The sequence below is a fragment of the Spinacia oleracea genome, chromosome 6 (assembly GCF_020520425.1).
Source record: "Spinacia oleracea cultivar Varoflay chromosome 6, BTI_SOV_V1, whole genome shotgun sequence".
Classification (NCBI taxonomy): Eukaryota; Viridiplantae; Streptophyta; class Magnoliopsida; order Caryophyllales; family Amaranthaceae; genus Spinacia; species Spinacia oleracea.
The window spans coordinates 70,420,988-70,493,076 of record NC_079492.1 but is presented as its reverse complement, the minus strand read 5'-3'; the positions used below and the strand labels follow the sequence as shown (position 1 = coordinate 70,493,076).

General features: G+C 38.1%; 2 long non-coding RNA genes across 4 annotated transcripts; one reads left to right on the top strand and one right to left on the bottom strand.

The window, feature by feature from the left end:
* Positions 1-29,073: 29,073 nt before the first annotated feature.
* LOC130464354 (uncharacterized) lies at positions 29,074-33,332 on the bottom strand. Of its 3 annotated transcripts, XR_008924738.1 has the most exons (7): positions 33,043-33,332; positions 32,227-32,326; positions 32,074-32,133; positions 31,924-31,989; positions 31,663-31,803; positions 29,625-29,728; positions 29,074-29,521 (listed from the first exon to the last, which is right to left on the bottom strand). It is a non-coding gene; the product is annotated as an uncharacterized lncRNA (long non-coding RNA). The 3 variants fall into 3 exon arrangements; XR_008924736.1 differs by having other exon boundaries at positions 32,074-32,326; XR_008924737.1 differs by having other exon boundaries at positions 29,631-29,728; positions 32,074-32,326.
* Positions 33,333-45,005: 11,673 nt separating this feature from the next.
* LOC130459153 (uncharacterized) lies at positions 45,006-49,619 on the top strand. The gene is made up of 3 exons (XR_008924036.1): positions 45,006-45,055; positions 47,389-47,451; positions 49,404-49,619. It is a non-coding gene; the product is annotated as an uncharacterized lncRNA (long non-coding RNA).
* Positions 49,620-72,089: the final 22,470 nt, after the last annotated feature.

The window sequence follows — 72,089 nt, the reverse complement described above, 5'->3', positions numbered from 1 at the left end:
AGTCTGCCTTAAGCCGTATTGACGCATGACTCGGTAAGGAAAGATATAAATGGGCCGGGATAGCCCCAACAAAGAAACATAAACCGATACACAGAACCCCCGTCATAGTAGTCAAACCCCACCACGGTACCACCCACTTAATAGAACAGATACCATGAGTAAAAAAGGAGGCCCACTCGGCCTCGTCCTGGCCTCGGTGCAAATACTTCCGGTTACCCAAGGCTATAGCCCGATAATATTTAGGATCGGCAGGAGTTTCTAAGAGCCCAAGTCGTTCCATGAGCCAAGTCTGAAAAAAACGGGTACGATCAGATCAAAAAATAATAAATAAAGAAACGAAACCTGAGGCGTAGTTTCAACGCCTAGGACCAGGCGCCGAAAATTCTAACGCCCAGCCCTGGGCGCTGAAATTCAGCTCCAGGCAGGACGAGTTAAAAGTATGCAAAAACAAACATGCGCAAGGAAAAGATCGATTACCTGCAGCAATAGGGGGCTCCCCTTAAAATATTCAGATTTGGCATCCTTCTTCAGCTCATCCGCACTCAGCAAAGTCTCGGCAACAACCAACGGTATAATAGAATAGCAACTTTTCATCTGGCTAATCAAGGGGATCAACCTTATGTCACCGAACTCACCATTGTCATTCCACAGCAAATAATGATTCAACAAGCAAAATACAAGGGCTCGAATGTTCAATTTCTATTCGGTCATATTTTTACTAGGCCTAAAGTGATGTTTTACAAGCTTTGCCAAATTGACCTCATCACCTACAACAATCTCAGCAAGCATGTTAGCATCTAGTCCCAGGAAAGCCCCTATGGTTGTTTTACCCTCTTCAATGGTGCCATGGGTGGTAGGAGTAGCATTAGTAGGATAACCAAGGATCACAGCAAATTCATCTGGCAAAGGACATATTTCGTTGCCCCGAAAGACAAAAACATGATGATCGGAATCCCAAAAGCTTAGGGCTGCATGTAGAAAGTTATAATCAATATTAATTTGTTGTAAGCCTAAAAGTGCCTCTAAGTGGTATTCTTTCAACAAAGCCTTTTCTGTAGGAGTAAGGGCTCGTAGCCAACGCCTAACAGCTCATTGGAGTGAGAAGGGAGGAATCGACATGACAAAAGCAAGGAGGAATTAAGGCTAAGCAACTACAAGAGAAGAAAATTGAGAGTAATGGAAAATAGGGACGTATCTAGCCCCTATATATAGCTGAAGACATCAAGTGACATCCTGATCCCATTCGGAAACGCGTTAAGAAATCCGAAAACCAAAAATCGCCAGGAAAAGACCTTCAGCGCCCACGGCTGGGCGCCGAAATAATTAACGCCTAGCCTTGGGCGCTGAAAATGCAGCCCAAGGCCCAGATTTCACAAAACGCGGAACAGGAAAGGACTTAAAATCGTGTTGCTAGACACGAGGCCCTATTGCAATCAAGATCAAGCCCAAAAGCACCTTTAGCACCCAAATAGCAAGAATGAATGTTAAAACTTGGTCGAAACTTAGACTCGTCTCAAGGAATATATGTGTACACTTTTCAAAACAAATATGAGCAAAATAAATATCAAGGTCATTCTTCGAAACACCAAAAAAATATTGTTAAGTCGTTGGTTTCTCAAAATGAAAAATGTTTGTCTATCAAAAGATTAATCCGGGCCAAGCTAAACCGGATGTTATTTGAAAATACACTTTGTCGCCCGAAAACTGAAGTCGCACTCCACGACTTCGCCAAAATAGCACACCACTATAAAGGTCGCTCGCACATACGAGCACGACCCCAAACATGATTAAAAGACGTTATAAAATACGTACCTCTCTTGGCGAAAAATGACCGACAAGCCCAAGTGCTTGGGGGCTCGCGGGAAAAAATATATACTCCAACAAAGAGTGTGCGGAGTCAAAATCATATTCCTGTACTACGCTGTACGCAGTTCCATGTTTGGATAATCTCAAAAGAACGGGTTTCGACCTCAGAGAAAGGTCGCCGTTGACACTTGTACATGGTCCTTTGATCAAAGACCAAGTGGTGGCAAAAATCGAGTCGTAAAGACTAGCTCAAAACCACAAAAGAAGACGGTCACAATACAAAGGTCCGTCTAAACCCGTTGTCAACCCACTTTCAGGTTACAACTAAGTCCGAGCATCCCTCAAAAGAATTCGCCCTTGCAAGAATGAATAAAAGAAATTCTCAAAAGAAACCACGATGAAAAAAATAGGAACTTTCCCATCCCAGTTGGCAAGATCGCGTCACGAACCACGCGAGTTCCAAATCGAAGAAAACGAATTCAGGGACGTCCACCCTTAGCGGACAGGGCTCGCCCACCCTCAGCGGGCGGGGTCTGCGCCACTAGCCGCGCAGGTCCTTAGTTTTCGAAAAATAGAATCTTCAAAAATAAAATGAAACAGGCTCGCCATCTTCAGCTGGCGGGGTCTACGTCGCAAACCACGTAGGTCCTTATTTTCAAAAAGCGCAAACAAATTTCAAAATAGATTCGTCCACTTCTATTGGACGAGGTGTCCACCCTTAGCGGACAGGTTCGCCATCTTCAGACGGCGGGGTCTACGTCACAAACCGCGTAGGTCCTTATTTTCAAAAAACAGATTCGTCCACTTCTATCGGACGGGGGGTCCACCCTTAGCGGACAGGTTCGCCATCTTCAGACGGCGGGGTCTACGTCACAAACCGCGTAGGTCCTTATTTTCAAATTTCAAAAACAGATTCGTCCACTTCTATCGGACGGGGTGTCCACCCTTAGCGGACAGGCTCGCCATCTTTAGCCGGCGGGGTCTGCGTCACTAACCGCGCAGGTCCTTAGTCGCTGCAGCGATAACTTTTTCTGGTTTTCCGTTTTTTCCAAAAAAGAACGATGTGCTGGATTTTCCTTCGTTTTACGTCCCATAAAAACAAGGGGGTTTTCTCGTTTAGCTAACCCTGAAAATGAGAATCTTTAAAAATATTTTTACCTCGTGGTTGGGCTTGGCCAGGCCCAATTACACTTTATAGCTTTGATTTCGAAAACGTATGTACCTACTCCCAATGACAAAGTGAGGGAGTTTCTACGCCTCTTTAGATACTTCCAATGACAAAGTGAGGGAGTGTTCTATACTATCCGTTGACAAATCCCAATGACACGTGAGGGATATGTCGATACTTCAAGTGATGACCCTTAAGTCAAATGTTATCACTCGGGGGCTCGTGAGACCCTCGCAAAAACAGGTCACCATGACTTGTGTAACGCACTCCGTCTAATACTTTGACCATCGTCTTACTCCAAGACTCAGTCAAAGTGGGGGCTAACTGTAGACACCTACTTTTGTCCCCATTCCCGAAAGGGAAGGTTCGATGATGAGAACATAAATCTCCACTTGGCAACGTATCTCCTATAAAATAACGAATCTCAATCACCCTTTTCATTTCACCCGAAACCTGCTATTTATGGAAACCTGCTAAAAAAAGTAACTGCCGTAATGGGTAGTTGTTAAAAGTGGCAAGTCATAAAAGATAGAAACCTGTCAGAATTAGGTGTTGCACTCCAACATAAATCCTAAATGAGATAGAAATTGTGATAGGAATCCTATTCCTAATATGATTCGAAAATAAGAGTTACGTATTAATTAAAATCTTGACGAGCCTAGAGTTCGTAACGGGCCCAGACGCATCCCGTCATAAAGTTAATACGCACTAAAAGACTCGAACAAGTCTCGAACACTCCGGATTCTAAGAGTCCGAATCTGACAAAGAAAACGGCCCAGACCCTATTTTCAACGCCTGGCTCTGGGCGCCGAAATCTTCGGCGCCCAACCCTGGGCGATGAAATTACCTGGGACGTGTTCTTTCCTAATTCCTCGTGGATTAGAGCTCTAAAATTCTATCTTTCCACGAACTCTTTTCTATAAATATAGCCCCAAGTTCGACGTGAAAAGACACACAATTATTATTCTGAGTATTGACTCCAACCCCTAAGCCTAAGCCTCACGCTGCGAAATTGATCACGCGTTCTGTCGCAATCGATCCAAAAATCGAACAGAACGTATCCTGTCCCGTATCTTGAGATTCGTTAAATAAAAGGAGAAATAGCAAAGTCAAAGTGGTTAGTTTTCTGAGAACCGTGACGCAGCTCTCAAGGGTGCGTCGTAATGTGTCCCTTTTCCATGATTTAATTGTTTTCCTCGCCCTTTTATGAACTGTTAAACTAATTAAATCTGATTGTTCTATCACGCCTAATAAAGATAATATTTTGGGAAATTGGATTATCATGCTAGGTCCCTTTAAGCAATCTAAATCAGATTATCGCGCTCGATCTAGTATTATATGTTGCATATTGTTAAAATCAACTCAGATTAGTTTAATAGTTAACGCATGTCCCTTCAATTATTTATGCTGAGCTAGTAAGGATATCCTGCATCTAGAGTTATCGACGAGCGAGTACTCCTCTCGGTAGTTACAGTCCCCCGAACCCTCAATCTCTACCCTGCGGGTGTACGTTGAGAGATCCCCACACCAGGGATCACAAGGGAACCTATGGCCGTCGTGGTCAAACATAATGGCATTCCCTTTATGTCACGATAACCGGGTTTTGTCAGTTTTTCTCATTGTCGTTAAAAACTGAATGACGACTCCTATATTACTAGTCAATTGGGTGTAAACTCACAGGAAATCCAATTACACTTGATTTGACAAAAAGAAGCGTCACACCCACGAGGGACGAGGTCACGCATTAGCCTCGTGCTTTTTCGAACCCTTCACAAGGGCGTTTGAAATTGAGGGGAGGAGAGAGAAATTGACGTGTGTTAGAGGGAGTTAGTTGGTTGTAGAGAGAAAAAATGACGGTTCAATCAGGCACAAAGGAGTCGTCCGTTTTATTTCGCAAGATATGATCTCAGCCGTCCGTTTTGTTTTGATCCAACGGTTATTAGAGGTTCTCATTATAAGGAGGTTCTTATCTTAAGGGAGGTTCTCACCAGATATATATATATATATATTTACACTCAAATGAGAAGACACCTTATAATGAGAAGAATGAGAAGGATTTGAGAAAATTCACGTGTGCGGTCAGATTTGCTTATTTTAAAAAATTTGCTCATTCTTTTCTTTTTTGCTCATTTGAAAAAAAATTGCTCTTTAATTTTTTTTTCTCATTTGAAAAAAAATGCTCATTAATTTGTTTTTTTGCTCATTTCAAAAAAAAAATGCTCATTATTTTTTTCTTTGCTCATTTGATCCTTTTTTTTTTCATTTGCACGTTCCCCAACTTATCATCTTCTTCTTCTCAAAAAAAACTCTCTTCTTCCTCCCTCATCTTCATTATGTGTACTACTGTGTACCACAACACCAATTTTAATGATGAGGTAAAAGCAAATTATAATAGCAAACTCAAACAAAATCACGAGGATTACACATATCTACACGAAGTATTTTCGCATTGAGTTCCCTTTCTATACACTGGAAAAGCTTAGATCTATATATGTACGAATCAGAATGTTAGTCTTCCCTGATTGATTTTGGTTTAGTGGAAGACAACAATCTATATTATATATTTTGAATGAATGTATATTATGCATGAATGTTGTTTATATGTTTGATTAGATTTAGTTCACTAAATAATCAAACCAACATAGAAACAACTAGGTCCAAAGTAATATTGAGTTTATAATTGCCTTCCTAATCAAGCACTTACAAAAATCTAAGGACCTAAGATAGTAGGTTTCCGCCAAAGCGAGGTGCTATTTTAGTAGACTTAGATGGTAAGGTATCCCAAAGGAACACGTTGATTGTGGTTTTAACTCAAACAACAATAGCATATGTTGTGCCAAAGGGATAAATTATGACATTAATTTATTAACCAAGAGTAATTTGGAGATTACTAGCAATTGGTTTTTGCTTACCTAGAATCTTAAAAGACTTAAGACAAGCCAAAGCATGCTTAAGAATTTAGGACTTTTAGGGTCTTGAAATCGTTTCATTCATTATGGACCATGTTTTATTTTGCATGAATGAAATATTTAATAGCTTTAATGATTGTATGATTACTTTTATTTCAAAGTTATTAAAGGATTATGAATGGTTATTTATTGAAAATTCTTTTCACATGTACTAATCAAATGGCCGCAAACAATAACAATTTATTCAACTTACATTCATTTCTCGACAAAGAGAAGTTGAATGGCAATAACTTCCTCGACTGGAAAAGGAACTTGCAAATAGTTCTAATGCATGAGGAAAAGGAGTATGTCCTTGAGGTAGAGTTACCGGAGGCCGCTGCGCTGGAGGTAACTCAAGCTGCCCTTAGCCGTTGGATCCAGGCCAACAAGGATGTCAAATGTGTGATGCTTGCATCTATGAATCCGGAACTTCAGAAAACATTCATTAACTCGGATGCTTATCAAATCATCTCGGATTTGAAGAATATGTTTCAGGATCAGGCCCAAATCGAAAGATTAGAAACTCGGAGGTTGATCCTTGAGACTAAGCTCAAGAAAGGAGAACCAGTGAGCCCGCATATTCTTAAAATGATTGGATTGTTTGAGAACATGAGAGCTCTAGATTCTGATGTCTCAAATGAAATGGACATTGACATCATTCTCCATTCACTTCATAGTGGATATGATAAGTTCAAGTTGAATTACAACATTAATAGTATGGAGAAAACTCTTACTGAGCTTCACGGTATGTTGAAAACCGCTGAAGAGACGCTCAAGCAAGAGAATATGCAAGACATGTTTATGGTGCGTAAAGGCAAGGGTTTCAAGAAATCTGGCAAGGGAAAGGGCAAGAAGGGTAAGGAAAAGGCTTCACCCACACCTAAATCCAACGGCACCAGTTCTGGTAAACAGAAAAGGGTGACTCGTTCTCCTGCCAACTCTGAATGCTTCTACTGCAAAAAGAAGGGGCATTGGAAGAGGGATTGCTTGAAGAGAAATAAAGATGAGAAGAACGGGAACATTGGTTCTACTTCAGGTATGTATGTTATACATAATTGTAATCTTGCAAGTTCTACTTCTTGGGTGTTAGATACTGGTTGTGGCTCACACTTATGTTCCAATTCGCAGGGACTAAGGAGAAGTAGAAATATTGATAAAGGCGAGATGGATCTACGCGTGGGAAATGGAGCACGGATTGCTGCATTAGCCGTATGATATTATTTTTTATATCTTTGCCTAGTGGTTTTGTTTTAGAACTAGAAAACCGTTACTATGATCCTAGTATCAGCAGAAACAACATTTTCATTTCAAGTTTGGATTCTAAAGGGTTTATTTTTCAATTTAAAGACAATAGTTATTCTTTTCCTTTGAATGGAATGTTTTATGGTTCATCACAACAAGAAAATGGTCTATATATGCTAGATACAAGCAAACAAATCTATAACATAAATACCAAAAAGGCTAAAACTGGTGATTTCGATCTAACATATCTGTGGCATTGTCGATTAGGTCATATAAACACAAAACGCATGGAAAGACTTCAAAAGAAGGGCAATTTAGAATCATTCAACTTAGAGAAGATTGATCAATACGAATCTTGTTTACTTGGCAAAATGACAAAGAGACCTTTCTCAAAGGTGGGAGAAACAGCAAGCGAACTACTAAATCTAATACATACGGACGTATGTGGGCCTATGAGTACAAAAGCTAGAGGTGATTTCAGCTATTTCATAACGTTTACAGACGATTTCAGTAAATATGGCTATATTTACTTAATGAAACACAAGTCTGAATCGTTTGAGAAATTCCGATAATTTCAAAATGAAGTAGAGAATCAACATGGCAAGAAAATCAAAGCTCTAAGATTAGATCCGGGAGCTAAATATCTTAGCCACGAGTTTGATGACAATCTAAAAGAATGCTGTATTCTTTCTGAAATGACTGTTGCGGGGACACCTCAATGGAATGGAGTGTCGGAACGGAGGAACAGGACCTCACTCGATATGGTCAGGTCAATGATGGGTCAAGCCAAACTTCCTTTACAATTTTGGGGACACGCATTGCAAAAAACAGTACTCACACTGGATCGTGCTCTGTCAAAAGATGTTGAATAGACTCCATACGAATTATGGACTGGAAAACTTCCAAAGTTGTCTTTTCTAAAGTTTTGGGGTTGCGAAGCATATGTCAAGCAATTAATAAGCTTGAACTAAAATGTTTCTTCGTTGGGCATCCAAAAGAAACTAAAGGGTATTACTTCTACAACAAGTCAGAGAACAAGGTATCCGTAGCTCGTGACGGTGTCTTTTTGGAAAGAAATAACATTTCCAAATTCACAAGTGGGTGAGTAATAGACCTCGAAGAGATTCGAGACGAACAACGAACTAAAAACTCTTTAGAAGCAGTTCAAGGTGAAGAACCTCCAAGGCCTTCAGAAGAGCCAACGGGAGTAGTTCCTGAAGACGTTGTTGCCCCTCGTAGGTCACATTGAACTAAGGTTCAGCCGGATAGATGGACATGTGTCCTCTTGACTGAAAACTTAGAAGTTCTCATATTAGATAGTGATGAACCTATGACCTACAAGCAAGCTATGATGAGCCGAAGCTCCTTAAAATGGTCAGAGGCCATGAAATATGAAATAGACTCCATGTCTGAAAATCAAGTATGAGACTTGGTTGATTTGCCGGATGGGATTACACCTATCGGATGCAAATGGGTCTTAAAATTGAAGAAAGACAATGATGTAATTGTGTACACATACAAGGCTAGATTGGTAGCAAAAGGTAACAGGCAAGTTCGACTACGATGGAACCTTTTCTCCAGTCGCTATGCTTAAATCTATTCGGATAATCCTTGCGATTGTCGCATTTCATGACTATGAAATATGGCAAATAGATGTCAAAACTGCCTTCTTGAATGGTGATGAGCGACATTTATGTCGCTCTTAGCTTAGGATTTTAGCTCATTTTATTAGCATTTTATTATTATTTTCGCTTAGTTTTATCGTTTTTAGTTCGTTTGTTGCATTTTTGCATTTATCGTTACATTTTCTCGTCCTGCGTATATTTTTAGTCGTTTTTGCTCTAAATATGCCTTTTGTGTGCATTCTCGTTGCGTAAGAGTCATTTTGAGTATTAACGTATTAATAATATGTCATTATGCTTGTCGACGAGTTACATGTTTTACGATTTGTAAAAATGTTAAACGAATTGATATTTTGAATGTCCCCTATGTGCTAAGTCGTTGCATATTCATGAATGTTTTGACCTTGCGCTTCCTTTGATTCGATTTCCATTGCCGATTCCCGAAATCTCTAGAATTTCTTTATTTGTTTGACTTTCTAGCTTTTATTAGATTAATTCAAAAACTCATTTTTCATCCGAACTAGCTTGTGAGCGCATAGATTGAATAGTCAAACATATCCATTCCTATGGGACGATCCCTATGCTTGCCGCTATAGTCCATATAGCCGGTTAGTTAGGTGTTTTATAAATTTTGTTTGATTAGGTTGTTTTCTTATCAACGGTAGAAAATAGCCTTATCAAAATGGCGCCGTTGCCGGGGAATGGCATCATTGTTTGATTTTTCTTTCTAGTTCTCTAGACTAGTTCATTTTTCATTTTCTTTTCTTTGAAAACCAAAAAAATGGCAGGTTCCTTTATTTCTGAAAATGACGAATCGATTACACTTGATGATCTTCTCTTACTCCATGATAATTTCCTAAGCTCTTTGAATTTTGAATCTCCAAAATCATTAATGGAGAGGCTCCTTTTCATAAAATATCTTGAAATTCAAGAAGAGCAAAGAATAGATTCTTATTTGAATTCATTTGAAGTCATGTCCCAACAAGTTGTAAAAGGCTTTTTGGGAATTTCTAACCTAATGCAAGAGTCTATTAAGGATGTTTCATGGAGAAGAGATGAGTTTGAGGCTACATTGCCACCTATGATGCATGACATTGAGGGATTGAGTATCGGGAAGTTTGTTCCTACTCGTTCCTCTTTGAGTGAATGCCTCGATGATGGTGATAAAAATCTATTTGCTCCCTTTTGCCTTGACGTGCTTAAATCGATTCAAATTGAGGAAAAGAGTGAATGTGCCAACCAAAAACTTTTGGAATTGAATGAAGGATCTTATGTTGAGATTTCTTGTGCTCTTTGTGATGTGAGTGAAGTTGTTTGTGAATCTCTGGTTCCCAGTCCCTTCCCTCATTCCCCATTCCGAAAGAAGAAACTCAACATTTATCCTTCATTTCCCATTTCTTTTCCCTTTTTGTCCCAACTCCCGCCGCTTGAGGATTCTTTTTCCTCTATTGATCCTAATGATTCTCCTTACCCAAAGGAGCATAAAGAAGGGAGTATTTCTTTTGTTTTTCTTTTTGATTTTTCTTATTTTTGGTTCCCTACCCCTTGTAGGCATAGAGTTGCGCTTTACTTTGTGCTTGCATCTCATTTCACTCTTGCCTACTTGTTACTATTGGATATGTTTGCCATTGTATATGATAAACTATTGCGATCGTTGTCGGGGTATTTACTAGAGGTAAGAGGCGTCAAGCTAATGACGTAAAAAGAGCGCTTCTCGGGAGGCAACCCGTGGGTGTTCGCCACTTGGCCCATGTATACTAATTTTTCTTGATTTTTGAAGTTTTTTGTGGCTCAAGCTTTCTTGATGTGGAAATATTTGCATCCATCTTTGCCATGTCCGGCTATTCTTATTGGTGAGTTCGTTCGTTATTACGGTTCTTTGCGGAACTTGCTCCCACGACATTTCCGGTAATATCATTCTAACTCTCTTGCATTCTTTGGGGTCGGGCATATTTCATATGGGCATTGGTTGGATGGGTAGCTGTGCCCCTCCTAGTTTCGTTTTAGTCCTTGAGGACATGGCCTAATTCAAGCTTGGGGGGAGATTCTATTGTTTGCTACTTTGATCTCCGTGTGATGGATTGCTTGATTTTGTGAATATTTTGGATTTTGTGCATATTTCTTGATTAGTTTCATCGATTTTGTGAATATTTTCTTTATTTTTCTTTTTCTTTTTACTTTCTTTTCTTTTACTTGGTTTCCTTTTTCATTTCCTTTCTTTCTTTTTCCTTTTCGATCTTTGTCAAGGCAAGTTTTTCTAGGTATTCTTAGGCATTATTCTTTATTTGGGTAAATAAAATTGGAACTTGTAGGCTAGAATGCTTTTATTCCTAATTGGTAGGTGTTTGCACGGTCTTCAATGTCTCGGGTCGAATCTAGGATTTAGGTGTTAAGAAAGTTGGTTGAACTTTGGGTAGCATGCGTCTTGAACCCTTGGCTTGTGGTAAGATGGTGTCGATCTCTCTAGTAACTTGGAACCCGAGAGAGTAGTATTTTCTCCCATTGGTGAGGATCATGTTCACATTAGCCCAACCACATTGTTTTCATATATTGAGTGGCATGGATCCTTGACATTGACTTTCTTATCTCCCGAATTTGACTATTTCCTTCACGAGACCGCGACCGAACTACTTTAGGGGACGATAGAGGAATTTCTTTCAGTGACTATTTTTTTTTTCCTTTTTAGTTTAGGACTTTATTTTCTATTTTTCTCATATATTTTTGTTTGCATTTTCCCCCTTGCTAGCCATTTGAGTCTTGCCCCTTCATTACTTATTAGCACATTACAAGCCTATTAGCCTTTGTTTTATTTTCACCCTTAGAAGTGATAGTGAAGCTTTGTGTTATGATGCTTGTTGGTTTTGAAGGAATATGCAAAGTTGAGGAATGATTGTTATTGGTAGGAATGGCAAAGTTCGGGAAATATGTTGTATATAGTGAATAAATAAGCAAAAGAAAAAAAATGAGAAAGGAAAGTTTTGAAAAAGCCAAAAATAGAGAAAAACAAGGCATGAGAAAAGTTTCAATTGAAACACAAAAAAAAAAGAGAAAATCAAATCAAGAAAAGTGCAAAAAGAGTTGTAGTTTAGAATTGTTGTTGAATAAGCTTGGGGGTACCCCAAATAAGTGGTACGAGTTTGTTTTGGTTCGATTTGCTTGAGTTGAGTTCATTGATTGCGCTTCACATTAGGTATAAGCACCAATTACCAAATTTGTTCCACACCTTACCCCTAGCCTACGTTACACCCTAAAAAGTCCCCTTGACCCTTTTGAGCTGAGTCATTGTCGGTGGAGGGAGGATTTGGTCAAGTTTATGGAATGGGATTGTCATGCTAAGATATCGGGTAGCCTAATTTTGTTTTCTACGGCGCCTTCGCAGCGTCTCGAGACGCTATTCTCAAGGGTGGATAGGATCTAGAGATTTGACGTGGTATGCTCGGTTGAAGGGGAATTGATTAGTGCTTGCCCTTAGTTCTCTTTGCTTGATGCTCGAATCTTTCACTCGACTTAGGACATTTATTAGCGTGCATTCGTCTATTTAGTTAGTAATATTACATTCTTTTGTGCTCGTTCCATAATAAAGGCCCATTTCTTGAGTTTTGTAGTTTCATTTTTCGTTTTCTTTCTATTCTATTTTCTTTTCCTTTCTTTCTTTTTCTTTTCTTTCTTTTTCTTTTCTTTCTTTTTCTTGGTTTGTTTTTCATTTTAGGTCTTAATTTCCTTGATTCGAATTTTTGGAAGAGTTATGGGTGTTTCTCTTTGGAAACCCTTGCGAGATCCCACTCCCCCTCATGAGCGATTGTGGGTTTCAAAGAGCTTGTTGCATGCGTTTAAATGCAACCGCGATTCCTACAAAAGTGACTTAGTGTGCATTCTTGTAGTTCTTATTTTCGTAATTTTGATTTTTAATAAATAAGCTCTTTCTCCTCCCCGTTTCTCATTCTAGCTTTGCTTGAGGATAAGCAAAGGGTTAGCTTGGGGGAGTTTGATGAGCGACATTTATGTCGCTCTTAGCTTAGGATTTTAGCTCATTTTATTATCATTTTATTATTATTTTCTCTTAGTTTTATCGTTTTTAGTTCGTTTGTTGCATTTTTGCATTTATCGTTACATTTTCTCGTCTTGCATATATTTTAGTCGTTTTTGCTCTAAATATGCCTTTTGTGCGCATTCTCGTTGCGTAAGAGTCATTTTGAGTATTAACATGTTAATAATATGTCATTATGCTTGTCGACGAGTTATATGTTTTACAATTTGTAAAAATGTTAAACGAATTGATATTTTGATTTTTGATTTTAATAAAATGTGTTGCGATTTTCTAACATGCTTTACAATTTCTATGTGTGACTTAGTTGCTGCCCACACGACTAACTGAGCAAGAGCCAACACACAGCTAGCAGCACGGAAGAGACACTGTAGCAGCCTTGAGCCTCACGAGCATCACAAACAGCCACAACATGGCATAGCAATCAGAACAACAACAACTCGCACAGTAGCTGTGCATTCAGCCTCATTGCAGCCAGGTTCAATCCCCTTTCAGCATCTCTTAGTGCCCATTTGAGTTCCATGATTCAATCCTAGCAGCACATTACACAGCAGCAATACAAGCAGCAACAACATAGCAGAACAACAGCAAGAGCGCAGCAGAACAGAAGCAGCCACAGCAACACGCAGCTGCTATGCCTGTGTGATCGAAGCTGTCCATGCGCGATCGAAGCTATATCTGTGCGATCGAGTTGCCTTACCTGTGCGGGCAAGTTGCTGGACATAATGTCCTGAATTCCATGTGCGACCGAATGTGATTCCTTGTTCGACCGCATAGATTTTGTGCGACCAAACACACCTCTTGTGCGACCAAACAAGAGAGCGGGGCTGCTACTATAAAGACTGAAAATCGCAGCATTGTGAATTAGGCTTTCATTACGTAATTTTCATTTTTCTTAGGCTTAGCTTAGAATTCTCTCTCTAGAATTAGTTTAGGGATTAGATAAGAGATTAGGATTAAGGATTCTTAGCCTCGAATTCTTGATTCTAAATTAAATTCTATCATCAATTTTTGGTTTTATTTTCTCTTTGATTTGAGCTTTGTTCTTCATTTTGTTCTTCAAAGTTTGATGCAAATTCTTCAATTCAAGGTATAATTCTAGTTCTTTTCTTTTTGATTTGTTCTTTTAATTCTTTAATGCTTCACTAATTTCGTTTATGCTTTGATTTCATGCTTGAATTCTAGAATTAGTTTCAAATTTTGAATGTTCTTGATTTTCCCCCAATTTTTGGATGTTTGAATTTTCTTGTTTCAATTAGTTTCATTAATTCAATTAGTTTCATGATTAGGATCAATGTTAGTTTAATATTTATGTTAATCATGCTAATTGCGTAGTTTAGTCTAGAGGTCAGGGTTGAAGCCTTGGGATTGAATTTGGAGAATTTTAGGGAAATTCATGATTGATGTTGTGATTAAATGTGATTTAGTGATAGGACATCCAGGACTAATTGAGTAGTAGTCGGGAATGCTAGTTGATTAGAATTGATTGGAATGCATGGTTAGGTTTGGCAAGACATTGTGAGCCTAATTTGTGCAAGTGAATAGTAGTTCCTATTATATGCAAGTTGTTTAGTCTAGGATTAGGCGAAATCTCTTCCATAGATTATTTTCTATTCCCCTATGTGCTAAGTCGTTGCATATTCATGAATGTTTTGACCTTGCGCTTCCTTTGATTCGATTTCCATTGCCGATTCCCGAAATCTCTAGAATTTCTTTATTTGTTTGATTTTCTAGCTTTGATTAGATTAATTCAAAAACTCATTTTCCATCCGAACTAGCTTGTGAACGCATAGATTGAATAGTCAAACATATCCATTCCTATGCGACGATCCCCATGCTTGCCGCTATAGTCCATATAGCCGGTTAGTTAGGTGTTTTATAAATTTTGTTTGATTAGGTTGTTTTCTTATCAACAACAGAAAATAGCCTTATCAAATGGTATTCTTGAAGAGACTGTTTTATGAGACAGTCGGAGGGTTTTGTTGATCCAAAGAATCAAGGAAAGGTTTGCAAGCTTAAGAAATCCATCTATGGATTGAAGTAGACATCAAGGAGTTGGAATATACGATTTGATGAAGCAGTCAATGAATTTGGCTTCATGAAGAATCAGGTAGAATCTTGTGTATACAAGAAAGTCAGTGGGAGTAAAATTGCATTCCTAGTCTTGTATGTAGACGACATACTACTTATTGGAAACGACATTCCTATGTTGGAGTCTGTAAAGAATTGGCTTGGAAAGTGTTTCTCAATGAAATACTTAGGAGAGGCACAATACATATTGGGCATCAAGATTTATAGGGATAGATCTAAGAGGATGATTGGACTAAGCCAGAGCACTTACATTGACAAAGTGCTAGCTAGGTTCAGTATGATGGAAGCTAAGAGAGGCCATCTACCCATGTCACATGGAATATATCTAAGCAAGACTCAGTGTCCCAAGACATCTGATGAGCGTAGAAAGATGAGTGGAATTCCATACGCTTCGGCTATTGGATCCATCATGTATGCTATGATTTGTACAAGGGCGGATGTTTCTTTCGCGCTCAGTGCAACGAGCAGGTACAAGTCAGACCCAGGTGGGGCGCATTGGACTTCTGCCAAGAATATCCTAAACTACCTGAAAAGGACAAAAGGATCAGTTTCTGGTATATGGTAGTACAAATGATTTGATTATTAAAGGCTATACGGACACACGCTTTCAAACCGGCATAGATGATTTCAGATCACAGTCTGGTTTTGTGTTCTGCCTCAATGGCGGAGCAGTAAGCTGGAAAAGTGTTAATCAAAGCACTATTGCGGATTCTACAACTGAAGTTAAGTACATTGCTGCCTCAGTAGCAGCAAAGGAAGCTGTTTGGATTCGGAAGTTCATCGAAGAACTTGGGGTTGTCCCCTCCATTAAAGGACCAATGACTTTGTATTGCGACAATAGTGGAGCCATTTCCCAGAAAAAGGAGCCCAGGAGCCTAGAAGTAACCCTTGTAGTAATATTTGTAGTAGTTGTGCTTATTGTTTAAGAGTAACACCATTAACATACAAAATTTAACCTTAGCAAAACACTAAAGTAACTTTCCTAATTTATGTCAGTAAGTAAATGGATTAAAAGTAACACTGTCAAAACTATAAAAGTAACTGAAATTATAAATAGAAGTAACCAAATACAAATATAAGTATTCCTTGTAATATTAGTGGTAACTATGCTAACATTTAAAGTAACACCATTAACATTCCACATGTAAACTTGAAAAAAAAAAAGTAACTTCACAATTTTATTTGATAAAATAACACCTTAAAAAATAATACTCATTCCTTACCTTAACACTCGCCCCAATTTGACCGGCACATAATTTTAGGCTTTTTAATTGACTTATTCATTTGTTGTGTGATACTTGATAGTGTAGTATTTTTTTAAAAAGGTGTAAAATAAAGGGGTTGGGATGGGGTAGTTTGCGTGGGAATTGAACTTTTTAATGTTTTTTTAGGAAGTAAGGAATATATGTGGGTATACGGTTTAGTAAAGGTATGCCATTTATAGAAATGGGCAGAGTATTAAGTGACAACTTTATAAGGAAAATGGGGTGAGTATTAAGGGACGGAGGTAGTACTTCGTATCTATTTTTGATAATCCTAAATATCATGTTGACTATATCGTGTAAGTTGATAGATGATAAATCAAGGAGATATCGGCATATCATGATGTAACGGCTATAAGAATAAGAAGACCAACCGGTGGTCATAGCCAAGGTTTGCACTAGCTAGTGAGAGCTGAGGGGGCCGTGATCCGGTTCGTTCATCTCGATCACTAGTGCAAACATTGGCGTGGCCGCCGGAAAACGGTCTTCTAAGGAAAACTTGCAATACAAATGGCATGAAGAAAAACAATATGAGATTGGGGAAGTTGTAATTAATTCAACTCATCATAGTTTTCCTTTCTTGTGTCACCATGATTTCCATCCTTTATATATAATGTCTAAAACTCAGGATCAGTAAAAGATCGTGAAACCCCCAATTGGTTTGGCTTTGACTTGGTTTAATTACTCTATCTTTGTGAATGCATGAATGCTATACTATTAAATAACACTTATCCAATTAAGCTACAGCCATGACATCATTTTGAATCAACTGAACTTTTTAAATTGAATAAAAAAGAATTAAAATAAAGGAAATAAAATAAAATAATGAAGCTTCTAATTTTCGGCGGAACATCCAACCGATCTCCGGGTTAAAAAATTCACTGACTTGGAGGACAATCGCAAGTGTTCAAGACACAACAAAAGTCCAGATCGTTATTCCGTAATATCTAGATATGTTGTTCTAATTGTTTATTTGCTAAAAGAATGTTCTCGTGTTAAGTTCTGTTCTTCTATTCAATTTGGTCTGTTCTATGTCATTGAGGCCAATGTTTCCTGAATTAGATGCTTATGCCGATGTTTAATAACCCCTCCTCCCTAGAAAGAAGTATTGCTATTGTTTTCATCATAAATCATAATTTGAGTGTGAAATTTAATATTAGTTAGTTGTATTTTTATGAGTTAAAAAATTACTTAAATGTATTATAGTGTAGTACGTCTTATAAATAAAATATTATTAGCACATAACTAAGGCATAGAAAAAATGAAATTTGATGTCAATTTGCCCACCATGCCACAACCAAATTTCACGTCTATACATGTCGGAGATTAGTTGACTTTCAATGAGAGAATCAAACCAAGCAACCAAATTTGATGCTGCAACATTATTATTCTAATTTTAATATGATGTACAATATTTGAAAAAGTATGTCTTTCATCGAAGGTGCATTAGTCTAATATCAAAATTCATATTAATTACAAAATAATAAATTCGGTAGAATAAGTGATCGGAACAGCTTGATGGAGCAATGTATCCGATCAGTGAGTTCTAATCTTTATTATGCTCACAACTTCTGTTGACTAAACCTACAAGGTCACACCTATGACATATAACGGATCGCCGGATTTAATGAATTGAAAATTAATTTAATGGCTAATCGGGAATTTAGTTCGAAAAACATAAATATATGATAAGTCGTTGGATCGTAATAGGCGTATATTCGTAGGCCATGCCGTATGAATAATCATATTTCATGACATTGGATCGTCAAGTAATATACGTTAAATAATGGTCGTAAGGTCGTATACGCAAACACGAGAAGGAAAGCAATGCCGCGGCCCACGAGCCAAGCATGCAAGCGCAAAAGGCCTGTATGCGTAGCAGCGAGAGCACAAAGGTAGTAGGCCCAAGACCACGCTGAGCGCTGGCGCGGAGCAAGCACAAGGCAGCAACAACACGCTACGTACACTACTACATAGTTGACCTTATGTAATACCATATGGTAACACTTTACAAGTTACAAAATTATAAAATGATTAAGTAACACTTTTGTAACACTTTATAAATATGTAACGCTAATATGTAACATTTTCATCATATGTAACACCCTCTTATAACACTTTATGATAGGTAACATTTATACCTAACAGTTAAATCTTAAGGAACACTATTATGTAACACTTTGAGTTTCCTTTTAAAAAAATTAGAAAATAAAATTTGTTTCACGAGGATAAAGGAATAGAGGGAGAGTTAGTTTTGGAAACTTCTCATACTCTTCTTGTTCAGACCCGAAGGCCTAAACCAACCCTAGAATTCACCGACCTAGAGTTGGAAGTTGGACGATGTCGTCGCCACTTCAGAATGTTGCTCGATCGTTCAATACACCACCAAAGTGCAATACAAATTAGCTCCTCTCCTCTGCAACCGCTGCCATTCTAGCTTCCCACCATGGACTTCCCACCATGTCTCCCCTAAGGGATGATGATGATACTATTATCCTTGCTAGGTGGTTAGTACAGCTCCGTGCGTGAGTCCCAATTGCTAAAATATATTCCAAAATCCAAGATCCAAAGTCCAATTCCCGAGCCCATTCCTATTACAGAACTCGGTACAAAATTCAATTTCCCAAAAACCAATTTCAAAATCGAAACATAATCTCACCCAATGGACCTCTCCATTAGGTTTACAAGGCCTTTTCCAGTCAAAATGACACTAAGCAATCCAAATTCGGGCGCCGACCCACAAAACCGAGCAAGCCGAGCCCGACCCGTAAAACCGATCCCAATTACAAACACGAAATCGAAACGACTTGTTTTCAGACGCAAGTCGATCCTTAACCCTTAAGCAATCACTACGTGCCAACTTCGTACAATTCGTACAAGGGTACAACCATAAGGGACAAAAGCAAGGACAACGTCATTGTTCTTGCTTTGGCATTTCCTGAGCCACGTCACCTACGCCAAGCGAAGGCCCTTGCGCCAGGCGCAGCTGGCTTTTGGATTTTAGCCGGCTAATCTTCTATTTAAGCCCTCATTTCTAAGCATTTAGGGCAGCAAATCAAAAATACAACGTCGTAATTTTGAAATATGCTCTCAAAAGAAAAACAAAAAATCAAGTTCCAATCTACAAAGTCCTATACAATTTCAAAATTTTAAGCAATTGGGAGCACTAATCGGAAATCCAATCTAAGCCTAAGTAGGTAATTAATTCCGAATCCCTACTTAAATCTACAATGCATTCTACTCTTCTACCTTTCTAAATACAAAATCATATGATGTTATCATTAGGGTTCATACCCTTGAATAACTAGGAAAAGTCATGCAAAAGGTGTCATCTTTAGGAGGTTTCATTCTTGAAACCTTCTCCAAATAATTGTCCAAAACACCATATCAATTATGCCATACAAGAATCGATTTTTATTCCAAAAATGATTAGTAAAGTTGACACTTTTCCATATAATATTTGAAGGAAATATTTCTTTCATCCAAGGTGCATTAGTCTAATATCAAAATTCATATTAATTACAGAATAATGAATTCGGTAGAATAAGTGATCGAAACAGCTAGATGGATCAATGTATCCGATCAGTGAGTTCTAATCCTTATTAGGCTCACAACTTATTGTTGACTGAACCTACAAGGTCACACCAATGAAATATAACGGATCACCGGATTTAATGAATTAAAAATTCATTTAATGGCTAATCGGGAATTTAGTTCGAAAAACATATGATAATTCGTTGGATCGTAATCCTATATCGTGTTGCGCATATTCGTAGGCCATGCCGTACAAATAATCATATTTCATGACATTGGATCGTCAAGTAATATACATTAAATAATGGTCTTAAGGTCGTATACGCAAACACGAGAAGGGCAAGCAATGTCGCGGCCTACGAGCCAAGCGCGCAAGCACAAAAGGCCCGTATGCGTAGCAGCGAGCGCAAAAAGGTAGTAGGTTCAAGACCATGCTGAGCGCTGGCGCGGAGCAAGCACAAGGCTGCAACAACACGTTGCCACTACTACATAATTGACCTAATGTAACACCATATGGTAACACTTTACAAGTTACAAAATTATAAAATGATTAAGTAACACTTTTGTAACACTTTGTAAATATGTAACACTAATATGTAACATTTTCATCATATGTAACACTCTCTATTAACACTTTATGATAGGTAACATTTGTACGTAACACTTAAGTCTTAAGGAATACTATTATTTAACACTTTAAGTTTCCCTTTAAAAAAATTAGAAAATAAAATTTGTTTCACGAGGATAAAGGGAGGGTTAGTTTGGAAAAATTCTCATACTCTTCTTTTTCAGACCTGGAGGCCTAAACGAACCCTAGAGTTCACTGACCTAGAGTTAGAAGTTGGGCGATGTCGTCGTCTCTTCAGTATGCTGCTCGATCGTTCAATACACCACCAAAGTGCAATACGAATTAGCTCCTCTCCTCTGCTACCACTGCCATTGAAGCTTCGCACCATGGATTTTATTGTTGAAGAATCCGATCATCTTCTAATGATTTTACTGATCATAAATTACCCTTTAAATTACCGCTTAAATGGAAGGATCCCAAGTGGAAATGAAGCGATTTGGTTCCATTAAATCATGAATTTAAAATTTAATTAATTTTGATATTTCTGGATTAATTTGAAATTATGAACTAGTTACAGAATTTGTAGAGTTATTGGTGTGTTGAATTGTAATTGAGAAGTTGCTAGGGTTTAAAATTGTGTTTGATCATCTTTGTAATTAATGAAAAGGTAGTAAGTTGGTTTGGACATCGGATTTGTGGCATAGTTTATAAGATATTGACAAACTTGAAGAGAATATTTATGATTATTAACATCGACTTTGTTCGAAACAACACTGAGTAATGTTATTTTGTTTTTAGAAACACTGAATTGGAGCTATACATGAACAAATACATATGGAATTGAGACGAGGGATATAAATTTTACAAATTAGAGGAGTTTAGAGTTTGAATTTCTTTTTCTTAGGCCAAATGAACAGGGCAGTCAGTGTGAAATGAAGATACTCGAGGAAAATTGAATGGGGCAGACATAGTACAATTTGTATTGTTTATTGTATTTAGTGTTCTTGTATTGGTTCTTTACTTCTAAATTCTTTTGATTATTTATGTTGCATATTGTGTTTTTTGCTGTGATATTTCATAATTCCTCCATAGAACTGATAGCTCTTAGCTTCCTTCTAATTGTTTGTCTACTTGATAAAATGTAGAGTACTTTAGCTGTTATTTTGTTTTTAGTTTTACGGATAATCCTTCGTGTTTAATTTTCCAAACGTCCGTCATCATATGACTAGAATTCATCCAAATATCCAAATTAGATAATCTGCGCTTCAACATGCTTATTGTCGGTTAACTAGTAGGAATGGTTGCTCGCTTTGAAGTTTTAATTTGAAGATCATTGAGTAGAGTTTTAGGGCTTATAAACCAGTGTGATTGTTTTGTTTATTACAGAGTAGTATATTATCCCAAAATCAGGCTTCTGAACAGAGCAGAAGTCATTATGCTTGACTGAAATCTTATATTTCTATTATATCAGGTGTCTTCTTGATTTGTTTACTTAGTTATTATCCAACATACTCCGTATATTTGTTTCATCCATTTTAAGCTTTTATAAATGAAAAGAACTTAATATCTTTTGGTAATTTCTTTCGAGATTTTTCAGAAGTAAACTTCCTTCGAGGTGTTTAGAGTTTTAAACTTGAGTGAAGTTAATAAGAGGAAACTTCTGATATTTTCGGACAACTGGTTCTCAGACCATTAGTAACATCGTAGAATTTTTTTTGATTGACTCTGATCTTAAGTTGAAACTACTAATTTCCTTCAAATTTGATTGTTTTGCTCCTGGGTATAACTTAATATTCGTTTAAGTTTCCAGAATTATTGGTAAATTATAATGTTTTAAAATATTCTATTTTGTGCAATGGATTCTACTTTGTGGGTAGTAGACTTATATCACAAGTTTAACTATAGCCTTTCCTGTACAATACTCTTGTACGAGATTATTAGTTATAATATCTATTGGATTGAGAAGAAGACTATTTTCCTTTTTCCAATCAAAATCCGACTAGATGCTAGACTAAAGAGGAAATATAACGAAAAGAATAATGAGGGGACCAAATGATTATAGGGGGGTTATTTTCCTTCATGGTCTTCGACACACGACGAGGGATTTTACACATACTTGTTGTGTGTCGAAATTGAAATGAGTCTTAATTCTCCTCGTCAAATGCTTGGTCGGAATTTTTTCTTAGTATTACGCGTATAAGGAGTGGACAAACTGAAAAAAAGAGAGGTAAATTTATGGAACTTCTTGCATTTGATGCACCTCTTAGAAAGTATGGACTACAATGAGAAGCTGATACATTTCAAATCAAGTTGCATGGCTACAACAATTTGTTTAATTGAGTACTTGAGTGTAACAGAAAATGACAAGTTTTTAAATTTCATGAAAGTTGTTTCAAGATGTACAATTTATCGATGCCAGACAGATTTTCCTTTCTTAAGCGTCTAGACTCTAGAATAACTTTGGGTGTGAAATATGTGGATACATTTTACGGACTTTGGTGTGGTTTTAACAATGCTTTTACGAGTCGTGGAATGATTGTGATTAAATTATTTTCTGTTGGGAAAAAAGTTATCAAGTGTTTGGTTGTTGGTTATTATAATCTCATAGAACCTCCACCGTCTTTTTTTCAAGATTAAGACTAGTTAAAGAATTTAATTATAATGTTTTTCATATACAGCTTGTTTCCTGTTTAGTTTTGTTCTAACAAGAATTATTCTCCTTAAAGTTGGTTTACAAAAGATATTGGTGTTGCTTGAAGCACAAGATGCTGACATTAGAATTCATGTTGTGAAAGTTGTTGTGAAAGTTGTTGCAAATTTGGCTGCAGAAGATGCTGACAATAGAATTCATATTGTGAAAGTTGTTGCAAATTTGGCAGTAGAAGGTAAAGAGCTCCAGTTGTTAGTTGAATTGGCTACATAGTATATCAATTTTTCTACCTCTATTGTTAGAAAACTTCGTGATTTGGCTCTCCATAATCTTGCAGAAATAAGTGGCAGGTGAGCTTACTTCCTTGTTGAATCGCATTAGAAGCTCCAAGGTTGAGACCATACATCGAGTTACTGTTGGTGCTATTGGAAATTTATCAATGAATGGCGAGTTTATCTAACTCTCTTTTTGAAATTCTTCCACTATCTTTTCATTTTTATCATATTAAATTGTTATTTTCTTGTCACTTCAGAAACCAACAAAGAGCTGATTATGGCCCAAGGAGGTGTTAGTTTGCTATCAGTTATTGCTACTAATGTAGAGAATCCTCAAACCCTTCGCATAATTGTTGGAGCAGTCACTAATCTTTTTTGGCAATGGTAACCCACAAATTTCATAAACATTTGAGTTCTGAGGTGTCTTAAATGAGATCTTTTGTTTTTTCTTCTTGTACTAAAGGACATTGGGGTCTTAGATGTTGGATCTCAAGCAGATTCAACTGTAGTTTCATCTTGTCTGGGTCTGCTAGTTCCTATTTGAATGTTGGGTATTTGCGTGTGTTATGATTGTTGGTGTAAGTTATAGTTGTTGAGTTCAAAGGAGCTTCATGGGTGTTTCAGTCAGATGGAGGAAGTCTAAACACATACAATGTGAAGTTGGCTTGAGGATCGGAGCATGCAGTTTCTGTTTTATGTTTTTTAAGTTTGGAGGTTGGCAGTTTGGTGGTGTTTATTGTTGAACGATTTGTTTTACTCAGTTTCTATTTTGGTAGGATTAGTGTAGGTTGGGGTATTGTTGTTTGCGAGGTGTTGGTGTGGCTTGGAACTTGTGCTTGGAGCTAGCTACTGTTGCTTGGAGCTGCTATGTGGTTGGAGCTGTTGTCTGATGTTTCCGTTTGCTTTTGCTTGGAAGTACTACTGCAGACTGGTTATTTTAGAAGTGTTGTTTTTTTTATCTTTTTGGAATGTGGTGGTCTAGAGACCAAGTTGACCTCGGTTGACTTTCTTTTTGTTTTGATTATTAGATTGCTTAGCAAAACTAAAAATTGGTGTTTGTGGAGGTTTTTGTAAGAAACTATGAAATTATATCAATTTAAATAATTACCTATCGTATATGTTAATTTCACATTTGTGGCTGTACATGGTAATATTAACTTATATTTAAAATTTAAAATATGTTGCATATTTTAAATAATAATAATAATAATAATAATAATAATAATAATAATTTTTAAAAGAAAAATGTTACCTATTAATTAACAAGGTGTTACACTAGTTTGCAAAAAGGTGATACATAATTTCGTACAAAGTGTTACTATGTGTCAACAGATGATTGAAACATGTTACCTAATAATCAACAAGTTGTTACATTAGTTCACAAAAGTGATACATAATCTCGGATAAAGTGTTACTATATGATTGGAAAATGTTACTAAAGATACGTAAGTATTACCTAAGAAATAACAAGCCACACTCCAAAAATGATAGTAATGATATTAAAAAGTGTTACATAAGGGGGTTCATAGTAAAAAATTTTAAAAGTGTTACCATACTATACTCAAAGTGTTACATAAGACCTTAGCGAACATGAGAGGATGTTTCACCCACTAAAGTGTTACCTATTGTCTATGATTACACTTTTTCCACTTTATGTTACACTTTTCAGGTGTTACATAAACTAAGTTATGTACACAGTGATGCCTAAGGCCCAACTGCTGTTCACGCGACTGTTGTGCTGCAGTGTTGTGCTAGTGGCCGTCCAAGGATCTTAGCCTTCGGTCGGTTCTCTCTTCATTTCTTTTTAGGTGTTAATTAAAACAAAAACCTAGTGTTTTCATACTACAACACACACAAAAACCCTAGAGCACCAATAACCTTAATTCTATGTGTGCCTCCTAGAGTGAGAAATCCCGAAAAGCCAACTACCTTGAGAAAGTTCTAAGCTAACGAAATCAAGGCGGACCTGAAAGTGCTGGTGGACTATTGTAGAGGAACTACACATGGATTTCTTGTTTGTGTTCATGAGGCTAGTGGGAGTCCACGCATCGAATATATGTTTCATTTGATTCGTACTTTTATATGTGATTCTGGATTCGGGATTGTTCTTCCACTTTGTTAATATGATTAGCATAAATCCCAACAGTAGTATCACTAGCTTCATGTTTATAGTCTGTTTTAATGTTATTTCTTGAATTAATATGGCTGAGATTAATGGTACTAATTTTCGGAACTATTTCAGATTATTGGATGAATCGGTGAAAAGTTGTTAATCCGTAAAGTGTTAGATTTCGATGTTTCCTTAGTGTTTTCTGGGTGGAAACAACATTCTAAACACAATTCTACACACCTTACACCAGGATTCCAAAATTCTGCCTCTAAGTTGTACTTTTCAAGTGTTTTTCGTTTCGGAATAATTGATTCTTTAATAATTCAGGCTTTAAAAAATTATTATTATTGCTAATAAACATATAATTAATTGTGGATTTTCCTAATTGTTTATTGTAATTTGTATGAACTTTATAAATCAATTCGGGGGCTTAATATTAAATTATTGTTATTTTTGATCGAAAATTAATCGGATTGGTTATTTAGATCTGAAATTATGCTTAGGTGAGTAGGGGAATAGGTCTTAATTCATAAATTTCTCATGTAAAATATTCAAGGATTAGAATTTTTATTGGATTCGTTAATTTTAATCAATCACCTAAACCATAATTTGATGAAAATCTGAAATTTAATTGTTTGGAATAGTTTAAATTGTCGGGTTGGATTATCTAATTATTCAAAAATATTGTTGATTGGGTTAGTACGTTGATTTTGAATAAATGTTAGCCTAGATTTATTATTTTCATAAATTTGATTTTATGAAATTGTATGAAATTAAAATAAATCACTCACTTTAATCATTTTTCCTAATAATAACGACTGAATTGTTAAAATTATGAAATTTTGAAATCGTGTAACTTTCCGTTTAAGAAACAAAAATTGGATTAATGTTTCGAATGGACGAGCAAGTCGTCGCTCTTGGGAGAAACTTTGTTTTCCGTGTCCATGTGCGCGTACAGGTGAGGGTTAGGCTCCTTGCTGCATCCGTTGCGCGAGACGAAGGAATGCAGCAGCAAGCAGAGCATGCAGGTGGGAACTTGGATTCGCATGGTGCCTGGGAGAAGCCAGCAATGGCATGCACCCAAGGCATTGCTTTCACAACGACAAGGGCAAGCCTACGAGGGAGCTGGGCGAGCTAGCGCGCGTTGGAGCGAAGCAAGGCAAGCAAGCGATGTGTGCTGGATAGCTTGTGGGTCAATGGGCTTTGTGCTCATGCCTATGTGATAACGGCCAGCAGCGATGACCGATGGGCCTTGCGACCTGTAGCTCGTGCGCCAACGCGCTGCACAGCGTAGCGATGGGCTAGGCACAAGCCCACGCCCTCGTTTCATCGTTTTGTGCATTTTTGTTTTATTTTTATTCAAGGTTAAATGTTCTGATTTTGAGCTTGTGGTTGCACGTAGGGGCTAACGACTTGGAATTTTTCTTATTAATTTATTTATTTTACTTGGGCTAGGGCGTAAGTTCAATATTTCAAATTAAAAGTTCAAGGTTTATTGGTTTAAGTGACAGCCTTTTAATGATTATTGAAAATTAATTATTTTAATAAAATTTTCATAGGATGATCTCTTTTAATTATATAAATATTTGATTAGAATATAATTATGTATTTATAATATGGAACGAATTAATGTTTTTAGAGCGCTTTCACATGAACGTGATTTTAATTAATCATGTAAACATGGTGCAAGCTTGCCTTGGCCATTCGTCTTAGAGTATGAATGGATGAATGTATATTGTTTTATATTGCTTTGCAGGTGACTAGTATGGCTCAACTAGGATAGTTAAATACGGTTTGCGAACTATTTTAAGTTTGAATGTAATTTTTAAATATGGTATGTGTACCATGGAGTATTTTTGTAATAATAATTTTATTATTTATTTCAATTACTTCTAGGTAGTATTTAAAAAATAATCTAGTATAGTGTTAGCATTTTGAATGGATTTCAAGGCGGTGCCAAGCTAACAAGATGAAGTTTGAAGATTGGATGATTCAAGACCAAGTCAAGGGGCCATACTAGATCGTATTTACTTATGCTATTATATACTAGTGTATGTATATTATGCATGAGATGGTTGTTTTATGTTTTTATTAAGGATTTCGTTCACTAAATAATCAAACCTACATAGACCCAATTAAGTCCTAAGAATATGGAGTTTAACATTGCCTTCCAAATCAAGCACTTCAGAAATTTTTGAACCTAAGGTAGTAGGTTTACGCCAAAGCGAGGTGCTACTTTAGTATTCCTAGATAGTAAGGTATCCCAAAGGAACACGTTAATTTTTGTTGTAACTCAAAAAATATAGGTACATGTTGTGACAAAGGAATAAGTTATGGCATTAGATTTTTGACCAAGAGTAGTTTGTAACTATTAGCAAATGGATTTTGCTTTCCTAAAATCCTAAATAATTAGGAGAAGCGAAAACTTGCTTAAGATTTAAAGAATTTGATGGTGTTGGATTCGTTTCTGTTCAAATAGGACACTCAAATTGACTCAAATAAAACGTTTAACAGCTTTGATGATTGCATGTCTGCTTTTATTACAAAGGTATAAAAGTATGATAAATGTTTATTCTTTTCTATTTCATTTTGTATAATATGAAATGTATTTAATCTTATTATTCACCTTCAATTTCATTGAGTTAGGATAATAGAACTGCAAAGATTTTTTGATCGATTGGTAACTTATTTTGAGAGCAATTCTCAAAATAAAGGAGAATGAGAGCATATCTTGGATACAAAATTTTCTTATAGTGATCTTCATTGTTATTTTCAACTAAAACGTTTAATTGTAGACCAATTGGACCTCATATATTGAAAAAACTAGGTAGTTTTGAAATAATCAAGTATTTAGTTAAACGCTCATGTATTACCAATAGTTAACAACCAATTGCCTTTTTATTCAATAATGAACTAGACTCATTGGATGTGGTAATTCAAAATGAGTAAAAGGAAAAGGACATTCACTAGTACATAATTAACCTTAAGTAACACCAAAACATTGATACATAAAGTGGTAAAATTGTTACTATAGACAATAGGTAACACTTTAGTGGGTGATACATCCGCCCATGTTCCCTAAGGTCTTATGTAACACTTTGGGTAACTTATGGTAACACTTTTAAAAGTGTTACCATAAACCCTCTTATGTAACACTTTTTTATATCAATGGTATCATTTTTAAAGTGTTACTTTTTATTTCTTAGGTAACACTTACTTATCTTTAGTAACATTATGCAATCATATAGTAACACTTTATCCGACATTATGTTCACTTTTGCGAACAAATGTAACACCTTGTTGATTATTAGGTAACATTTTTCGATCATCTTTTGACATATAGTAACACTTTATTCTACATTATGTATCAATTTTTGCCAACTAATGCAACACCTTGTTAATTAATAGGTAACATTTTTTTTAATTATTATTACTATTATTATTATTATTATTATTATTATTATTATTATTATTATTATAATAATAAAGAAACAATTACACAAAGTTGGATGGGAGCCTAGCCACTAATTGGGCTCCGACACCCTTATTCAAAGCAAAACACAAACGATGAAAAAGAAAAGAACGAATGTTAGCAGCAACCGTGTTACTCTGAGCAACACGTGAGACCCTTATTATGATTACGACGACTATTACAACTACTATGGTTATTTAAATTATGCAACTTTTTTTTATTTTTTGAAGTTCAAGATTAAATTAACACGAACAACAACAACGATTTTGAAATTAACGTATACAATAAATAATTGAAATTTATATAATTTCATAGTTTCTTAAAAAAACATCCACAAACACTATTTTTTTTGTTTGGCTAAACAATCTAATAAAAAAAACAAAACGAAAGACAACTTCGGTCAACTTCCTCGACTTCGATCTCTAGACTACCAAATTCCAAAAGAGAAAAAACAACATAATAGTCAGCGCAACAGCAAACAAACATCAGTAGTAATAGCGCACAGCAGCTAGCAGTTGCCAACATATAACAGTAGACTACTGATCAGTAACAGTAACAGTAATAGTAGTGACAGCAGTACAACAACAGTAACAGCAGCAGACGCACATCAGCAGCAAACAACAGTGACAGCGCGCAGCAGCTAACAACTCCAAAATGCTACTCCAATCCTTCATCTTGATCCATTTGATCCTATATATGTGTGAAATTATCTGGAGTCTGGACAGTACCTGGAAAAGAAGGACATATATTTGGTACAAGTGAACTCTCTTATTTCATACGCAATGATAATTGTCATTGAATAATGGTACATGACAAGCTCTTGGAACCTACAGTTACCGGAATAGAAGAACCACACAGGTTGGAACTTAGAGTTGTAGCCCTTTCAGAGGAGATGAACTTAAAGGATTAGAATATGAACCTTCAGACATAGTAATCTAAAATCAGAGAATAACAATATATTAATAGAACTTCCCAGCAAATTAATGCAATCCTTGAACTCACATAATACAACACCAGTAAAAAAGAAAAAGGCCCACAAAATTGCCAAAAATGAAAATAAAATAAAATCTAGAGACTAAGAAAAGGAATTCGATAAAGTCTGAATGCTCGAATACAATATCGTATGCTCGAATACAATATCAGTTCATAGCACACAAATAAGAACATACCTGGAAAAAAAGGGGGAATTCGATAAAGTCAGATCAAGAGCACGATCGACATAACGATTAAGACCACGAGATTGGAAGCACGAATTCAATGAAAAGTGCAAATTTGGAATTTGAATTAAGACAGGCGCAAATTCATTAAAACTTGAAATTAAAATTGCGAATTTTCTGAATCAATACCGCAGCTGAGACTTAAACTTGGAAAAATTACTTGTATTGATAATTTAAGTGCAAAAATATGATTACTACAGAACCTTTATTTATTAAGCATTTGTATTGATAATTTAAGTTCAATGTAGACAAAACACGCATGTGCACAGTATTGTTTTTGCCAGAAATGCACTTGAGGGTTTTTTTTTGTTTTTGATGTAACATTTAAGTTGTAGAGTTTTTTATGTGTACTGTTCGTTTTTATTAGATACAATGTAATTACAAAGGGCAGTGACAGTCATAAAGATCAAATCTTACAATTTTTACAGTATGAGATCCTGCAGGACAAAATTCTTAGGATATAATGTTCAACCAATAGGACTTGGGTATGGGGCATGGGGGGTTGATGTTTTTTAACAGGTTGGTATCAATATAGGAGCCTAGTAGCTTAACTTCATTGATCTCCCACTTGAAACTACGAATCATGAAACTCATTACATAGGCATGAATCTCATATTGATCATTGGCTCTCTATAGAAAAAAAATTAGTTTTGGTAAAGATCATGATCATATGAGGGAAGTTTCAGGCTAGAGCCTTCTACCATTCAGGCCAAGAGGTGAGGATTTGGGAGATAAATACCTAATTAGCAAAGACTAAACCCATCTATTTCATATAAACCATCAGATTTCCAATTACATCAAAATATTTGAAGGAACTCTTGAAACAAAATATCGGGTTTGAAGTTCTGGTTGGAGCTTATAGTCAAGCTATAGAATCTGTTGTTATAGCTGGGATAGACTATGTCTTACTTGTATATTCCCTACCTTTCTATTGCGAGCTCAGTTTGTGTCTTAGTAAGGGTAACAGTATCAGCTAAATCTGGCATTCTAACTGCACAAAAACTCTATACAACTTCTCTTTGGCTTGATCAAATTTTAGTTCAAATGGGGGAAGTATTCCCACACTTAAGTGACCAGTCCTTTTGTCTGGTCACATTTCATTTGCATATTTTAAGGCTGCAGGTATTCTCAACTCGGCTACTGAACAGGTTTAGTGACCGATAGATTTTAGCAAAGACAAATTTCAGAATAGCAAAGACAAAATAAAAAGAAGTTAAATAAAAGTAAAAACAAAATAGAAAGAAGCCCCCCCCCCCCCCCCCCCCCAACAATTTCAGAAAATATTTATATTTAGTAATAAACACTAAAATAATCACTAAATGCTACTTGCATCAATGGTTATTTATAGTTTAATAACACTAATGCACACCTTGGTCTAGGGTTCAAATCCTCGTACCATGCTTTTACGTTTTAGTTTCATCTTTTTTCTCGCCCCCCTTCTTTTAAGTTTCACTTTCTTCCTTGCCCCCCAACGTTGAATTCGTGGCTCCGCCACTGAGTACACAAGCCTTAATTTAACAAAACTTATCCTTTTTGGTTAACACTCTTCATAATTGGTTCGGACCGGATATTTTAGTGTATAGGTAAAAAAGCAGAATATCCCATAACTGTGTAAACCTAAAGAGAATCTATTATAAGAGGAATTGATATACCTTCGTATCAGATTGTCTAGATGCAGCATGTGAGTTCTGCAACTTCTTCGGGTCGTCGGAGGAACAATTTTGGCAGAAGAAGTGATCAAGTCTTTTAGCTTCTTCTGCCGTCATTTCTATACATGGAAAAGGAGGAGGATCCTACAATTACAGTTAAGTAATGTATCAGTGTAAATTAAAATGACAGTACCGTAGCATCGATAGATCTTTCATAACTTTTTAGTACAAATTTAAATGCCAAATGGCTAATCCATCAAGTACCTGTTCTAGGACACCACTAGCAAAGGTTCCAGAGAATCCAGAGTGTCCAGGATGAGATTGTTGTACCTAATTAAAGAAATATGTTTCCTAAACTCCAAAAAGATGAGGTGAAATTAAAGAATAAACAACCATTATGAAAACCGATCATACCAAAACTCTTCCCCGGGAAAGGTCAAAGAGGCATGTATTCCCACCCCTGAATATCTCTAGCTATGGAAACCATTTTCAAGTAAATTTGAAGATTATTCAGTTTAAAGAATAAGTGGAATCCAGATTAAAGAATAAAGATCGCAAAAGATTAACCACTCCAGTCTTTCATCAGCACAAGCCCAAAGATTTGATCAGAAGCATTACTGACATCAATAGGTTTTCCCAGTTCGTTTCCTGGACCAACTACTGCAGCCTGCATCATCAAGGGAAAAACACAGTCAGCTTAAACAGGGAAAAGAAGGGTCTCCCAGATAGGAAATCAACATAATTGTGCCTGAAACAAGCTAGGATATATTAATTTTGGCTCATAAACCTGATAACATTTAAAACAGTTCAAACTTCCAATAATTACTCATAAAACAGTGTAAAATATTCGATATTGATAGAAAAGAGGATTAGTAACTAAATTGAGATGCAACTCATTTCAGAGATGGAGAGGTATGTTGTGAACCAAATCATTCATTCATGAACTCCTGATTGACAGTTAATATATTGAATATCATCAATTGCACACAAAAGAAGCATTCAGCGCAATTAAAAAACCTAATTCATATGAAAATTTTGAATAGGATACATCAAAATCGATTCGCTCAGCTTGAAATTCACCCAAATAGAAAACTAAATCCCTAATTACAACTCCCTCAAGTACGGTGATGACACAACCACTATCCTAAGTTACTAGTCTTAGAAAATCCTTAACAATATGCAAATATTGCACCTCCGTTAGATCATATCACTGTAAAATTACCTAAAAACAATATCAAGCCTATGTGAACATCCCAATTTGATGAACCCTAGTAGTACTAGAAGACCCACTCTCGAAATGCCAACTACATCTAGATTGAGGGTTGGAGGCAGTAATGAAAAGGAAATAAAGCATAATTAACACAATTAAAAACTACTTCTTACCTCTAAAACGGTTCAAACTCCTCGAAGGAGAGCAAATTTCGCACTTATCTTCACAATTGGCTAATTGAAAATCAAATTGGAATCGCCGACTCAATACTCAGAATTGAAACTATAAATTATGACCAGATCTATTCGAATAGAGTAAGAAATTGAGGTATGGGGAGAAATTCACTGTTTTGTGGTGAGAATTAGGGTAGCAAGAATTTTGCTACCATGTTTGGTGGAGAGGAGAGGAGGTGCGAAAGGGAAGAGGGTTTTTGTTTTGTTAGTTCAACTTTTTTTTTCTTTTGTTTTTTCTATTTAATTCGTTTTTTGGGTAATTTCAAGCTTTCTCTATTAAAAAAAATATATACTTCGTATATCACAAATACGACGAGTTACTGGTCGTATTTAGAACTCTGGTCGTCGTTGATTTTAGAGCAGACCCGAAAAAAAATTCCCGCTTTACTTTTCGCCAAATTTTCATATATTTTACGACGAGAATATTTATAAATACATCGAGATTGGAGGCTGGTCGCAACTAATGAAACTATTCGCGACCACTTCCAATACTCGTCGTTGAAATTGATTTTTTACGACGAGAAACGCTTATGGTCGTAATTTTTGGTCCTGAGTGAGAGTTTTTTACGATTAGCCCATATTTTTATTGCAAATATTTAATTTCATTCTTAAATAAGGTAACACTTCATAGTGTTACCATAAAATGTTACCTATTTTAAAAGTGTTACCATAAACTGTTACCTATTTTAAAAGTGTTACCATAAACTGTTACCTATTTTAAAAGTGTTACCATAAAATGTTACCTACGTTAAAAGTGTTACATTGAGTGTTACATTTTTACAAAAATGTTACCAAAGTGTTACTTAAAAATCTAGTAATTTTGCATTTGAAAAAGTGTTATCAACGCGTGTTACATAAGCTCAGTTATGTACTAGTGATTGTAAGCATATCAAAAGTAAGAAGATCAAGCAAAAAGTAAATTTTTTAGGACTATAAGAAAAGTTGCTAGAATGGATAGGAAATGGGAACAATAGGATGAATTCAAAATTCTATTTCTACCTAGATATTTGTGTTAAAGAGAAATGGCTTAGAAATTGATATCATATGGTATTGGATTACCGTTTGAGGTTCTAAATTCTGTTATGAACTCAATTTTTGGAAACTAAGCCCGATTATTGACGTAGAAGTGGGAAATGAAGCAAAGTTGTGCTACATTAGCTGTAGGGTGATCTTGTTTGTATTAAAGTCCTTCAGAAGGCTGGAACTTAACGGAATTTTGTTCAATTAATCAACATAATAAATTTTATGTTTGTGTAGACACCTACTTTTGTCCCCATTACCGAAAGGGAAGGTTCGATGATGAAAACGTAAATCTCCACTTGACAACGCATCTCCTATAAAATAACGAATCTCATTACCCCTTTTCATTTCAACCGAAACCTGTTATTTATAGAAACCTGCTATTTATGGAAACCTGCTAAAAATAGTAACTGCCGTAATGGGTAGTTGTTAAAAGTGGCAAGTCATAAAAGATAGAAACCTGTCAGAATTAGGTGTTGCACTCCAACATAAATCCTAAATGAGATAGAAATTGCGAGAGAATCCTATTCTTAATATGATTTGAAAATAAGAGTCACGTATTAATTAAAATCCTAAGGAGCCTAGAGTTCGTAACAGGCCCAGACGCATCCCGTCATAAAATTGATACGCACTAAAAGACTCGATTAAGTCTCATACACCCTGGATTCTAAGAGTCCGAATCTGACAAAGAAACGGCCCAAACAGCAATTTCAACGCCCAGCCCTGGGCGTTGAAATTTCCTGGATCCTATTTTCAACGCCCAGAGTTGGGCGCCGAAATCTTTGACGCCCAGGCCTGGGCGCTGAAAATACCTGGTACGTGTTTTTTCCTAATTCCTCGTGGATTAGAGTTCTACAATTCTATCTTTCCACGAACTCTTTTCTATAAATAGGGCCTTAAGTTCGACGTGAAAAGGACACAACACACAATTATATTCTGAGTATTGACTCTAAACCCCTAAGCCTAAGCCTCACGCTGCAAAACTGATCACGCGTTCTGTCGCAATCGATCCATAAATCGAACAGAACGTATTCCGTCCCATAATTTGAGATTCGTTAAATAAAAGGAGAAATAGCAAAGTCAAAGTGGTTAGTTTTCTGAGAACCGTGACGCACCTCTCAAGGGTGCGTCGTAATGTGTCCCTTTTCCATGGTTTAATTGCTTTCCTCGCCCTTTTATGAACTGTTAAACTAACTAAAATCTGATTGTTCGATCACGCTTAATAAATATGATATTTTTGGGAAATTGGATTATCATGCTAGGTCCCTTAAAACAATCTAAATCAGATAATCGCGCTCGAACTAGTACAATATGTTGCATATTATTAAAATCAACTCAGATTAGTTTAATAGTTAACGCATGTCCCTTCAATTATTTATGCTGAGCTAGTAAGGATATCCTGCCTCTGGAGTTATCGAAGAGCGAGTACTCCTCTCGGTAGTTACAGTCCCCCGAACCCTCAATCTCTACCCTGCGGGTGTACGTTGAGCGATCCCCACCACCAGGGATCACAAGGGAACCTACGGCCGTCGTGGTCAAACATAATTGCACTCCCTTTATGTCACGATAACCGGGTTTTGTCACTTTTTCTCATTGTCGTTAAAAACTGAATGGCGACTCCTATATTACTAGTCAATTGGGTGTAAACTCACAGGAAATCCAATTACACTTGATTTGACAAAAAGAAGCGTCACACCCACGAGGGACGAGGTCATGCATTAGCCTCGTGCTTTTTCGACTCCCTCACAGTGGCGACTCCACTGGGGATAGTGAAGGAAATACTCGTGCTCGTAGGTAATCAAAATAGCCGAAGGATGAAACGATCCTACCCCGCGTTTATTTCCCATCAAGTTGGGACGACCTGAAAATCAGCATATTAATGTGAACGGGCAGAACCGCATAACGAATCTTGGCTCCCTTGGTGTTTCAGCTCGGGAGTTGGGACTAAGGATACCCATCGCCAACCGGTGCATACGCTTTGGATGTTGTCCACTCGGCACTTTCGCTAGTAGTACACCCGTCCCAAACCCAATCGCTCGCCCATTAGGTCCCTCTCGCCTGCATGCCCCCTTGGCTTGCACTTGCGGGTTGGCCTCTTGAGCGAAATTCGTCTGTTGAAGACACTACCTCGACCAGGGCATGTGTTGGATCTACGATAGAAGCGGTACCAAGCCAGGCGCAAATAACTACCCATAGAAGCCTATCATAAACTACATGACATATTATTATTGCCTCATGATGGAATGTTAGTTATGTGTAGCGAAATATATGATTGTGTGTGACAAACTATCCTAGAAAAACCAACGACCTTAAAAATTGCCCAAACATTCATAAACCAATTGGCCAAAGAGTTATACCAAGATACGTGTTCGGCAAAACCCGAACGATCGCCACAAAAAAAAAGCGACGCTCGGGATGGCCTGTAACGAATCCCACAAACGCTGCACAAAGCGTAAAGGACGTTATTAGGCAAGCATGCAAAAGCGAAGTCGCATAAAAAAAAGTAGACGCAAACAGAAAACGAGAACCAGCCAGGGACGCATTTTCAACGCCCCTGGCTAGGCGCCGAAATTTCTCACGCCCTTCGCTGGGCGCTGAAGTTGCTGCCTGGCCTTTTGGTCAGGCACAGCAGCCTCGGTGCCCACGCGTGAAGAAAATACGTAGCAAAAAAACTTTTCGTGAAAAAAAAAATTGCTACGAGGGCGTATGAAAAAGCACTCGATTTCAAAGCGACTTATAAAAAAAATAATAATAACTCTTTGTGTCGTTGATAGGCCTCCTACGACGGCAATGTTCGGCTCCAAAAACGAGCACGCTAATTGAAATAACCTTGAATGTCACATGGGCAAAGTATTCAAAAAAATAATGTTCAAATGAAGTTTTCAAGAAAATTAATGTTCGAAAAATAATAAATCCGAGTCTAGACTAGGCTATGCCAAAGTACAATCTAAATCCTAAGTCTTAGTTGTCTTATCCATAGAATCGGTCCTAATGCTTGGTGTCGTGCTGCAAATAAAAAGGTTAAAACATATTGAGTCTCCCTTCCTCACATTTAAATCAATAAGCACCCATATGTAATTGTCATCCCTTGCTAAGAGTCTACGGCCTCCATGCTCTCTCTCACCAATAAAAAGAACATATTATATAATTCAAGTATTTGCAAAATGGAAACAGTCACATTCTGAAAATCATTCCCCCATAGTCGCACAACCCCCAAAGTGAGCCTAAGGTGTCAATACCATTAGCAAAAATTAATGGCCTCAAGGCGTATGATCACATTAGGTCACGACCATCATAGTCCTCTCGAGCCACTCGCTCCTTGAAATACTCCTAAGTACGGACTAAAAGATTTTCCATGAATGCAACATGACAAACCATGAAAATACCCAAATCGGCATGCCATAAGGCTACCATTGGGGTAAAGCAATACACACTAAGAGAGAAGCCGCACTAATGATTCTAGCCTTACAAAAATAAAAATTCGATCTCCCCAACTAACTACCTTGCCAACATTAAGCAAAATGGCGCATGACAAATGAACACCCAAGGGTTAAAATCTGAAGTGTCAACCAACGAAAGATATGGTCCAATTAGCCTAAGTCTGAGAGTCGCTTGGTCAAGTGTTATAGGCTTACGCCACGTCATTATTCTGAGTCTAGGCCACCTCCTTGTATTCATACACGGGTTATAATCAGAAAGATTAATGAAAGTTCGAGTCTAAATCACAACTTCCAATTAAATCCCAGAAACTGGAGTCCGAAAAGAAACAAAAAAAATCATTTTCGATGTAATTCTTTCGTTAAATTTCAATGAGGTAAAAACAACATTTTGAATCTACGCTATTTGCACATTTTAAGAAACGACTAAATACGCTTGCAAAGTAAGACAATTTAAAGGTCCAGCCTAGGCCTACTAAAGCTAAAGGTCCACCCTAGGCTTACTAAGTTAAAGGTCCACTATAGGCCTACCAAACGAGCCTCACTCAGTCTCGCCTCGTGACTCAAAGACCACAACCATCTACCTTTTAGCCCAAATAAAAAAATTGAAGGATTTATGTTGGGGAGAAATCCCAAGCAAAAAGAAAAAAAATAGAAAGAGAAAAGGGAGAGCGAAAAGAGCGAGCCATGAAATACTTAGCCCGTACCTCCCAAGGCGTGAAATTTACACGAGTAAAGCAAAGGGAAAGAATTGAGTCAACCAATCCAAATCATAAAATTCTATGAGGTCTACCCTTTCCAATCTTTATGTTCTTAGACGCCTTCGCTCTGGGGCCCCTGTTCAGCTCATTTAACCCATCCATGCTCTCATTGCCATAACCCAAGAAACCATTACCTCGACTCTTGTTCTTGAACTTGTTGTCAACCGCAAACCACGCATGGCTATTGACACGTGCGTCATACCCATCATTTCCAAAGCCCAAACCTGTTCTTACACCACCATTAGCATAATGACCATATAACTTGTGTGGATACATCCTGTTGATATACCCTTGAGCCGTCCCCATGCCACTCATTGGCCTTGATTGATGTAAACTCGTGACACTAGCTTGAGGCTGCAAATTGTGAGTCCTAGCAGATATAATCCTCATGCTTGACCAATACCTATACAAATTATCCTATCTCATTCAACCCATCTTTCAAACCGTCTTGAGTCACGAGTAAAAAAAAGAAGACAAATGAAAAGCACAAAATAAATAATAAAAAAAGAAACTTTGCAAAGCTCCCCTAAAGTTAGTCTAAAAAGGAAAAGAAGCATTTAGCGCACCAAAAAAGATCCGCCCAGAAGTCATTTTCAGCGCCCATAGCTGGGCGCCGAAATCTTTAGCGCCCCAGTCCGGGCGCTGATTCTCTCTGCTTGCTAAAATTTGTCCAGAAGTGCTCGTCATTTTATCCGCACATACACGGAACAATAACGAACACTTGGGGGGTACAACACGTATTCAAATGTACGTACCACCAAAGAAATACATCAAAAAAAATATAAAACAAATTTTTGGCTTACGGCAAAGCAGTAGATAAAAATAATAACAAACTTCACTTATTCTACCGTTTCAAATAATATGTTTCCACCTCAGAACATACTTATCAAATTCGGCATTCTAAGAAACCATTTTCAAGCTAAGAACTACGCAAGACCTGATTCCAAATTAAATCTATTTAAGGCGGATACGTAGGCAATCCATGATTCGGTCCAACCAATTTGCAAAAATATTAAAGCCTATAGAAAAACGAGAATAAAAAATAAAAGTCCCTTATTGAAATTTAATTACTTGCAATCCAAGTCGAAAGAAAAATTAAAAGGAAGAATCCAAGTCATCAAAATGCCAAAATTAACGAGCACACATCGAAAAATAATAAGGGCACATACCCTTGCCAAGAAGGAGCACTCACACTCCTAGGCACTTAGCCAAGACTCAAAAGATCGCTTTGCCTCAATCGAATGGGGGCTAGAACAAGCGTCCATGACCTCTAAAGTACTCGACTTGACCCTCCCAAAAAGCGAACTAACTCAATGAAAGACTTTCTTTCACCACTAGACCTAGTCGTTCGCTTAAAGACCTTCTTTCACCACTAGACACAATCATAATCGCCAACAAGTAGTAAAGGAAGTAAGCTTGCAAAAAAGGAGAATTGTTCTACGGCATTTCCCCATCGTTCCTTCGAACTCAGGGCACCCGTTCATGGTAATTCAAATGCTTACGAATCCCCTTTGAAAAAAAACAACAGACATTGTCAATAGGACTTGGCACTTAACCAAGGCTCACCCTACTCAGGCATATGACACGGGCATCGAAAATCGAAATCTGAAAGCATCATTAATAAGAAGACATAATAGCAACTGGGGGCTAAAAAATTGAAATGGAAGAGCTAGGGAAAGAACTAAGTATACCTTGACCTTTTGTACAGACATACACCAAGTAAATCTAAGTCAATTTGAAAACGGTTTATATTCCCACAATTCTGGAAAAGACGGCCCTAAAAGCCTAAAGCATATTCCGAACGGGCACAAGTATATCTTGACGCCTGCACCCTGGCTTCCAGCAAATCCTTAGACAGCATTCAGAAAATCGTAACATTATTTTGATTCACTCATGTAATCCTGTACGAACCCTTCTATAAGTCAACCTACTTAGGACACCTCGGATTGTACACAGTAGGATTCGGATTTTAAATAATTTTAAATAATAATTTTCAAAGACTTTTTCGAGCATAATAAAGTGTCGTTGGTTTAAGCTAAGTATGCGTTTATCTCAATGTTGCAAGTGAGTCAAAAGATTTCCAAATATGATTATGGTAAAGAAAGGCACCTAGCTTTTGGACAAGGCACACTTCAACATGTGACTACCTTTACCATGGCAATGTCGCACAATACGACATTTACAAGAGAAGCAGCAAAATCACTACTCGAACGTTCCTCGCACTAAACGAGTCTGGTTCAAACTATTCATGATCCATGTCACCATGAATGCATAAAAACGTATGCAAAGCATTATAGCACCAAGCCAATCCCGTAGCTACAATTGGGGTCTTGAGAAAAACACTCTAAAAAAGCTCGAAATGACGATTTCATCACAAATTCTCGACGCTAATGCTATACATACATCATAGGGGCACAATCCTAAGGATTGATCGTGTAAAGCGAACCTTAGAATGGCTACAACCCCTCCCAAATTCTAAGCGCTACTTAGAATATATAAAGTCACCCCACTAACAAGGGCAACTGAAAATCGCGAGTCACCAAAACTCCGATCAAACTACTGCACATAACGCTTGCCCTACAAGCGCCCGTTACACAATCTACCTCGTTCCAAAGCGAAAACAAAAGAAAAAAAATCAAGGATAAGAACTGTGAAAATATACCCAGAAATCATTTTCAACGCCCAGAGCTGGGCGCCGATATCTTTAACGCCCCAGCCTGGGCGCTGGATCTTTCTGCTAGCCAAATTTTGCCCAGATATAAAAACAAGAAAGAAACATCTATGAATCCTCGCATCGAACGAAGTAATAAGCCGTGCAAACCCACGCAGAAGGTGCTACACTTGTTCGAACACCTGAACGAGGCGTGATGAAGTACTCCATTGCAAAAAATAATAATGATATCCCAACACCTAGAGGAATGTTCTAAGACACGCTGTTAGGCCACACAAGCCTACGTCGCACCATAAGTTCAACCATCCCACGTTACAAGTCTAAAAAAGAGAGTAAGGCATATTGCTCTAATGCGGGCACGACCAAAGAGTATGTGTAAAAGAGGCAAAGACTACTTATCGCTCAAATTCAAAATGCAAGCCACACGACTTCTACATTAAGGATTAAAGGTAGCGAAATATTACCTACCACGGAAGGGATAACTCGCACCTACACGAGCGGAACCCCAAGGCATCTTTCTCGAAAGAACCTACAAAAATCGTACGCCAAAAGGAAGCATCCCAACATGCATACTTGGGGGCTCCAAGCTACGAAACAACCATAGCAAAATAAAAAATCTCGAAGCAAATGTTTGAACAATCGAAAGGGTACGATGTTTGAGCCCACTTCATGAATGGGCCTGAACCCTATCAAGCTTCTAAGCAAACTATTCAAAATCAGTCATTGCTCAAAAAATATGATTCAAGCAAACTGATTAATGGAACCGCACACAACGGCCATTCTATGAACGCTCGTTCGTACATACATATCATCATTCTAAGTATCGAACTTTCACGAACGCGTTCAAAAGGAAGAATATACAACAACAAGAGCGGTCAAAGTCTTACGCCTCAAGGTATATTCCTCGGGCCATATAGACTCGCCCAACTATCGCAATAACTGTACGCCTTAAGAGCAACAGTTTCTTAAAATAATCGCCCCAAAGCGACAAGCACCGTAGTCCACCAATCGGCTACGGCTTCTCAAGAAAATCATCACGTTCTAAAAACAAAGAAAAAACAAAAGAAAAGAGAATACATAGAACTTCCAAGTGAAATAAACGAATGAACAAGAGGCCAACTGTGTCATCAAAAGACCAGCCCAAACAACACTTTCAACGCCCCACCTGGGCGTGAATTATTTCAACGCCCAGGCCTGGGCGCCAAAAATGAACCCAGGCTCAAAAAAGGCCCTAACTTCTAATGGGCCCTGCCGCATCCATTCGACTCGAAAATTGCCGATTTCCTTACTGAAAGTCGCACCTCACGACCTTGTCAAGAGTAGCACACCACCGCGCAGATCGCTCGCACTTACGAGCACGATACCAAACACGATCAAAGACATTACAAAATGCGTAGGAACCTCTTTGACATGAAATGACCGTCAAGCACGAATGCTTGGTGGCTCGAAAGAAAAAAAATATATCTTAAAAAAAAAGTGTGCAAAGTTAAAACAATATTCCCAGACTACGCTGTACAAAGTCCCGTGTTTGGATAATCTCAATAGAAAAAGAACCGGTTTACGACCTCAAGACAAAGGTCGCCGTTGATACTTATACATAGTCCCCTAATCAAGGACCCAAGTAGTGGCAAAATTGAGCCGTAAAGACTAGCTCAAAACCATGAAAGATGATGACCACAAGACAATGTTCCGTCTAAGCACGTTGTCAACCCACATTCAGGTTACGACTAAATCCGAGCATCCCTCGAAAGAATTCGCTCTTGCAAGAATGAATAAAAGAAATTCTCAAAAGAAATCAAGACTTGCCCACCTCAATCGGGCAAGATCCCGCCATGAACCACGCGAGTTCCAAATCGAAAAGACGAATTCAGGGGCGTCCACCCTTAGCGGACAGGGCTCGCCCACCTTCAGCGGGCGGGGTCTGCGTCACTAGCCGCGCTGGTCCTCAGTTTTCGAAAAATAAAATCTTCAAATTCAAAATAGGCTCGCCATCTTCAGCCGGCGGGGTCTACGTCACAAACCACGTAGGTCCTTATTTTCAAAAAGCACAAACAAATTTCAAAATAGATTCGTCCACTTCTATCGGACGGGGTATCCACCCTTAGCGGACAGGTTCGCCATCTTTAGCCGGCGGGGTCTACGTCACAAACCGCGTAGGTCCTTATCTTCAAATTTCAAAAACAGATTCGTCCACTTCTATCGGACGGGTGTCCACCCTTAGCGGACAGGCTCGCCATCTTTAGCCGGCGGGGTCTGCGTCACTAACCGCGCAGGTCCTTAGTCGCTGCAGCGATAACCTTTATCGGTTTTCCCTTTTTCCAAAAATTAAAGGATCGGTTTTCCCTTTTTCCAAAAATTAAAGGATTGGTTTTCCGTTTTTCCAAAAAAGAACGATGTGATTGGTTCTCCCTTTTTTCCAAAAATTAAAGGATTGGTTTTCCGTTTTTCCAAAAAAGAACGATGTGCTAGATTTTCCTTCGTTTTACGTCCCATAAAAAAGGGGGTTTTCTCGTTTAGCTAGCCCTGAAAATGAGAATCTTTAAAAACATTTTTACCTCGTGGTTGGGCTTGGCCAGGCCCAATTACACTCTATAGCTTTGATTTCGAAAAACATCTGTAGCTACTCCCAATGACAAAGAGAGGGAGTTCCTACACCTCTTTAGATACTTCCAATGACAAAGTGAGGGAGTGTTCTATACTATCCGTTGACAAAACCCAATGACACGTGAGGGATATGTCGACATTTCAAGTGATGACCCTTAAGTCAAATGTTATCACTCGGGGGCTCGTGAGACCCTCGCAAAAACAGGTCACCATGGCTTGTGTGGCGCACTCCGTCTAGTACTTTGACCATCATCGTATTCCAAGACTCAGTCAAAGTGGGGGCTAACTGTAGACACCTACTTTTGTACCCATTCCCGAAAGGGAAGGTTCGATGATGAAAACTTAAATCTCCACTTGACAACGCATCTCCTATAAAATAACGAATCTCATTACCCCTTTTCATTTCACCCGAAACCTGCTATTTACAGAAACCTGCTATTTATGGAAACCTGCTAAAAATAGTAACTGCCGTAATGGGTAGTTGTTAAAAGTGGCAAGTCATAAAAGATAGAAACCTGTCAGAATTAGGTGTTGCACTCCAACATAAATCCTAAATGAGATAGAAATTGCGAGAGAATCCTATTCTTAATATGATTTGAAAATAAGAGTCACGTATTAATTAAAATCCTAACGAGCCTAGAGTTCGTAACGGGCCCAGACGCATCCCGTCATAAAATTGATACGCACTAAAAGACTCGATTAAGTCTCATACACCCTGGATTCTAAGAGTCCGAATCTGACAAAGAAACGGCCCAAACAGCAATTTCAACGCCCAGCCCTGGGCGTTGAAATTTCCTGGATCCTATTTTTAACGCCCAGAGCTGGGCGCCGAAATCTTTGACGCCCAGGCCTGGGCGCTGAAAATACCTGGTACGTGTTTTTTCCTAATTCCTCGTGGATTAGAGTTCTATAATTCTATCTTTCCACGAACTCTTTTCTATAAATAGGGCCTTAAGTTCGACGTGAAAAGGACACAACACACAATTCACTACTACAAAAACCTTGGTTTTTGGACGCTAGGTGCTCGACGCAAGAGTATGAGCGTTGGTGCAAATAATTAGTTTCCGCTTACTCACGACGCTTTTTATCGTCCAGTGTAATGTAGACAACATTAGGCGTCGAGAATTCACGTGCAATCCACGTGATGTTGTTTAATTAGCTATTCTGCAACTTCATCCCCTTTTTCTGTTGCCCGCAAGGTCGCAATTTCACCCTTTTTTCTGGAAAAGAAAAACCACCTCATTGAATAGCTCTCACCCACCTCTCATATCCAATCTCAGATCTACTCTCCTCTCATTGAATTTATAAGATCTTTCACGTAGCTTCCTTGTTTGTCTTCTCATGGGCTTGTATTTCTCTCTCTCATCTCTCCGAAAAAATTAAATTTCATTCTCTGAAATTGTCGATCATGTTCGGCGTGTCAATGGTTTATCATCTTCTACCTTGTCGGCCTGGTAAAGGTAACATAATTTTCCGTTGCGTTTCTTTTTTCTTCTTTTTTCAACTTTCGTTTTGTATTTTTTTGAAACATGAATTTCTAGGGTTTTTAGGTATTTGTTTGCAGTTGAATCGTGTATTTTGATTTCATTCTTCTCATATAATTGGTTTAAACGCGAGTAATTTTGTGTTCACTCTTTTAATTGGGTTTTATTTGTCTATCTTGAGTAGAAATTTTCGATTATAGCCCTAATTTGTGTTAGTTTAATTTTTTCGGAGTGGTGTTGAAATCTTTGTTTTTTGCAGCTTGGTATTATGCCATGACTAAAATGTAAAGTGTTTTGGATTTCAGCTGGGTATTCTCTCTAGTAGTTAATTTGATGTCGCATGTAATGATTATGGTGTTAATTTGTGATATAATTAGTTTCCTCTCACTGTCAAATTCTTGAACTAATAGCAATCTAGGTTATTATTGATAATTTTGGATTCAATTAATTTTACTGTGGCCTTAATTCATTCAAATTATGCCTACTTCTTACAGTGTATTTTTATTGCAGCTATGTGTTTTATTGTGATAATCGTTGCTTGTTTTCTTTTTTCTTTTATAGATAAGCTAATGACTGATTTATGGGTGGAAGTCATCCTTTTGCCTTAGATTATGTGTTTTCTAGTGTTTAAGGGCTTAATGACTTTGTCTGTTACCCTACTTATGTACAAGGAAGTCTCCTAATTGAATTCTCTTTGTACATAATTTGTTTTGAAAAGAAGGAATGATAACTAGTTAGAACATGTGTAATCATAATGCATCTAGTATTGCCTGCGAATTAAGCTATTAGCAGCTGTTATTTTTTTTCGATAAACCCCTTCACTTCTAAAGCATTTTTTACTGAAACTACAGTATCACTACTACAAAATGAGTGTTTTCTAGACGCCTTAGCCTCGACACCTGCAGCTTAGCGTTAGCCTGAGAAAAGATGAGGATTCATCGTCAACCCAACAGCCCGACTAGATGGATCAATGAAGAGAATCCGAGCATTGACCTGTGTATGTGGCAGGTGCTTAGTTGATAAAATATCTAATTTATTACACTTTACATGGAGTAGGAAAAAAATTTATACATTTAATGAGACTTAAAGCACAAAATTTTAAGAGAATCAGTTACAGAACAGTTCATTGGGAAAATCTTGTACTTGCATCACAAATAAATCATATATCAAGGTGTGGCAGGGCAGCAGCATGCCAGCAACAACACATATACGATTGAACATACATAGTTTCCAAGTCATTTGGACTTTAACATGCATAGACAATTACTACAAGACCCATCATTTACATGTTTGCACATGTCTACGTGAGGCCATAGTATAGCTACCGGCTTGGTAATTGAGTTAAGTTCATGGCTGGTATCAGGTGAAAAAGAAACTGAAAAGGTGTGAAATTGCAATATTCAGTGCATTAGGTTTTTTGATAAATGAATATTCATTTCACTATTTAGCTACACAAGTACACAACTCTTCCTCCCCAACTCCGAATAAACCAATCTGCATCTAAAAGGTAATGGAGAAAGAGTAAGAGTCAGTAAGGGAAGAAAGAACTGGAGATGAAATATAATGCAAAATTAGATCAAACAAATGCTACAACATCATGGATTTTCTAAAATCAAATTAAGATAGAATCCCAAAGTTATTTGATTTCTAACAACCATAGATTTCACATTAATTAACATCATGCCCATCCACCCCCCATTTCATCTTATCATCTTCTTCTTCTCCCAAGTTTGCTTACTATCATTCATCATTATGTCAATTGTACAGTGTGCCTGTACTTAGTGTGCAAACTCATGAAATAACTACCAAAGAACTAAAAGAGCCATTGTAAACTAGAGAGGATGATAGTGCGCTTGCATGTTCAAACCAATACTTTAATACCCTGCCCTTCTTCTTTTTTCTGTTTCCTCCTTGTTCATTTATCTTCTTAAAAACAGACTTTAATACTTACTTTTCTTTGACTAGTTCTTTCCTGTTTATTGATATCCCCTGTTTCCTATGTTCCTTTTTCCATTTTCCTCTTAATAACGTTTTTCATTTATTTACATTGAACTGATGTATTTCAGTTCTTCCTTCAGTGTCATATAACTTATAACAAATTGACCAAAAAGTTCCAGGTTTGTTTATGATGGCAGATTTGTTTTTTGATGAATTTGGCTGAAATTTTATTTCTTGGGTTTGCAATCTTTTATTGTTCAGTTTTTTTCTTATAATATTTATTCGATGAGTGAGGATACTAGTATATTGGTCAATGCTGCTTCTAAGAATTTTGATGTTTCTTTTTTTTTAATCACTGCTTGTTGGCCAAGTTCGTACAGTAAGTGCTTCAAGCTCTAGATTGTGCACAAGTCTTGGGAATGGTACACGAAAGGGTAATTATTCTAATTTCTTCTCATTGAACTCTTTTTGCATTTGATTGATTCTCTAATTTCAGTGTTCTTGTTCGACTTCTTGTTGTATTTCATATGAATGGTGTAAGCAAATCTGCTTGTTACAATTACAATTTGATAAAAAGAAAGCAGAAGATTTAGAATGGTCCAATGAACTGAAAAATAGTATAAGTAGTGTTTCTGAGTGTTCTTTGCGGTTAGGGGTTGACTTGTTTGGTTAGTGCTTCTATTTTGTTGTTGCAATTTGTTGCTCTGGTGTGCTTTTCTGCTGCTATCCAATTTGTTGTTCTGGTGCTACTTTCTGCTGCTATGCTAGCTGTTTCTGTGTCCATCGTCCTTTTTCAGATAAGTTAGGAAAAATAGCTAACATGTTTATTGTCTATGTGGTGTTTTTTCTTTGTTACTCTGTTCTTAACTTAAGCCTTATTTATAAGGTAATTGAACAGGTTAGTTTTGGTTAATTACTGTTAAGAAACAACCAAAACACACCTCTAAAGTTTATGAGCCTTGCTGATCTCGTCTTGTGTCCAGGTGATTTCAGCCCACACATAAAGTCTTCCTACACTGCACAGCAACACGTACAATGGTTAGTAGACATGGATAGGCTAATTGCCCCCAGCTAGCCAGTGCGTATCACCCTGATTGTGTCTAGTGAACATCTCCCAACATCTAGTCCATGCTATCAGGTTCCTGACGCCTAGGCCTCCACTCTTCTTTGAGCTACACACCTTATCCCAACGCAAATAACCAAGTCTATCACTGTCCCGAGACCCATGCCATTTGATAACTTCTATTAAGTTTATTAATTTAGCCTTTATCATCTAAGAGTCAAAGAAATGTAAACTATTGACTCTCGGGACTGAATACCCTGGTATAGCTGATATTGTAGTGTATTTATATGTCATAATCTAGGAAAACTTGAAACTGGTATAGCTGATACTGATTCTGACTCTACACCAGTCAAGCAATGAAAATGCGAGTTTATGAATGTTGTAATTTTATGTTGTCAGTACATAAAATCTTCTGGTATTTCATGATTTGTGTAGAAAAGAGTAAATGTGTAGGATATCTTGATCAGGGTTTTAAACAAGGGAGATTCGACCATTCGAATTTTAAACAATAGGTTTATATAATGTATTTGCAGGGCTTAATCTGGTTTATTTTTATTATTTGTAGTATGAACTATGAAGTTGATAAGTTGCATTATATCGATTCTCTCGAGTTCTTAAAAGTTTCTCAAACCGGGCTGCTATTTCCATCTCGTCCTATTTTCTCTCTAGGATTTCGGTTTTCATGTCATTTTAGGCTGGAACCTGTTTTCGTTGTTGAATTAAGTTTATGTGTTTTAGCTTCAATTAATCTACACGTTTTAGATGCAATTTGAGTATCATTAGCCAATCCAGTAGAGTTACCGTTGGTTGAATTTTTTAAGAATATCAGGGGTACGTAGTAGAAGAGTGCACCTTACTACCTTGTATGAAATGCTACTCTCAAGTCAACAGTATAACCTTGCCCAATACAGAACACTGTAGTTGTGTGAATAGCACAAAGAAATGTTGTAGGCTACATAATCTGTCATTGTAAGTCGCAATTTTTAAGAGTTACGTCCAACAATTTATGAAAACGATACCTGATAGGTTTCCTCATGGCTTGGTTTCAAGTTTCGTTAGTCCTTGATATTCCATGGTGTTATGCAGGTTGAATATAAACAACTATCATGGAGTTATACAGTTTGATTGTGCTTATGTAAGCTACTACAATGAATTAGATTATTCTTCTACAGCTATGCAGACAACTATCATGGAGTTTGTATTAGCCCTCGTCTTTTATTAGAGTTGGCATTTATTGTTTCATGGTCGTTTTGGTTGATTTCCTATGACGAGTGATTTTGATTTCCGACTCATACTTATTTCATTTTGTTTTTGTCTTTAAAGATCATCCAACGTGATAAGGAGCGACATGACAATGAAGGCAAGGACACATGAGCTTATAAGCTACTATCACCATTAGATCCTAGTTTTTCTAGGCTTTAGTTCTTTGGTTTTGTGGTACAATTTGTACTTTTGATTATTGATTATGTTTTGTAATATTTAGTTAGTAACATTTATGTACTATGGATTTTGGTTAGTAACATTATCATGGAATTTGGTTAGCAGCATTAATTATCATGTACTATTGATATATGGTTTATTAGTAACATTACCATGTACTATGTAGTTTAACGTACCATGTACTTCAATTTTTTTATAAGTTAATTTTTAATGTTACGTTGATCAAAGATGAATTATTCAAAATTCAGGTTTCATTGATCTTGTTGCTTTAATTTTAATTTTATTTGCATGTATATATAGGTAGAAAAAAATTCTTATGCAAACGAATTTGGACGCTTTTTGATGACGTGATATTGGGTACATTTAGATTTTAAATTTCCCGCCAACATATATTTTTGGACGCTTTTTGGTGTCGAGAATATTAAATAGGTAAATGTTGGGCGAAGCGGGAAGGTAGATATTCTGGACGCTAATACCAATGTTTAGACGCTTAAAAGCGTCGAGATTCTCGACGCCAAATAAAATATCTGGACAGTAAAAAGCGTCGTAAGTGCCGACGCTTACAGGCGTCGAGGAAAATCTCGACTCTCTTTTTCTCGACGCTTTTTTACAGCGTAGAGGAATAAATTCTCGACGCCTATTAGCGTCGAAAAATGGATAAAAAAGCGTCGTTAAAACGCGGGTTTTGTAGTAGTGATTATATTCTGAGTATTGACTCTAAACCCCTAAGCCTAAGCCTCACGCTGCAAAACTGATCACGCGTTCTGTCGCAATCGATCCATAAACCGAACAGAACGTATCCCGTCCCATAATTTGAGATTCGTTAAATAAAAGGAGAAATAGCAAAGTCAAAGTGGTTAGTTTTCTGAGAACCGTGACGCACCTCTCAAGGGTGCGTCGTAATGTGTCCCTTTTCCATGGTTTAATTGCTTTCCTCGCCCTTTTATGAACTGTTAAACTAACTCAAATCTGATTGTTCGATCACGCTTAATAAATATGATACTTTTGGGAAATTGGATTATCATGATAGGTCCCTTAAAACAATCTAAATCAGATAATCGCGCTCGAACTAGTACTATATGTTGCATATTATTAAAATCAACTCAGATTAGTTTAATAGTTAACGCATGTCCCTTCAATTATTTATGCTGAGCTAGTAAGGATATCCTGCCTCTGGAGTTATCGAAGAGCGAGTACTCCTCTCGGTAGTTACAGTCCCCCGAACCCTCAATCTCTACCCTGCGGGTGTACGTTGAGCGATCCCCACCACCAGGGATCACAAGGGAACCTACGGCCGTCGTGGTCAAACATAATTGCACTCCCTTTGTGTCACGATAACCGGATTTTGTCAGTTTTTCTCATTATCGTTAAAAACTGAATGGCGACTCCTATATTACTAGTCAATTGGGTGTAAACTCACAGGAAATCCAATTACACTTGATTTGACAAAAAGAAGCGTCACACCCACGAGGGACGAGGTCATGCATTAGCCTCGTGCTTTTTCGACCCCCTCACAGTTTGGACACATAAATGACTCATATTCAAAGTAAACAAAACAACAGTTGAATGTTTATTTGAATAAAATGGTCATCTATGGGTTGAATCATATAATTGATTAATAAACAAGGAAATATCTTAACATTCTAAAATTTAGAAGGTTCAAATTAAATATCTTGATTTGTGTTCCACTTATCTTTGACAGTGTTATGTGACCATATCAACAAGAACATATTCTAAAATTCCATGGTATGGATTTGTGAATGTTAATTGATTTAAGACACATGGGTCTTACTTGTTGAACATGACATGGAAATGGACTATTGTTAATGGTTCTAGACAATTATGTTCATAGGCTGAAGATGGATTTCATGACTTGACTATTTAACAAGAACTTGAGAGAATATAGCTATACTTACTCAAAGTGAAATACATGAATGCTTTGATTGGATTCATAAAAGGGTATAAAATCAACTTGGCAAGATGATTGAAACAACTAGACTGTGTCAAGATGATGTTTGCATGCACCAAGAATGCTTATCAAGATTGTTTTTATGGCATTATTACAATCAAAGCTTCACAAGAATATGTTATATCCAAATGGAAAGATCAAAATCTATTCTATTAATGATAATATATATATATATATATATATATATATATATATATATATATATATATATATATATATATATATATATATATATATATATACCCGTTGGGTTACATCAAACAAACTCAACATTAGATGGATGTCTCATTTTGAGTAATTCATAGAGACAAAGGTGTTGATTCTACCAAAACTCTAAGGACATATGGTTGTTACTCTAGATAATGTCTTTTAGGAAAATAACAAATTTCCAAAAAGGCAAATGGGATAAATATGACGTTGAAGTTCCCTCAAAAGAACTTCGAATCAAGCAACAAACAAATGTAGGATAACTAGGAGTCTTTGGAAGAGCTTCATACTTAAAAGTCTTTGGAAGAGCTTCAGGAAGACTTTGAAAGTGCTTCAAGAGGATCCTAATATTCAAAGGAATTGAGTAATGTCTTTATAGACACTAGCGTTTGATGTTCAATACCTAGGTAAATTGTAGGAATAAAATTCAACCAAGATAGATACATAGATATCTTGAGGAATAAAAACTATGAAGACTTTGGAAATGCTTCAAGAACATACGACGTAAGAGTTAAATCATATAAGGAATAAAACTCAACCAAGATAGATACATAGATATCTTCAGGAACGAAAACAATGAACACTTTGGAAGTGCTTCAAGAATATACGTCTTACAGGTAAGCTATGACGAATTATAAATTCCCAAACATGGTTTGAGGCCATTAATCCTAAAATGGTTTGAGGTCATTAAATCCTAAAATGGCTTTAGGTTATTAAGTAATATCTTCATCTTAAGAATCAAGTCATTGATTTGGTTGTTTTGCATAAAGGGTTCATGCTCATTGGATGCAAACATGTTTTAAAAATCATACAAAGATGACATTGTATACACATACAAATGAAAAGATAGATTGCTGGTTAAAGATTACAAACAATATTACGGCGTTGATAATGTTCAAAAAATTTTCACCAAGTTGAAATGCTTAAATTATTTTGGATTAATCTAGGAATCATTTCATATGGCGATATGGAAATTGGAAAACAAAACGTCTTCCTCAATTGGATCGTTGGAAGAAATTTTTTACATTACACATTACAAAAGTTTCGGATGCTAGATAAAGGAGCAAGCTTAATAAATCTATTTGTAGACTAAAGCATGCAACTGGGAATGAGGACATACTTTCCAACGAGGCTATTGAGCAATTATAGCTTTGTAAAAATATGGAACGCATTAAGGATAAGGAGTTTAGTGGGAGTTAAGTCAAAATTATTGGTCCTTTATATGAGATACATATTTCTCTATTAAATATGACATTCAAATTCTAAACAGCTAGATTTGAAGTATTTGTCAATAATTAGGACAATGGCAAAACTTAGAACATATTGGATACAAACGATCTATTCAATAGGGTCTAAAAAATTGTGTGGATTATGTAAAAGAGATTACTAAATCAAACACATATAAGAGACTCATACGAGACTCTCAACCCATATGTATAAATCTAAGTAATAAATGTTGTAACTAAGGGAAAAGCTGCACTGTTATTACCAAAGTTAAACATGAAGGACTTGAAAAGGAACCTTCACCTTATATCACATGGAAATTCCAAGATTTTAGCAAGGTTCAGTGCCTCGTGAAACTGAATGAGCTAAAAGTTACATGGATAAATTTTAAATTGTGAATGGTTCTACGATAAAATCTGATAATAAAGTGTGATATATATATCGATCGCCAAGATAACTCGTAAGTGGTGGATCATGAGGAGTTTGTACCAATCTCTCTTTTGATCTAAATCAAAGATCATTGGAATAATATCAAGAACATCCAACACATTTGGACATATAGGATGAGCACTTGATAAGTAGAAATGAAGATGAGGTAAGTTTTGATGCTACATGCATAGCCTAAGAAAAAGTTGGATCTCATTGTTAGGTAAACCACAACATGCACGGGCAATTAGGCGTCATGATTAAAGAGTGGTAACATATGTTCAAACCATATGTGATGCATGGGAAACTGCATTAATGATTAGTTTTCAAGTTCTCGTTTGAAAGATGAATCTCCCACATCTCTGTGAACTAGTTGGAGTAAATCCAAAGGGAAACATCATTTGCAATTACATTATTGAAATGAACTCATTGGTGCTTAAGAAGAAATAAAAGGGAATTCTTTATTGACAAGAGGTAGTTTTGTCAACTCTCGAGTGTTTATTTTCTTCCATTTTTATCATTGTTCCATCCTCATTGTGCATTTTCTAGCTTATTTTGCTTAATTTGGATAATTGTTATAGTTGTAGATCATTTGTAAATTTTAGTTAATTTTGTCATTTTTCTAGGATTTGGTACTTCTCCTTGTGTTTAATGTTGTAGGTTCGCACTTTGAATGTGTCATGCACAAAACATGGAAGAGTACAACGAAACAAAATAAAGCACTTTGGAAGAGTTTTGAAAGGCTTGTGCATAACCGTCAAACTAAAACGATCATAACTTTATTTTCTACTAAACATTTTCATTGGATTCAAGTTGGATATAATTAAAAGGCTATTCCAAAATCTTTTCAACGAGTGATCACACGCCTTATTTGGACAAGAAACGAAGTGGTTATGGTCGTTTGAAGCGGGCAATGTAAAAAACTCCGCGCGCCTCATCCTGACCGCGACAGCTCCATCCCGGCCATGAAGGCTGCCGCGGCTCCGACATTTTCCATCCCGGTCGGGATCTAGCTACTAGAACATTCTTCCTTTTCGCCCATTTTACCAGTTGCAGTCGCGTTCGTCTCAGCCCCACCGCGACCACTGTTCTGCTAAAATTCTTATTTTGACGGAGATTACTCTGTTTCTTGGTATATATACTCATTGTACGACATTTTCAAGGGGAGAACATGTATTAGTTAGTTTTTAGCTTAGGTTTGGGGTTTTAGAGAGATAAACACTCATTTTCTAGATAGATAAAGTGAGAGAAACTTGTTTAAGGCTTGGATTTTGAAGAATCTAAGAAGGAAACTTGAAGATTTGGAGACGCCTTGCAATATCAATGAGAATTTCTTACTCTATCTCTTGTTTTATTGTTTAATTGACTTGTTTTTGTATTATTTCACTTTAAATTACTTGTTTGTCATAGATTAGTAATGTTTTCATGTTATTAGTTGTAATATCTTTGTTCTTGGTATTTAGAATGATTTGTGAGTAGTTGTTTTACTTAGAAATGTGTTTAAGCCATTGATGAACCTATAAATTGAACACGGGGTTTTCACTTGGGATGAGGTTTGCTTGAAACTAAAGTTAGGCTTCCTAATAAAGAGAAAATTCTTAGGAAGTTTGGTAGTAACTGGAAATGGCATTGTAATTTTGACTTCTCCCCCGAAATTCCCTTTTGATTAGTATTGTTACAAGTCCTTTTCCTAATCAACTGGTTGATTGATTTAGTATTTCATGAATGCTTGTGTGATTATCCATCATAAATGCATTATTTAGGTACCCTAAATGAAGGATTCGAAGATGAAGTTAAGGGGTTGCCTCAAATCGATCATTAGGCTTGGAGGACCATAAAAAATTGGGATTACATAGTCTAGGGGACATTCTTTGATTGTTTATGTTCATCATGTCTATGGATATTCTTAGTTACATGCCTTAGCCATGAAAATAGGTCTTTGGTTGGAAACTAGGCCAATCTAACTAGCTTGAAAGAGTAGTTAGAGTACCCTAAATGAACGATTTCCCCTCAATTGATCTCCTTCGTTTCTTTCTCATTTTGATCGCTTGGTTTGTGAATTATTTGTTTGGTGGATACCCTTTCCCATGGTCCTTTTGAATTATTATTTGTTTTACCCCAAAAGTTACCAACCCAAAAAGAGACTTGGGCTAGCTTATGATAGCCAATATTTCAACAGTGCTCCCCTTAGTCCCTTTTGATCGACCCTTGCTTGCCCTTTCTACCCATTAGAGAGACAAGTTAGGTTTTTTTTTGTAGGCTTGACGATAACCCTACCATTTATATTAGAAAGTTCTTTAATGAACTCAGGTAGATCACATAGTTGCTGTCTGGATAGTTCTTTATTTTAATATATGAGAATCATTCTAAAAGTAGTGGAAGACTAGATCTTTTCATCTTATATCGAAAGGATTTCGATAGAAAGATACTAAGAGTAGCAAAATATGATAACTAAACCTCTACAACACATAAATACAACACTCATATGCAGAAATGGAATAAAGGTTAAATTCAATGAGTATTTTAAGTATTGGGGTGAAAGGCCCACATCTGTAAAGCATTGAATGTTTTAATTTTGGGTTAGAGACCCACAAATTGGAAAGCATTTGGTTTAAAAATTCATCCTCTATGAATTAATTTTCATAGTTCATTCAATCATGGTTTAGTATTAAATGAAGAAATGCAAGTGATTCATAATCATTCAAATAGCATATCAAGATTGGAGTCTTTGATAAAGAAACACCAAAATAAATGAACATGAATATTGAATCACAAAATGATCCCTAATCCAGGTCATTAAACGATTGGACGAACACTAACTTAAAAAGATTATATTGCAAGTTGATTTATAGTTATGTTTCTTGAACTAGATGAGACTTGGATGTCAGAAATCATTTGATTAGATACTTACTGGAATTCATATCGGATTTACCATGAGAACACATTAAGAGATTGAAGTTATGTGATAAGTCGTTTTCATTAATGGTGATTGGAACCTATTCCTCAAAACATGAGTAATTATTTGTTTGAGAATTAGTTCATTTTGATGCTTGCTAAACGTTGCACCGTAAAAGAAGACTATAAAAGCAGTATTCAAGCTAGCTATGAATCAAAGTAAGTTGTTCATAAGTTACAAGAAGGAATTGTCCTCCTATCTTTGATAGGATGTGGTATTGTTGTTTTACAAGGCCTCTCGAAGAGTTAGATACTGGGAAAATGCATGGCCATTCTCAGATTGGTTAAGGCTTAACAATATGTAAATGTTTAACAATTAAACTCATTAATTCGAGAAACACTTTGACCTAATAAGGATGGCTTGGATCTTACCTTATGTTAAGTAAGTAACACTAAGAGACAAAGGAATGGGAATGCACACTTGTCTAAAGGCCAAGTGGAACACTAAAGGAAATATGCCCTTCAGCATAGGTGAATTAGTCTAATACCAAGGTTCATATTAATTACAGAATAATTAATTCGGTAAGATTAAGTGATCGTATCAGCTAGCTAGAGCAATGTATCCGATTAGTGAGTTTCTAATCCTTATTAGGCTCACAACTTACTCTTGACTAAACCTACATGGTCGCACCAATGGTATATAACGGATTGCCGAATTAAATGTTTGGAAATTCATTTAATGGCTAATCGGGAATTTAGCTCGGAAAACATAAATATACGATAAGTCGTTGGATCGTAATTGTATATGGTGTTGCATATATTCGTAGGTCGGGCCGTAAGGCCGTAGACGCAAAAACGAGAAGGGGCAAGCAATGCCGCGACCCACTAGCCAATCACGCAAGCGCACAAGGCTTGTAGGTGAAGCAGCGAGCGCACAAAGGCAGCAGGCCCAAGGCCACGCTAAGCGCGCGCAGAGAAAGCACAAGGCAGCAACAACACACTTCACAGCCGGGCTATGGCCCAGCTGCTGTAAGCGCGGCAGGGCTGCAGTGTTGTGCGAGTGGACGACCAAAGGCTTAGAGATTGGTTCTCTCTTCATTGCTTCTCAGGTGTTAATTAAAACTAAAACCTAGTGTTTTCATACTACAAAGCATACAAAAACCATGGAGCACCAATTACCCTAATTCTATGTGTACCTCTTAGAGTGACAAATCCCGAAAAGCCAAGTACCTTAAGAAAGTTATAAAATAATAGAATCAAGGCGGATCCAAAAGTGCTGGTGGACTATTGTAGAGGAACTACACATGTAATTCTTATTCGTGTTTGTGAGAGTAGTGGGATTAAACGCATCGAATGTATGTTTCATTTAATTCATACTTTTACATTTGATTATGGATTCAGAATTATTCTACCGCTTTGTGAATTAAATTAGCATTAAACTCAACAATATTTGGTATAAATATAAGATAGTTTAATAAAGTACTTCGTAGTACTCTTTTTGTTTCATAATGTAGACGCCTACATTTGTCCCTAGGCCCGAAGCGGTATGTTCGATGATGAAACTATAACCCGCTCGCCAACAAAGCACTCTGATTATCTAAAGAACCACCCTCGAATAACTGAAGAGACCATCCGGAGCAGAACCTGTTAAATATAGTAACTTCGATAAAAAGAAAGCTTCCTAAAATAGGATGAAAACATACTTAGTTGCATTCGCATCCCGATACGGCTTAATATGTGGTTGCATCGATAGAAAGATAGAATATGATTGCCCGTTTAACAAATGATACGTCCTTACGAAGTCAAAGTCCATCTTATAAATTATAATTTCGATCATGCATATCACATGATTGTATAGGGCTTGGAATAATATTTCCATGGACTTATCATAAGAACAAATTCGATTTAAAATGAATAAATTATAAGGCTTTTACTTGGACTTCGCCAAAACGAACCGACCTCCACTCTTTGGGCCATAACTCGAGATTTATGGAGCCAATTGATACCCGACCAAAGGCATTGGAAAACTGGATTCCGTAGATTTCCAACAAGATATTATTTGCAAGAATCCGAGTTTGTATGAAGAAGTTATGAGTTGTTAAAGATCGAGTTTTCTGGAAATCCGCAAATCTGTCTGCGGTGGAAATTTCCAGCGCTTGGATCAGAAGCGCTTTTATTTTCTAGCGCTTCATATGTTAGCGCCACTTTTTTTTGGCGCTTGATTTTGACTCTCACTGAAACTGAAACTCTTACAACTCTATCTTATGCGCGCTATACATTTCTAGCGCTGCAATGGCATGCGCTGGAAATTTCCAACGCTCACTTGGCAAGCGCTACTTTTTTCTGACGCATCCATATATATCTTATTTTTACTACCTACACTATAAATGCAACCCTTATGCGCCCCGATTTCAATCATCAATTCAGTCTCACTCCTCTGATATTCTGAATTCTCTCCTCCCCCTCTGGTATACTAAAATTCTGTTGACGTCCCGCCTCGTGTTCGTAATAATTCTGCCGTATTAACTCTTATTAAGCAGAGCTCTGTCCGTGCAAGCATTCAAGACATCCAAATAACTACCGAATTTCTAGCCAATTCATAAGCCAAAACCAAGTAATCTAAAAGGAAACTCTGCCGGAATTGAAGGAAGGATCAAGATCTGAAAAGTTAGTATAAAGGTTGTTCGAAAGCTAAAAGGAGGCTCTACTGAGGCGAGTGGTAAGTTTTTCTAAGAACCGCAGTATAGCCTACGCTATTCTATAACCCGAATCTACATTTTATAGCTTTCATCACCATATAAATCTGTTCACTTTAATCTGCTATATTACTCACGCCTAAATTAGATAATTCTTGGACAAACCGGTTTATTGTTAAGCACCTTGAATTAAGCTAAATCATTATCTTGACATTTGTTTAGTGAATGTTTGTGCATTAAAATAGATTCAGAGTAGTAATGTAGCATAACACTTTTCCATTGTCGTCACATTGAACTAGTAAGGACCCTCGCGTGGGCTAATGCTGGAAACTCCCCGTATTAGTAACGTCCCCCGAATTCTCAATCTCTGCTCCGCTGGATGTACGTTAAGGGATCTCCACATCAGGGATCACAAAGGAACCTATGGCTGTTGTGAGTCAAATACGTTTGCACTCAAGGCATATCACGATAACCAGATTTTGTCAGTTTTCTTAAACTGAATGGCGACTCCTATAGACTAGTAAAAAGAGGCTAACGCCCACAGTTAGTTCCTATTTACTTAACATGCTTGCCACATCTAGAGGGGAAAAGTCGTGCGGGCCGTATACTCTTTTAGAGGCGACCCGTCGTGTTTTTCGACCCCCTCACAGTGGCGACTCCACTGGGGACAATATTGAAATAATTTGGGCAGGTATTGCGTCGGTGAGGAAGTCGTATAGCCGAAATCGAACGCTACGCCACAATTATTTCCTTATTAAGTTGGGACAACCTGAAGTATTCAATGTGACGAATGATCGCGACAGAACCGCGTACCGAATCTCGACTTCCTTGGCACGTTTCATCTCGGATGTCCAGACTAAGGACACCTAGCAACCCGGGGGTGCATCACGCGCTTCAGATGTTATCCACTCGATGCATTCGCAATGTAGAACATCCACCGAAATCAAATTGTTGATCTCCTAGGTCCATTCACGGTATATGCCACTCCAGCATGTACCGGATGGGCCTTGATAAAATTCGTCATGAACCTGGCTATTCTGACAAGGGCCTATTAGAGGATGTGCGATAGGTTTGGTACACTTTGACACCCAAGCCTATTGAACCTTAGTGACTAGCATAAAATAAATGCGCATCGTACTTGAAGTCAGGCTTGTGGTTAGTTTGATGTAGATTCTTATGTGCTATGTGAAACTAATCAACCAGACACTGAGTTATAACGACAACAATGCTTTCAAAATTCCAAAAAACGCTTCAAAGCGTCTAAATAATGATAAAGCTACGAATCAATATAAAAATTACGTAACCAGGAGCAAAGCGCACGAATAAACCAGTGCGGCCCTGGCTAGCGTTAGAAAATTCCAGCGCACTTCTCTGAAGCGCTAGAAAATTCTAACGCCTGCGACGAGGAAATAAATAAGCAATAATGGCCAGCGCCTGAAACTTCTACGCTGACCAGGCATGCGCTGGAAAATTCCAGGGCTGCATAAGTGTGCGCTACTTTTATTCCACTGCACGCCTGCTTGTTCCTCGCATTTAAGCCTACAAATTAGAACTTGAAAGTTAAGAAGTCTAGTCTCTGTGCAACTAATTCGAAAGACCAAAATACGCATCTGCATTAGCATTAAGTAGGTCTGGCTGACAATACCCATCACGCAGCGCATATTCAAAATTGTGCCGAAGGTATTCTCACGGAATTAAGCCTCATTAAGTCAAAATTAACAAAAATCCACATTAGCTTTTACCAACCAAGCCCAAAGGCCAGTACGCGCAAATTACATCCCTTTGCGTCGGAATGCTGAACGTTTGAGTGCGCGAACGCTCAAACGAAGGGCTCAGTTTAGTAAAATTCAGACTACAGAACAAAATTGCCTAAAAAAGACCAACCGCACAAAAGGGCATGCAAGCGCTAGAAAATAGCATCGCACCATAGGCAAGCGCTAGAAATTTTCCAACGCTGCACATCCCAGCGCTGGAAATTTCCGGCGCCCACTGATTCAGTCATCGACAACTTTCACGGACGCCTGGCTTAAAATAAAAAATGATTCGTAAAGTAGTTATTAGTCCTCTAATAAGACTAATGTCATGCATAACACCATGAACCTTTGACGTTCACTAAAAGCAAAAGTTTCTAAAAAACAAACAAAAGAGTTTGTTTTCTAAAATCAGTTAATAAAGTTGGATTTATAACAAATTGCTCGTTGTAACCGCTTAATTATATTCGAGGCAAAGGATGATTCAAGTCGAGTCAAAAACCTAACCGAGTCTGTCACCATTTATGTAAGTCTTCCCTTGAGTCCATCATTCGCCTAGTCCAAACCAAAATTATTTCCTAAGAGTCTAAATCAAGTTAAGATCTACCCTTAGAGTCATCATCCATCTAGAATTACCTTCCATAGAGTCTTCACACACTTAGAGTCCTTCCCCTAGAATCCACTTACATCTAGGATAGTTCCCTCAATCCCCATCTCGTAACTTAAAGTGCAACCCGTATAACCAAAAGTAAAAACACTAAAACGGTCATAAAAAGAGTTTTACAAAGAACTGTGAGGTCTATAACCTATCAATCCGTAAGTCTAACCTTTGTCAATCATCCACAGTCAGTGTCAGCCCAAAACAATTAGCAGATCAAAAGTTACAGCTGTTGTAGTCCAGCAGTGTCATAAAAATCCGTTTATGTATTATGAGTCGAACCCACGTCAAACCTTTGAGTCTGAGTCGTCCGAAATAGCGTTCTAAGATATTCCAAATAATTAGTACGTTGTTATAGATGTCATTCACCATCTAAAAGGATTATTAAGTCAGTCCATACCATGAAATTAACAAATTAATACCCTTAATTTTAAGCGATTATTTTAATCAAGAAGCAGGAGATCATATCCAACTTTTCAAATCTAAATTCTTTCTGGTTTTCAAAAAAAATTCATTAATCCTTCTCTAAGGGTCCTAACTAATTCGAACATAATTTAAGGAACGGTCGCTCGGCAACACAAACTCCAATCAGTCAGGGAAGTCTTCGTTAAATCCGGTCTCTTTTGTAATCTGAACATGAATACCATCCAAGAGCAAATTCATCTAATAATGATTACTTTTGAAGAGCTTACTTCTCGCCTTATCACCTTAGAAGAAACACACAAGCAAATTCATCAATATGAGCACGGTCCAAGTGATCATCAGAATTGCCTAATCTACCGAATAGGTTACAACACTTCGAGCACCCTACTCCCGACATAGTTGACCGCCAAAAGGTAAATGAACTAACTTCTTTAATGAGACAAAGTTCCCTCTTCCAAAAACCGAAGACAGTTAATGAATTCGCTTGTCAGCCGAAAAGGGTTAAAAGATGGATTAGAGACATAAAATTCACTCTGGTTGGCAAGCCGTACAGAAAAATGCTTGCTAAACTCACAACTCGAGGAATACTATGTCCAATAGGTCCCACCCCAGACCCTCCTGTTAAAGGAAACTATTGGGATCCTAGCTCATATTGTGAGTGTCATCAGGGAAAAAGCCATCTTATCCAACAGTGTTGGCACCTAAAGAATGCAATACAAGATTTAATTGAGGATGGGGTCTTGACCCTTCCCATGTAAGATATGAAGTTGAGAGCCTTATACTCCAATTAAGATTAAACATTCACCTTCATTGTTTAAAACTTAATCGACTTCTAATAGCATTCCTTTAGCACCAAACAACATTTGGGACAACTATGGCATACTTACCTTCTACCATATCGAACATTCCACCACCAGAATGTTCAGAGTGGCGGACTAATAAACAAATATCTCTTGGACTGGAAACGCCAAGCTACAAACTAGACTGTTGGCTACACTAAAGACTAAAGATTATCCAGAGCTCGAAGATGCGGACTCAATGTTGAAAGAAGCTCAGACTCAGAATATAGCACTAAAAACTAATTCTATGTCATACTCCCTTCCATTTTGGTTCCTAAAATAGAATAAGAGGCTAAATTGCTGCCAAGCCTTCTTATCATGTAATTTTATCCAAAGCTCAATAAAATTTCTCTTTAAAAGTACATCCTTGATTGTCTTACTATAACAGTTTTAAAAGCAATGAACAAACACAAAGGCAAATTATTTGATGCACGAAACAAATGGAAGAAACTTATTATGCGCTTTACATAAAAGAGTTCGCAAACATATCAATCACCTGGGCCCAACATAACCCATTAACTTCAATAAAAAAAGGATCCATCTCAGGACCAACAACTGGGGGCCCATTCAGTCTACCTTAACTATTTCTGAAAGATATAATTCACCAACACAAGAGGCAACTTGCAACCTTTGAAAATATCCTTTCCTGGACCAGGAAACAATGAACCAATTTATTTTTAGCCATGTTGAACCTCATCTGAAGGAGCCATTTTATTCAACCTGCACTAATCCGGACCTGGGGATGGGAATGCACCATGACAATAATATGGACAGTAACAAGGAACTAATCAAGTAAAAAGGACTACACATCAAAGACCATTTCGAAAAGAAAGAATCCAAGAATGTTACGAAGCAACCGGTCAAGTCAAAAGTCCTTTAACTAAAATGTGAAGAATAAACAACGATGAAGTCCAACCAAGACCAAACAAGGTTAAACACTAAGTCCAGTTGTCAATTTAACTAAGGGTACAATGGGGAATTTTTGAGCCTAAACCTTTATTTTCCACCCGAACACTAACCACGTTACAACCCTGGAAAATCCCTCCGTAAGGTGAAGTAAAAATACCTAAGTCTTTCTTAAATCGCAAAAAAGAAGAGAAATCCCCACTCGGGAATACCTAACAATAGAGCACCAATTACTCGACAGTAAGTAGTTAATCAAATTTGCAAATTAACTAGAAAAACATGAAAATAAACCGAATCATGTGAAAAACACGCGTACCAACCGCCTGTCGCTAGAATTTACAAGCGCTTCCCATGTAAGCACTAATAAATTATAGCGCGTGCAAGCTATGCACTAGATTTTTCCAACGCCTGTGGTTAAGTGTTTCGAATTTTTCCTGAACTTTTACAGAAAAAGCCAAACACTTGGGGGGGGGGGGGAGGGGTACATCCATACACAATCCGATTTTTTTATGCATAACAAAATGAATACTCATAATCAAAAACCAGAACTACGTAAGGCTTGATTCCAACCTGGATACGCATGCAACCCCTAAAGTGTAGGGGTATACAGTTAAATACATATTAACGCAACGGAATAATCCCCAAAGCCAGGAACCATGTATAAAGTACAGATTAAGCAAACTTACATTCATAGCGTGTTTTCTCTAGTTCAACGAATCACGAACACGAACAAGAACTCCAAATGTCGTTCCTCTAATTGGTTCACCGACGTGTCACGTTCTGACTATTTTGCCTAGTCCCTTGGCCTAGTCACGCACCGTGCGCCACTCTCCAAGCCTCGATTCTTAGACGAGTCAGGCTCCCCAATGATGGCACAAATCCTAGTTCCTAAGTTTACCTCGTAGCACGACTCCTTTGTGCTAGAGATAGCAACAATTAGCTATGCACTCACCCTAGGGGCCTAGCTAGTTGATTACGATGCCCCACGGTCGTAGCACAATGAACACACAAGCTTGTCCCTCACTTGTATGCCCACACACTCGATTGACACTCTAAGTTCCTTGGGTTTCCTTACTACTCTTTAAGTGTAGAAGGAAGGTTGAGTTGGAAGAGAACACAACTGTTTTTGGAATGCTTTCTTGTATTGAACTCTCAACTTGAATGTACAAATGAGCCTTGGTGCCTATTTATAGGCTACCATCCCCTAAGTCTAGAATATTCACACTCTAGAATATTCTATACAATTCCTACAAGGAAATGCCTACAAGTTTCTAGAACGTTCCCACCTCCAAGGGAACTTCCTATACAAGGAGCTACTTAGACCTATCTAGATACTTATAAAAATATACAAGATAGTTCTAGAATATACCTATCTAGACCCTTCAAGATCCACCCATGCTAGAATGCTCAAGAACACCGTAGAACATTCTAGAAGTTTCCTGGCATATCCGCTACTGGTCTGCTGCATGCCGGCCTTTATGGGCCTGATCAGGAAAACCTGGTCCACCCATCATCTTCATTGGCCTAAAACTGGTAAGACCCCCAAATTTCAGCCCAAACGGTTATCGTTTGGCCTACCAAATGGCCCATGCGATGGTGACAGAGACGACCCGTGACATTCTCCCCCACTTAAACTCTTGACGCCCTCGTCAAGACGCCTTGTTGCTCGTGCCCGCAGACACGAGAAACGAGGCATCTCAAGTCAGACCAGTCGCAGGAACGAGAAACGAGGCATCTTAACGAGGGCGTCAAGAATTTGAGTGGCAGAGAATGTCACAAGTCGTCTCTCTCATCATCGCATGGCTATTTGATGGGCCATACGATATCCGTTTGGGATGAAACTTGGGGGTCCCACCATTTTTGGGCCAATGAAGATGATGGTTGGGCCAGATTTTCCAGATCAGGCTCAAAAAGGCCCGCATGCAGCAGAACAGTAACGAATGGGCCAGGAAGCTTCAAGAATGTTCTACCGTGTTCTTGAGCATTCTAGCATAGGTGGAGCTTCAAGGTTCTAGATAGGTATATTCTAGAACTATCTTGTATATTTGTTTAAGTATCTAGAAGGGTCTAGGTACCTCTTTGTATAGGAAGTTCCCTTGTAGGTGGGAATGTTCTAGAAACTTGTAGGCATTTTCTTGTAGGAATTGTATAGAATATTCTAGAGTGTGAATATTCTAGACTTAGGGGGTGGTGGCCTATAAATAGGCACCAAGGCTCATTTGTACATTCAAGTTGAGAGTTCAATACAAGAAAGTATTCCAAAAACACTTGTGTTCTCTTCCAACTCAACCTTCCTTCTACACTTAGAGAGTAGTAAGGAAATCCAAGACACTTAGAGCGTCAATCGAGTGTGTGGGCATACAAGTGAAGGACAAGCTTGTTTGTTCATTGTTCCACGACCGAGGGGAGTCGTAATCAGCTAGCTAGGCACTAAGGGTGAGTACATAGCTAATCGTTGCTATCTCTAGCACAAAGGAGTCGTGCTACGAGGTAAACTTAGGCACTAGGATTCGTGCTATCGTTGGGGAAGCCTGACTCGTCTAAGCAAAAGGCTTGGAGAGTGGCGCACGGTGCGTGACTAGGCCAAGGGAATTGGAAATATAGTCAGCACGTGACACGTGGTATCATTAATGTGGTTGCTGATGCTCTCAGGCATGAGCAACAAGGAGTATAAGCCGGGCAAAATTAATGTTGTTGCTGATGCTCTCAGCCGGAAGGCTATGCTCGCTAGCGCAAGCAGTGCTGCTAGCAACCTTTTTGATCGGATCAAGGAGGGGACTTCTCAAGACCCCTTGGCCAAGGGACTCATGGAGATGGCCAAGGAGGGGAAGACTAGACGGTTCTGGGTAGAGGATGGGGTGCTCTACACCATCGGTCGTCGCATCTATGTGCCTAAGTGGGATAACCTTAGGCGGGACATCATGTAGGAGTGCCATGATTCGTTGTGGGCTGGACATCCGGGGATGAAGCGTACCCTTGCACTCTTGGAGGTGGACTATTATTGGCCTCATATGCAGGACGATATCGAGGCTTATGTGAAGACTTGTCTTGTGTGCCAACAAGACAAGGTAGAGCAACGTGTGCCGCCAGGTCTATTGCAGCCTTTGCCGATCCCGGAAAGGCCATGGGAAAGTGTATCGATGGATTTCATATCGGCCTTGCCCAAGTCAGAGGGGTGTGGTTCTATCATGGTGGTGGTCGACCGCTTTTCGAAGTACGGGACATTCACACCTGCCCCACGAGATTGCACGGCCGAGCAAGCAGCCAAGCTATTTTTCTCGAACGTGGTCAAGTATTGGGGCTTGCCTCAGAGTATTATTAGTGATCGGGACCCAAGGTTCACGGAAAAATTCTGGACGGAGTTGTTCAAGCTCTTGGGTTCGGGTCTGCACTTCTCAACACGATTTCAGCTGCAAAGCGATGGGCAAACGGAGAGGGTGAATGCGTTGTTGGAGCTATACTTAAGGCAATTTGTGGGTGCCAACCAGAGGGATTGGGCCAAGCTGATGGATGTGGCTCAATTCTCATTCAACTTGCAGCGGTCCGAGTCGACGCAACAATGTCCATTCGAGATCGTCATGGGCCAACAGCCCTTGACTTCACAAGCCGTTGCATCGGGCTACACGGGTAGCAGTCCTGCTGCGTACAAGCTTGCACGAGGGTGGCATGAGCAGCTCGATATTACGAAGGCATACTTGGAAAAGGCGTCTAAAAAGATGAAGAAGTGGGCGGACAATCATAGACGCCCCCTCGAGTGCCAAGTAGGCGACATGGTCATGGTCAAGTTGCTGCCACAACAGTTCATGGTCTTCAGCTCGGTGCACAAGGGTCTAGTGAGGAAGTACGAGGGGCCATTTCCCGTCCTACGGAAGGTCGAGAGAGTTTCTTACAAGCTTGATTTGCCGCCCAAATTGAAGATTCATCCGGTGTTCCATGTGAGCATGCGCAAGCCCTATCATGGAGACAAAGAGGATCCAGCAAGGGGCGAGTCACATCGGGCACCAACCGCGGTCGTGGCTTCCTTTGATCGAGAGATCGATAGCATCGAGGCAAAAAGGCTCATCTGAAGGAGGGGTGTGCCTAGCTATAATGAATATCTCATCCGATGGAAGGGGCTACCGGATAGTGAGGCCTCGTGGGAAAAAGAGGAGGATCTATGGCAATTCCGGGGCAAGATCGCGGAGTTTGAGGCACGGCCTTGACGGGTTCGTCAAGGACTTGGGTGGGGGAGAATGTCATGAGCCATCTCTAAAATGTCCCCACACCAAGGCAACAAGGAATCCAAGGCAACACTGTGGTGCATCGCTAGGCAATGAGGCAGCAGCATGGGCCACAAGGGCACCCATGGGCTCTGGCAGTAGGGGGAGCACCAACCCCCTATATAGGATTATTTTGAATTAGCCATAAACTGCCAGTGAACTGCCATATGACACTAACATAATAATGGGTTGTTTGGTGGGCCAAATGAACTTGGATTGGGCTCAAACTTGGTGGTCCCACATATTTTGGCCAATGAAGACAATGGTCGGGCCAGAATTGGGTTTTGAGGACCGCATGAGCCCGATGGTGCATGGATGACTCTAGAACACCCTTCTAGCTTGGTCATTCTAGAGTGCTCACAGGCATTCTAGCTTGGTTTTCTCTAGAGTTTGCTAGCATGGATGACTCTAGAACACCCTTGTACATACTTTTGAGTATTTTCTGGAAGCCTCCATGTATTTTCTGATTTCTTAGGAGGTAGGAATATTCTAGATAATTGTAGAGAGCTCATTTGAGAGAGCCTTGTAGAATATTCTAGAGTAGAAGTCTCTAGGCCACCAAGGCACTATAAATAGGCCTTGGCATTCATTTGTTCAAAGCATCAAACACTTGTAATTCTATCTTAAGCAATAAAAAGCATTCTTTAAAAGCCATACACTTTGTGCCTTAGCATTTTCCACACAAAAGCTTTCGTAGCATCACTTAGCATCGAGAAAGCATCGAAGTGCCTTGACTAGTTAGTCCGACGGGTGTGAGACGCTAGTAGGCAGCGTGTGAGACTAAGTAAAAGAGTCAGCACGTGACACGTGATAGCATCGAGACAAAGAGGCTCATCTAACGGAGGGGTGTGCCTAGCTATAATGAATATCTCATCCGATGGAAGGGGCTACCGGATAGTGAGGCCTCGTGGGAATAAGAGGAGGATCTATGGAAATTCCGGGGCAAGATCGCGGAGTTCGAGGCACGGCCTTGACGGGTCGTCAAGGACTTGGGTGGGGGAGAATGTCACGAGCCATCCCTAAAATGTCCCCACACCAAGGCAACAAGGCATCCAAGGCAACACTGTGGTGCATCGCTAGGCAACAAGGCCGCAGCATGGGCCACAGAGGCGCCCATGGGCGCTGGAAGCAGGGGGAGCACCCACCCCCTATAGAGGATTATTTTGAATTAGCCATAAACTGCCAGTGAACACCCATATGACAGTAACATAATAATGGGATTTTTGGTGGGCCAAACGAACTTGGATTGGGCTCAAACTTGGTGGTCCCACATATTTTGGCCCAATGAAGACCATGGATGGGTCATAATTTGGTTTCGAGTCCCACATGGGCCCGATGGTGCAGCAAGGTACTTGGAATGCCTCCGGAATGTTCTAGAGTGCTCTTGGGCATTCTAGCTTGGTTCCGTCTAGAGTGTTCTAGCATGGATGACTCTAGAACACCCTTATACATACTTGTAAGAATTTTCTAGAAGCCTCCATGTATTTTCTGATTTCTTAGGAGGTAGGAATATTCTAGATAATTCTAGAGAGCTCCTTTGAGAGAGTCTTGTAGAATAGTAGAAGTCACTATAAATAGGCCTTGGCATTCATTTTTTCAAAGCATCATAACACTTGTAATTCTCTCTCAAGAAATATAAAGCATTCTTTAAAAGCCCGTAACTTTGTGCCTTAGCATTTCCTACACAAAAGCTTTGGTAGCATCACTTAGCATCAAGCAAGCATCGAAGTGCCTTGACTAGTTAGTTCGACGGGTATGAGACGCTAGTAGGCAACGTGTGAGACTAAGTAAAAGAGTCAGCACGTGACACATCAAAGACCATTTCGAAAAGAAAGAATCCAAGAATGTTGCGAAGCAACCGGTCAAGTCAAAAGTCCTTTAGCTAAAATGTGAAGAATAAACAATGATGAAGTTCTACCAAGACCAAACAAGGTTAAACACTAAGTCTAGTTGTCAATTTAACTAAGGGTACAATGGGGAATTTTTAAGCCTAAACCTTTTTCCACCCGAAAACTAACCACGTTACAACCTTGGAAAAGCCCTCCTTAAGGTGAAGTAAAAATATCCAAGTCTTTCTTAAATCGCAAAAAAGAAGAGAAATCCCCACTCAGGAATACCTGGAAATCGAGCACCAATTACTCTACAGTAAGTAGTTAATCAAATTTGCAAATTAACTAGAAAAAAATGAAAATAAACCGAATCATGTGAAAAACACGCGTACCAACCGCCTGTCGCTAGAATTTACCAGCGCTTCCCATGTAACCGCTAATAAATTATAGCGCGTGCAAGCTGTGCACTAGATTTTTCCAACGCCTTTGGTTCAGTGTTCCGAATTTTTCCTGCACTTTTACAGAAAAAGCCAAACACTTGGGGAGGGGGTACATCCATGCACAGTCCGATTTTTTATGCATAACAAAATGAATACTCATAATCAAAAACCAGAACTACGTAAGGCTTGATTCCAACCTGGATACGTATGCAACCCCTAAAGTGTAGGGGAATACAATTAAATACATATTAACGCATCGGAATAATCCCCAAAGCCAGGAACCATGTATAAAGTACATATTAAGCAAACTTACATTCGTAGCGTGTTTTCCCTAATTCAACGAATCACGAACACGACCAAGAACTCTAAATTTCGTTCCTCTACATGGTTCACCGACACATTCAGATCCGTCTTGAGATTCGTAGCGTAGACGTCAGTCAAGATATTTCATCTTTTAGGGAAGAACAGATTGAACGGAGGCAAAGAGAGAATTAGGGATTCTTTTTGATTAGGTTAAACTGAACTACATGAATTAGTTTGTATGTTGTGTTGGAAAAACATTAGGAGAGGTGGCATGTTATAACCCTAAGGTTATAACATGACCGGCCAAGGCACAAGGCCTCAACCGGCCAGCTACACGCACAAGCCCACGAAGCAGCGCGCACAAGGCAACGCAGCCGTGGGCCTTGGGCCTCGCTGATTGCTTGCTGCCAGCGCTGATGTCCGCGCGTTCCCAGTCGTAGCCTTGCGGGCTTCCTTTCGCTGTTGGCGAGCTGCTGGCTCGTTGGGCCTTGCGCTTGGCTCGATGGGCCGGCAGCCTCGTCTCGCTCGTATCCGCGACCAATGCCTTACGGCTATTGTTTATCGTATATTACTTGACGAATCACCGTCGTACGATACGATTATTTGTTTCTCCTAGCTTTCGAAATATTCGTGAAACGATATACGATTCCGATCCAACGTCATATCGTATATTTTTGTTTTTCCGAACTCATTATCGAAAAGCTATTAAATGAATTTCCGATTCATTTAATCTGATGATCTGTTACATGCCATTGGTGTGACCTTATAGGTTCCCTCAAGAGTAAGCTGTGAGCCTGATATAGATTAGAACTCACTGATCGAAAGCATTGCTCCAGCTAGCTGTTTCGATCACTTGATTTCACTGAATTAATTGTTCGTAATTAATCTGAACCTTGGTATTAGACTAATGCACCTTGGGTGAAGGACATATTTCCTTCAGTGTCCCACTTTTCATTCAGACAAGTGTGCACTTACATTCCTTTGTCTCTTAGTGTTACTTGCTGAACATAAGGTAACATCTAAGCCATCTTTATTAGGTCCAGAAATGTTTCTCGGATTACTGAGTTCAACTTTTTAACTTTTACAGAAGGTTAAGCCTTAACCATTCTGAGCACGGCCATGCATTTTCACAGTATCTAACTCTCCGAGAGGCCTTGTTACACAACAACACCATATCCTATCAAAGATAGGAGGACAAACCATTCTTGCAATCTATGAACACTTACTTTGATTCATAGTACGCCCAATAACTGCTTTTATAGCCTCCTTTTATGGTGCGACGTTTTGCGAGCGTTCGAGCGAACTAATCTTCAAACGAGAAATCATAATTACTCATGTTCTGAGGAATGGTTCGAATCACCATTAATGGGAACTGCTTATCACATGACTTTAATCTCTTAAAGTGTTCTCATGGTCAATCCGATACAAGATCCAATAAGTAACTATGCAAAAATTTTTGACCTCTAGTCAATCTAGTTCAAGAAACCGAACAATAAATCTACTTGCAATCTAATCTTCATCAGTCATTGGTCGTCCACCTTTCAATGACCTGGATTAGGGATCATTTGTGACTTCAATATTCAAGTTCACTTATGGGTGTTTCTTGTCGAAGAATCCATCTTGACATCCCATTTGAATGTTTTGAATCACTTGGACTTTTTATTTAATACTAAACCAAATTAAATGAATTTGAAATAAAGAATTTCATAAATGATGAATGTTTATACCAAATGCTTACCAATTT